Source organism: Anser brachyrhynchus, assembly GCF_964034855.1.
Source record: "Anser brachyrhynchus genome assembly, chromosome: 15".
Taxonomy (NCBI): domain Eukaryota; kingdom Metazoa; phylum Chordata; class Aves; order Anseriformes; family Anatidae; genus Anser; species Anser brachyrhynchus.
The window spans coordinates 16,448,963-16,514,864 of NC_137733.1; the positions used below are offsets into that span (position 1 = coordinate 16,448,963).

At 54.1% G+C, this 65,902-nt stretch overlaps 7 protein-coding genes across 20 annotated transcripts; 3 read left to right on the forward strand and 4 right to left on the reverse strand.

The window, feature by feature from the left end:
• Positions 1-13,576: 13,576 nt before the first annotated feature.
• Positions 13,577-16,411, reverse strand: MSRB1 (methionine sulfoxide reductase B1). Its single transcript, XM_080556849.1, has 4 exons — positions 16,257-16,411; positions 15,733-15,875; positions 15,515-15,629; positions 13,577-14,911 (listed from the first exon to the last, which is right to left on the reverse strand). The coding sequence occupies exons 1-4, from the start codon at positions 16,309-16,311 to the stop codon at positions 14,880-14,882; spliced, it is 345 nt and encodes a 114-aa protein (XP_080412975.1). The 5' UTR covers positions 16,312-16,411; the 3' UTR covers positions 13,577-14,879.
• A 68-nt stretch (positions 16,412-16,479) lies between these two features.
• Positions 16,480-25,290, forward strand: LOC308178335 (testis-expressed protein 2-like). Of its 11 annotated transcripts, none has more exons than XM_080556852.1 (13): positions 16,480-17,145; positions 19,473-19,612; positions 20,372-21,240; positions 21,357-21,557; positions 21,642-21,945; positions 22,216-22,433; positions 22,639-22,785; positions 22,906-23,005; positions 23,175-23,307; positions 23,413-23,550; positions 23,750-23,962; positions 24,074-24,194; positions 24,654-25,290. In XM_080556852.1, the coding sequence occupies exons 3-13, from the start codon at positions 20,389-20,391 to the stop codon at positions 24,777-24,779; spliced, it is 2,553 nt and encodes an 850-aa protein (XP_080412978.1). In that variant the 5' UTR covers positions 16,480-17,145; positions 19,473-19,612; positions 20,372-20,388; the 3' UTR covers positions 24,780-25,290. The 11 variants fall into 11 exon arrangements, with proteins under 11 accessions (XP_080412978.1, XP_080412979.1, XP_080412982.1 ...); XM_080556858.1 differs by lacking the exon at positions 16,480-17,145 and adding exons at positions 17,349-18,472; positions 18,566-18,672 and having other exon boundaries at positions 19,487-19,612; positions 21,642-22,433; XM_080556853.1 differs by having other exon boundaries at positions 17,678-19,612; positions 21,642-22,433.
• Positions 25,291-25,816: 526 nt separating this feature from the next.
• RPL3L (ribosomal protein L3 like) lies at positions 25,817-34,726 on the reverse strand. 4 transcript variants are annotated; one of them, XM_080556863.1, is made up of 10 exons: positions 34,604-34,726; positions 32,815-33,007; positions 32,043-32,211; positions 31,023-31,158; positions 29,844-30,030; positions 29,165-29,325; positions 28,801-28,902; positions 28,066-28,161; positions 27,440-27,559; positions 25,817-25,933 (listed from the first exon to the last, which is right to left on the reverse strand). In XM_080556863.1, the coding sequence occupies exons 1-10, from the start codon at positions 34,619-34,621 to the stop codon at positions 25,877-25,879; spliced, it is 1,239 nt and encodes a 412-aa protein (XP_080412989.1). In that variant the 5' UTR covers positions 34,622-34,726; the 3' UTR covers positions 25,817-25,876. The 4 variants fall into 4 exon arrangements, with proteins under 4 accessions (XP_080412989.1, XP_080412990.1, XP_080412991.1 ...); XM_080556864.1 differs by lacking the exon at positions 34,604-34,726 and adding an exon at positions 33,877-34,561; XM_080556865.1 differs by lacking the exon at positions 34,604-34,726 and adding an exon at positions 33,620-34,559.
• NDUFB10 (NADH:ubiquinone oxidoreductase subunit B10) lies at positions 34,711-36,324 on the forward strand (the record flags this gene model as incomplete). Its single annotated transcript, XM_080556868.1, has 4 exons — positions 34,711-34,858; positions 35,101-35,239; positions 35,594-35,733; positions 36,107-36,324. 4 exons carry the CDS (start codon positions 34,711-34,713, stop codon positions 36,202-36,204), a joined length of 525 nt encoding a protein of 174 aa, XP_080412994.1. The 3' UTR covers positions 36,205-36,324.
• A 431-nt stretch (positions 36,325-36,755) lies between these two features.
• RPS2 (ribosomal protein S2) lies at positions 36,756-40,067 on the reverse strand. Its single transcript, XM_080556867.1, has 7 exons — positions 39,693-40,067; positions 39,426-39,515; positions 38,892-38,999; positions 38,156-38,329; positions 37,917-38,076; positions 37,343-37,434; positions 36,756-36,879 (listed from the first exon to the last, which is right to left on the reverse strand). Exons 1-7 carry the CDS (start codon positions 39,846-39,848, stop codon positions 36,799-36,801), a joined length of 861 nt encoding a protein of 286 aa, XP_080412993.1. The 5' UTR covers positions 39,849-40,067; the 3' UTR covers positions 36,756-36,798.
• A 1,048-nt stretch (positions 40,068-41,115) lies between these two features.
• On the forward strand, positions 41,116-51,793 carry TBL3 (transducin beta like 3). Its single transcript, XM_080556861.1, has 22 exons — positions 41,116-41,220; positions 41,313-41,364; positions 41,452-41,547; positions 41,752-41,799; positions 42,356-42,497; positions 43,002-43,086; positions 43,523-43,693; positions 44,076-44,151; positions 44,336-44,432; positions 44,745-44,950; positions 45,297-45,438; positions 45,915-45,973; positions 46,218-46,321; positions 46,988-47,138; positions 47,276-47,506; positions 48,171-48,241; positions 48,771-48,927; positions 49,355-49,413; positions 49,891-49,994; positions 50,381-50,452; positions 51,013-51,171; positions 51,562-51,793. The coding sequence occupies exons 1-22, from the start codon at positions 41,186-41,188 to the stop codon at positions 51,672-51,674; spliced, it is 2,430 nt and encodes an 809-aa protein (XP_080412987.1). The 5' UTR covers positions 41,116-41,185; the 3' UTR covers positions 51,675-51,793.
• Positions 51,794-52,667: 874 nt separating this feature from the next.
• NOXO1 (NADPH oxidase organizer 1) lies at positions 52,668-56,722 on the reverse strand. The gene is made up of 8 exons (XM_080556862.1): positions 56,615-56,722; positions 56,088-56,168; positions 55,910-55,985; positions 55,214-55,385; positions 54,764-54,954; positions 54,210-54,323; positions 53,878-53,995; positions 52,668-53,613 (listed from the first exon to the last, which is right to left on the reverse strand). Exons 1-8 carry the CDS (start codon positions 56,672-56,674, stop codon positions 52,995-52,997), a joined length of 1,431 nt encoding a protein of 476 aa, XP_080412988.1. The 5' UTR covers positions 56,675-56,722; the 3' UTR covers positions 52,668-52,994.
• Positions 56,723-65,902: the final 9,180 nt, after the last annotated feature.

A 65,902-nucleotide genomic window follows, 5' to 3' on the forward strand; every position in this document is an offset into this window, starting at 1 on the left:
CCCGGCCCCATTTTCCTTCTCTTTTTTTCCATGCAAAAACAAACTCAGGCTGACTGCAATTACTCCCTTATTGGTGCCCTCCTGGGCGAAGACACAGCAGTGACAACAGTTTGACATCACGCTGGAACTGCACAAACGCGGGGATTGGGGGAGGATAACGCACAAAGGTGCTTTTTCTGTTTGATTTGCTGTTCCCCAGCATCTGGTCACACAGCTCTATGGGAGCAGCGGGATTTCTTTATCCTATAGAGATGTATGGGGAAAAAACCCTACCAAAAGGAGCTGGCAGCTCACCAGAGGACCCAGCCATCACACTGCTGGGTGCCCCAGCCTGACAAAAGGCCATTTCCAGCTGAGAAAGTCACCTCCTGAAGACGCCACGTAGCCAGACCATGAAATATCACTGTATTTGCAGGGGAAATACTGCTGTAGCCAAAGCTGATGGCGCGGGAGCGCGTCCAGCTGCAGCCCAGAGATGTAGTGGGACCTTCAGTACGGTGCCTGGGGACCCTGGTGGGGCATTACGGGGCATCTACAGCCCAGACAGCTTCAGGACAAGGCGGGCTTGGTGCTGGGAAGGCAGCAAAGTCCCCACGGGTCTCCCAGAGCCACAACTTGTGGGAGAGCCCGTGGTGCCTCTGCCTCTCCCAGACGAAGCAAGGCTGGCACAGGGTCAGGCTCAGACCCCACTGTCAGCCCCTTGTTAGCAGCCCCCCTCATCCCCCCGCCGTTATTTCTGCCTGTCTGCAGCGTCAGCCCGCACGGCGAGCGGCTGCTGACTGGCCGGGGGTACCTCGACAACTGCTTACCTGCTCTTTATGAGCTTAATAACTCAGTGGAACCATAATTATGTGTTCATTGCCGATCTCATTTAGAGTTAATTACATGCCAGATAGATGTATCTCTAATGTGCTTGGAAGCATCCCAAAGAAGGCTCTCAGCAGCCATCGATCTGCACACGAGCACAGGTACTCCTTCTGCCGGGTGTTTCAGCACCCGGAGCTCGTCGCAGGTCTGCACCTCCGGCATCACCCCTTTTGGTCGGGACGGGGGGAGATGCAGCAAGAATTTGGCTCCAGGCAGCCCCAAACCCACCACTTCTGGAAGCAACTTGGGCAGGATGGGAGGGCTGGATCCCATCCGGGCACCTCCGTGCCATAAAATACCAGCAAAACTTGCGGTTTTGGGCGGTAGAGGTGGAGGGCTGTGCCCTCACCACCTGCAAAATCAGCCCGCGAGCGCGCAGAGCTGCTCTCCGTCAAGCAAAGTTTGCTCACGCCAAGCCCCAGCTGGTGAGCCCCGCACCGCTGTGCCCAGCCTCTGCGGGAACCGGCTTTTTTCAAGCAAATCAGTTCACAAGTTTCCTCTTTTTTGAAAAATAAATAATTAAATAAATAAACGTTGCAGTGGGGGTTGTTTTGCTGTTCGTCTTGAAACAAAGTGTCACAAGGTGCAGATGGCCACATTTTACGAGTCTATGAAACTCTGGCATGCCCGCTGCTAATTCCTTGCCCAGGTGGGGGGTAGCTTTCATTTGGCTCTAATTCAGCCAAATTTTCAGTGGCCAAACAGAGAGGAAGGTGTGGGACCAACAACGGCAACATCTGGAGCAGAGCCGAGCCATAACGAAACATGAAGCTTTAAAGAAACGTCTCAAATGCATCGAGGAGAAAAAGCAGCGTTGGAAGGATTCCCCGCTGCCAGCGAGGGGGCAGGCAGCCTCCCAGGTGTCGTTCTGGGGTACACGTGTGCAGCCTTTGGAGACGGGCAAAAAAACAGCATGGTGAAGGGGGAGGCAGCAGTAACCACTGCATTAAACCCTGGCGGTTGCACCCCCAGACCCAGCAAAACACTACGGGCAACACAGATTGCAGAGCTTAATTTGAGAAAACCTAAACTTTGGTAGTTTTTCAGTAGTAGCAGAAGAAGCCAACTGAAACTTTGGGTCAGAAACCTGACTTTTAGCCCCCGCTTTTAGCCCCTGGCAATACAGAGCCCTTTTCCCAAGAAGCCACCTCAAGAGTGTTTCAGCCCTGCACGCGGGCAACGCGTTCTCTTTGTCCGTTTTCATCGCTTATTCCAGCCTTAATTCTGTAAACCCCCTACGACAGCAAAATGCTTTACCATTAAGAACAGCTAATGAACACCTAATGAATCAGGTAATGAACACAACGATCTCATACCCTCGTTCCCCTCAATAGCCACATGCATCATGCGCATCCGGAATTGCAGCTGCAGAAATCAAAGCCCGGGCAGTCGGCGGGTGGTGCCTGAGCCATGAGCCAAGGGGAGAGCTCCGGGTGGGCACCCAGGGACCCACCTCGCTGGTAACATTTTGGGTGTCACCTGGGAGTGACAAGAAGCTAACGGAGAGGCATTTCAGGGAGCCCTGCTGCCCGCTGGGTGCAGAGGACACGGGTCCCCGTGGACTGCCCTGCCCGGTGGGCGAGGGACGGTGCCGTGCGTCTCTCCTCATCTGCGGCGCACATGCTGGAGCAATCGGCGGGGGGGAGGGCTGGAAAGGCTCCAAATAAAAGAGGGCGCAGGGTACGCCTGCGCTCCCGCTGCCCCGGGCTGCAATACCTTTCACACCAATAAAGTGCAGGTGCTGGGGGATTGCGTGCGCCTGCCTGCGCGCCTCAGTAGCGTTTGGATCGTGCCTCCGGTGCCCGGCCCCCTCCCGCCTCACACATGGCGAGAAAAGGCTTGGAAAAGGCTCTGTTCAGAGACAAAAGCCTCTCGGCGAGGATCCCCTTTCCTGGTGACAGTGGGCATCTGGTTCCTATAGCGCAGGCACCCACATGTGCTGCCTGACCCCACAGGCCCCCTCTCCCCTCCCCGCGACGCAGGTTAGCGCGCGGCGCTTCGCGGCCCCGCTGGGAAGGAGCGGGGCTTTGTCTGGAGCCGGGCCGACGACAGGAGCTTTCAGGGAAATCACCCGGGCCCTGGCGTGTCTGGGAGAAATGGAGCCGGGCTGGAGCTGCCGGTAACCTGAGGCTCGTCGGAGTGAGCGAGTGGGGGCAGCAGGGGGGCTCCGCTCCGCAGGCACCCGCGGGAGCACGGGACCGCTGGAACAGCATCGCCCTGTGCGGGCTCCTGGTATCGACCAGTATCCCATGGCAGGCTGCAAAGTGTTACCCGAATATCTGGGTGCTCCCCTGAGGAGGGACTCACGTTGGAGGGGGTGCAGGAGCATCCCTGAGCAGCTCGTTACTGCCTGCGGCTGATGGCACAATGCAGCCCGTGGGTGCAAAAGGGCCAGCGGCTGCACCGCCACCCTCCCTGCAGCACACAGCCATGCACGGCCCTGCCCTGAGTCTCCCCCATCACCCCACTCTCACCTCCTGAGCATGGCTAAAAAAATACAAGAGAACCTAAAATCTGAAATGCTGGCAGTGGGTTTTAGCATCACACCATGGGAAGAAGTCCGGACACACGGCTGGCCGGCACCCCCTCCCCTGCGCCTGGGGCTGGGTCCCTGCAGCGGCACCAGGAGGGGACTGGAGCAGTCCAGCACTGGGAGAAGTGTGTCTCTGTGCTGCTTCTGCATCCCGGGCTGCCATTGCGGGGCCAGAGAGCAGGACAGATGGGACACACAGCCCAGGGCAGGGGTGAGCTGCCTGGTGAGCTGGTGAGGTCTTTGCTCAGCTCTGATACCAGCCCCATGACCCAGGGCTGAGCAAGCAGTGGTGCAGGGGATCATCCAGCTCAGCATCGCAGCTGGCTCCAAGGCATCCCAGAGCAGTGAAATCAAACTCAAAACACCGCTGGGATGGTCACTGGCCAGGCAAGAAGGAGCCATCTCCAAGGCCTCTGCAGAATCTCCGTGCTCCATATCACTACACAGCAGGAGATGGGTGGAGATTTCAAGGTGTTGGGTGGGAACAGACCCGATGATCCCTAAACCCTGGGGCAGAGGGACAGTTCTTCTCCCCAGGCATCAACAGCAGCGCCCACAGGGTAGCACTGACCTGCCCGAGCACTGCAGGGACCAGAGGACACCCCAGAGCGGGGAGCCCCGGCACGGGGCCAAGCCCCAGCCCCTCTCGGCCGCCCCCGCAGCAGGGCCAGCCCGTGGGAGCCGCCATCCCCGGGCTCATGTGGATGCCCCCTGGTCATTTTTAACCTCAGATCTTTGGCATTATTAACAACATACGTGTGGGGCTCGCTTACCCTATGGGATAACATCTGGGGGTTATTCATCACGGCCACCGCAGGCTGCAGCCCCCCGCGCTCCCCGCGGAGTGGGATGGGTCACATCTGAACACCAAGCCGCTTGATGTGGAGTCATTAGCATGCACAGACTTCCAGCCCAATTACTTGACAGATGAAATCAAGATCCGTTGGCCTTATTGTTTGCATCTGGAGGGCCGCATCCGCGCACACTCCTCCTTCCTCCGGCCCGGCCTCGCTCCCAGCCTGCACCGGCGCTCGCTTCATCTGGATGTCGTTTAACGCCGCTCCGCACATGGGAACGTACCGAACGCACCGTAATAACGTCAGCCCGACACAATGGCAATTATCCACAGCACCTTCAGAGAAGAAAAAATACCCCACGGCCTGGCCCTTCCTCCTCTGCCCCTTCCTCCTGGCGGCACATCTCGCCGGAGGAGCTTTGCTCCGTTGGTGAGCACACGACAAAGCCACGGTGGATCAGGTCGTGGCCGTCCACAGCTCGAGCTTCGCAGCCAAGCTGCTGCTGTTCTGCCGATGGATTTTACACAGAGGAACAATTCGACCTCATTTCTACCCATTAACACAATCAACAGCGTTGAGCTTGCTGTAAAAGAAAACCCTAATGGTGCATCGGAACTATGTGAGGCGCTGAAGGCAGCAGGCAGGTGTGGGAGCATGGGGAGCACCCATCAGCACGCCAGCTCAAGCAGAAAGCCCCAAATCCCGGTAATTATGGCCCAGAAATGCTGGTGTGGGGCTGGGATCGCCAGCACCCTTTGCACCTTGCTTCAGCTGCACCCCCAGGGCCTCTCCTTGTGCTGTTAATTGGACAAGAAAGATTAATTCTTGTCACGTATTTTCCTCCCGTGCTTTGCTGCTCTGGAGGGCCAATGCTTTGGGGAGGGAGTCCCTGTGTGGCTGCGGGACGGGAACCTGCGGGATGGGAACCTGCAGTCCCTGCGGGATGGGAACCTGCGGGATGGGAACCTGCAGTCCCTGCGGGATGGGAACCTGCAGTCCCTGCGGGGCAGTCCTCGCCCCTCCGGGTGACAAACCATCCTGCTGGCACCCAGGGGCCCGCCAGCACACAGCACGTTGCTGCGGGGACAGCTGTGGCTGCCTGGCCCTGCGTTCAGACACCAGGAAATGGCGTGCCGCAGGGGGCTCGGGGTGGAAAAAGCACAGAGTGTGGGCAGGAGGGCGGGGAGGGACGGCGGGAAGCGGATGCGCAGAGGCGTGGGGCTCCGGATGGCTCCCGTGGGGCTGGGGAAGCAGCGACAGCCCCGGCTGCTGTAGGGCACATCGGGAGCCACCTGGCACCGTCCCCGGTGGAGGAGTCGGTGACCCCGGCACGGTGCCTGTCCGGTCCCAGGGCCAGCACGGAGCCGCAGCGGGGACGAGCGGCTGTGCTGGAGGCAGCACCGAGCGGCAGGAGGAATTCGGATTTCTTTTTTCCCCTGTAACCCATCTGTGCTTAATTTCTTTGGGGGTTTCACTCCAAATTCTTCAGATTCTATGGCAAATGCTTTGCGGTGCTTGGTTCGGCTCGCCTCCGTGGCTGCCTGGCTCGGGGCTGCCTGCAGGCAAAGCAGAGGGAAGGGAAAGCACCGACCCTGCAAATCCCCCGACACAAGCCCGATACCCAGCCAGCACCTCCAGCAGCAGCCCAGAGGCAGCGAGAGCCTTTACTGGGGCTGTGGCAGCAGGGGACAACACGGCAAGGGGCCACATGTGGCTGGGGACCACGTGGCGCATCACCGCCCCCAGCTCCACTTCCAGCCCCCCCATCCATCCCTGCACGCTGTGCTCCACGCAGGGAGCAGAGGAACCCAAACCCTTGCTGATCTCTGCAGACACCTGGAACAAGCAGCGCCCATCCTGCCCGGGGGACGAGGCACAGCCCTGCTCCTGCTGCGCGCCCCGTCACCTCCCGCAGACCAGAGCTATGGAAACAGGAGGCGGCTGGAGGCAGATGTCAGCCTTGCGAGAGCGCTGATGGGAGGTGTTTCTGTTTGCTCCTATCATTTGTAGCAACAAATCACTTGTTTTGTCCTAATTTTGCAATTACAGACTGGTAGCTCTGGGCTACAGGCACATGCAAATGCCTCAGTCTGGGGAGCAGAGCTGTGCAACGCGCACCGCCCTCGTAGGGAGCGGCAGCGTGGCAGCGCACACCACAGTCACTGCTAATTAGCCGCTAATTTTACAGACTTCTTTATGGCTCTGCAGTCATTTACCCTTCCCAGTGGGCTGGAGCCCTGAAGCCAGAGCTGCCAGCAGGGCACCGGTGTGGCTCTGCCACGTCTCCCCAGGGACAGCGCAGCCACAGCGCTGGGGCGGGGACGGGCGCCAGCCCCAGCCCCATCCCCAGGCACCGGGGACAGCCAGGGAAAAATTCCTGAGCCCGGTGGAAGCCAAGCGTAGGGTGGCCACAGCTCCCACGGGCACTGCCCTGCCTTGGGGAAAGGGATCGGGAAGCACTTATCTCTGCTGCTGTGCAAAGGAGAAATTCAGATCCTGCACAACACCAGGTAAAAACGATCCCGCGCCAGGAGACCAGCCCACGCCCACATACAGGTTCAATCTAGGCACAGTTGTGAAGGTTTAAGTGGTGTCTTGGCCTGACGTGGGCTGTCTGCAAGAGTAAGTTTCCTCCCCAGAGCATACATCCAAACCTCTGTTTTGATAAGTATCAGGATACCGTGCTGGCCTCAAATGGAGAAATTAAACGAATACCTTGCATATTTTGGCGACTCACGCACGTGAGCAGCTGTAATTGAAGACACGACCTGTCTCGCCCTTCAGCATGTATTGGCAAATGACAGCTTCTCATTACTTTCCTCTGTTTCATCTATACCCAGGCAGAGATGTTCATCTAAACCCAGCTAAAACCTGCACCCTGGATGGGATGGGGGCACAGGGCTGCACGCCTTCCTGGGCAGCTGCTCCCACGCAGAGCAAGCTCCAGTTACCCAGGATCGATACCAATCACGGGTCTGGGGATTGGATTTTTGCATTTTCATTGCCCCCCAGATGCCGTTTGCAGCAGTTCCTTCCTTACAGTGTGGCGGAGCAGGAGCAGTGCATCGTGCCGTGCCCGCTTATTGCACCTCCGCGCTGCGCGGGGGCTGCGCAGGAAGAGCGGACAACCTCCAGCGTTGCATCTGAGGAGCCATCAGTTAAATGAGCTATTTTAATTAAGTGCAATCTAAGTTATGCGGTAATGTCAGGAGGGATGATAGAAAACACTCCACTTGGCCTAGTGAGCAGAGGAGGATGTACTTCATGAGCTTCATTAGCCCCTGACCCACCACCGACCTCGCCCCGTGTGCACGTTTGCACACTCGCGTGCACGCTGCGCCCACAAGCCCCACTCGGCTCAAGGCAGACCCCGCTCAAAAAAGAGCCAGCCACCCCATTTCTGCCCCACCGTCCGAGGTGGGCGGGCAGGAAGCACCACGGTCGGGGTTAACTCGTCTGGACGGGCAGCAGGGAGCATGCTGTGCCGGGACGGACGGACAGACGGACACGGGACGTGGCTACGAGAAGCAGGGCAGCAGCTCACCTGCTCCGGCGCTGCCGAGCGCTTCCCGAGCACTTCATCCCCCGTCGGAGCCTAGATGCTGCGCCTGCCAGAGCCGGTGGCTTAGATTAATCTGAGCTTAACTGGTTTGATCTCTTACTTTGAATTTTATGGCTGCGAGGTTTTTAAAGCTCGGAGAAGTTAATTTCCAGCAGAACTGTCGTGCTGCTGGCAGGCACCGCCGTGGCCATAAAATACCATCCCCGACTCAAGACGTCAGAGGGGGAACAAAGATAGACCGTGATGCAGAAAAGATGCACACATTTAAAATAATCTCCTAAGAACGCAGCACAGCCCTGAAGACACATGTCTGCAGCTCTCTCCCGAGCTGATCGTTTCCTCTTTAAATAGCCTGCGCCGCTTATTCCTCCTGGTGGCTTTCCAGTCTCTATTTCGCATCCAACGCTGGTGCAGTTTACTGCCTCCGTATTCCAGCGGCCCGGGGGAAGACCCCTCGATGGGCGCCCACTCGGAGGTGGCCCCTGCACCCGGAGCAAGCGCCCGCGGCCCTGGAGATGATGTGGGGTTTGCAGAAATTCTTGGCAGTCCTCCCACAGCTTCCCCTCTCCTGAAATTAAAGGATAGAGCTGCAGCAAGCCCTCCATCTAAATTAAAACGAGCTATATTTACTGTTCATACTAATTGAATTATATTAACTCCAAGCTAGATGATAAGCAGAGCCGTCCCTCGCAGTTCCTGGTCTTAATATGTTTTGCATTCAGACAAATGCACACCAGTGTGCCACCGTGTTCAAAGCAGAGGAATTTGGTCCTGGGCTATTTTCCTGCTGCTTTGACAAGGTTGACCGGGAACTTGTTTTTTTTTCCTTTCTTTTTTTTTTTTTTCTGTGGGCTTGATTGCACAATGCAAAAGTGTTGGTGAGTCCAGTGCAAGCCCTGCAAACCCCTGCGGGGTGGCACAGCCCCTGCCCCAGTGCCGTCCCCGATGTCCCTGCCAGGGAAAGGCGGCACACGGCCAGGAAGGGAGGGATGCTGCTGTCCCCATCCCACAGCAACCCCCAAAGCTGGGGCAGAGCACCACAAACTGACAGGACAGAGATACCAGGGGGAAAAGGAAACATGCTATCAGCCTAATGCCATCAAGATGAAAGTAATTCGAAAAACTTGGTCAGGAGGCTTCAATAAGACCCAAGGACCCTGCCAAGAGTCACACTTCCTATATTGAAGTGCATAAAAGCTAGACATGTAAAACACGGAGAAAGCACTGTCAGGGTAGGCCAGTGCCAGCCAGCAAATATGTAACAGTGGGAACATGAAATATTAATCACTGGTGCATAAAACAATAGGAAAAACCTGCCTTTTCAGGCAGCCATCAATCCTCGCTCAGCAGGGAACATCAAGAGACGCTAATACCATGCAGGTTCTGCTTAAATATTTGCCTTCCTTAATGCTCACGCAAGAAGCATTTGCTTTGAAGTTGAAAATAGACTGTAAATGTCTTTTGTGTGAGATGAAACATGATAAGACATGAAACTAGGAGGCTAAACTGTAGTTAATCACGGTGGTTTTACAAGCAACAAATCATTACCACAGACAGTGAAGCGCAGCGCTTAGAAGCGCACGCCGCATGGCCGGGCAGAGGGGAGAGCCCGGCGTGGGCATCGCCGGCTCTGGGGCACGGCACAGCCGGGGCACGGCACAGCCGGGGCACCCGAAATGCCACGGGAGCCCTGTGCCCCCGGGGGGGACACCCAACCCCTGTCCTGCTGCGTCCAAGGTGTCTCCACGGGTCCCCAGTGCCGCCGATGTCCGGCGTGCCCCGCAAAGCGGCACGAGCGTGGCTGCCTTCACGTTTTCAGGCAAAAGTCAAATTTCTCAGTGGGCCGAGGTCACTGGGGGGCTTGGGATCTGCTGCTGAAAGCGGCGGCCGTGGGGCTGTGCCGGACCCTGCAGAAGGGGGAGGTTTGCTCCAAGCTCCCCCCAGCAGTGCTGGAGCGATGCTGGCGCATCCCAGAGCAGCTTTGCTGGGCGCCTTGGGGAGGGTTCCTCCGGCAGCTCCATGCAGGGGCACAGGATGCCCACAGCTCCCCTGCACCCCCACGGCCCCGCTGTGAGCCGGGAGGGACGTGGCACGGCCCGGGCAGACTCTGGGGGAGACCCATGTGGGGAAAGGCACCCCCGAGAAACCGGGATGCGCTTGGGATGCGGAGGGAGCCCAGGGATCTTTGGGTGCTCCGTGGGAAGAAGCAAGCAGAGGCGGAGGCACAGGACCGGGCAGGATGAGCGGCAGCCCCATCGCCGCATCCTGGCACAGCCGGCAGCACGCGCAGCATCCCGGGACAGGTATTTCACACATCAAAAATGCGGATTATGATTAGAAGCGATGTGCACTTGGGAGCGTGAGATAAGACCCCAAAGCAAGCGTATAAGTATGGCTGATTAACAAATAAACACTCGCTAATTGCCTTAAAAAGTCAGATCTCAGCAGCCAGGGAAGAAGAAAAAATGATTTAAATTTTCCTTGGGCTAAACATTTTTCCGTCGAGCTCAGACTCGCTCCGAGTGTTTCCAGTCATTATCTCCCTAATTAACGCGCGCCGCAAACTGAAAACAAATTTCCTCACCTCGTGGCTTGGGAAGGTTCACTGGGATTAAGCAAACTCCACGAAATAGGTCAGCGATTCCCTCCCACCAGGCGAGCGACGGCTGCCGGGTGGGAGGCAGCCCGGAATAAAGATAGATGAAGTTATTATCGGCAAACGAAGTGAAATAAGCCTTTAATTTTCCCCAGCTGTTGCTGGATGTGCCCTATTGACAGGTGTGCTCTTGGGATGGGCGCTGGCAGGCGAGCTGGGGGGGGGCACCTTGGCTCCTTACAGCCCCCTGCGTGCCAGGGAAACCAGCGGGGTGCGTGGGTTTGTTTTTTTTTTTAATTTCCCATAACTTTATTTTCTGCAGTTGACACCAAACCAGCTCCAGCCCTCGCTGCAGTTTTACGGCCCCGCAAGGAATTGGAACAATTCCTTTTAAATGAAGTGGTGTTCCTAAGTGCCTGCAGAGCGCGGTACCCAGTGGGCTGGGACCCTGCAAAGGGTCAGGATTGCAGGGGCAACCCGAACCCGGCCTTGGCCCCCTCAGCAGCACTGAGCCCCTTCACCTGGTAGTGGCCAAATTGAAATAAAACTGAAAATTTAAGGTTAAAGAAACCCGTTGCAGGTGGAGGGCTCCCTGGGCAGCCTCCTTGTTCTTCCTGTGGCACTTGCTCGAAAGAATAACGGTAATTAGAGCTTCCTAATGCCTCCAGGTCATCTTCTTTTTCCTCGCGTAACGTAATTTCTATAGGGCTTGTCGTCTTTATTAGGAGAATTAATCTGAATCTCGCTGTGCCCTGGCCGCTCAGCTTTCCACCGGAGCCACGCTGAGGAGGGTCAAAGAGGCAAGTCCACCTCATGTCATGCAAATAAAAAATTAAAAAATTAAAAAGCGAGGTCAGCTGGAGGCTACGGGGGAGGAAATTAATGATTTTTTAAACAACCAGGGAAGTTTACGTCGGCCTGCTAACGTAATTCAATTTCTGCCTTCAGAGCCCTTTATGTCATTAAACCCACGTCGCCAATACGGGGCCTCTTTTGCCCAACTAAGCAAAATCTTCTTATTAAGCCAGAATTGACATTAGCGCAATAATAAAATTAGGATTAATGGCGGGGGAAGGGCTGCTCCAGGCCAGCCGTGCAGGCAGGGACGGCCGGCGCTGATCCCCTCGCTGCGGGGCCGGGGGACCCGCGGTGCCCGGAGGAGGTGGGGAGGCCTGGGGGGAACCTGTCCCTGGTGGGCCGCGTCCTGCACCCACAGCACCGTGCCTGAAGCCTTCGAGCCTCCCCTGACAGGCTCTGCGGCATCAGCAGCTCCAGACAGAGGTCGGGAAAGCATCTCATCCCCGGGACGGCATCCTGGGCTTTTTATTTATTTATTTATTTATTATTTATTTATTTATTTATTATTTTTCCCCCCTTTTCTCCTCTTTTTTTCCTTCCCCCCCCCTTTTTCCCTTTTTTCCCTTTTTTCCTTTCCCACGCTTTTTCCCTTTTTTCCCTTCCCCCCTTTTTCCCTTTTTTTCCATGTTTTCCCTTTTTTTCCTTTTTTCCCATTTTTCTCCTTTTTTCCCCATTTTTTCCTTTTTTTATTTTTTCCCCTTTTCCCCTTTTTTTCTCTTTTCTCCCTTTTTCCCCTTTTTCCCCTTTTTTTCTCTTTTCTCCCTTTTTCCCCTTTTTCCCCTTTTTTTCTTTATCCCTTTTTCCCCTTTTTCCCCTTTTTTTCTTTCTCCCTTTTTCCCCTTTTTCCCCTTTTTTTCTCTTTTCTCCCTTTTTCCCCTTTTTTCCCTTTTTCCCCTTTTTCTCCCTTCCCCCTTTTTCCCCTTTTTTCCTTTTTTCTCCCTTTCCCCCTTTTTCCCCCTTTTTCCTTTTTTCTCCCTTTCCCCCTTTTTCCCCCTTTTTCCTTTTTTCTCCCTTTCCCCCTTTTTCCCCTTTTTTCCCATTTTTTCCCTTTTTTCCCCTTTCTTTTTCTCCTTTTTCTCCTTTTTTCCCCTTTTTTCTCCTTTTTTCCCCTTTTTTCCCATTTTTTCCCTTTTTTCCCCTTTCTTTTTCTCCTTTTTCCCCTTTTTCCCCTTTTCCCCTTTTTTCCCCTTTTTTCTCATTTTTTCCTTTTCTCCTTCCCTCCCCCCCCCTTTTTTCCCCCTTTCGGCCCGGGGCGCCTTTCCTCCTGCTTGCCGGAGGGGAACGCGCCGCCGCCCTCTGCTCGCGCCCCGCGCCCCGCGGGAGGCCCCGGGGGAAGCCGCCGGGCCGGGAGCCAGCCTTCAGCAGAGCCTTGGGAACACCGCGGGCACCCTCCCGCGGCCGCGCCACGAACTGCAGGCAATCCGAATTGCCGGCAATCCGAATTACAGGGGGGTGTCCCCCCCCCCCCGTCCCCTCCCGGTGGCACCTGGGCCCTGGGAGAAGGCCCCAGCCCTGCCTCGGGGGCACCAGGCTGAAGGCACAGCAGCGGATCGGGGGGATTAATTAGCTGAAAAGTGGCTTGGAACTCAGGCCGGGATCTCATTAGCAATTAGTGTAACGGAGCCGGTCAGGCGCTGGGTCCGCCTGGGGACAACCGGGCAGGAGGCAGCACCGGGGGGGGACAAGGGGTCCAGCAAAGCCCAGCTCAGCCTTCAGCCTCCATGAAGCCGGGAAGGGACCTTTGGGGAGCCGGGGACAGCAGAGCTGCCACCAACAACTGTGGCTTCCAGCCTCACGTATGGCTTCTTACAGGGAAACTGCTGAGACACTGCTAAAACTCACCCCTTCTTCCCAGAACTCCCTGCCACAGGCCATGATTTACCAAGAACACGCTGAAACAGCCTAAAAGCGCCTGCAGTTGAGCTGAAATGGTGATTTAAGGATAAAGAAAACCTTCCGCGGTTAAAGTTTTGACCCTCACAAAGCCCGAAGACTTCCAATGCATCCGCATCCTCCCACCCAAAACCCAGGGTAAGACACAAACCCACCCCAGCCTCAAGGGGCACACCCCGGCTGCGGACCCCGCAGCAGGCCGGCTGCCCGGCTGCTCCGTGCTGCACCTCGGCCACCAGCCCTGCACCCCTGGGACACCGGGGGCAACCCATTCCCAGGTCGCTGCCAGGCCTCCAGAGGGGCCAAGCTCTGCCCACACGTGTCCGTGCTTCGCTCGTGTCCCGGGCCTGCCTTACCCGGAGCCTCCCCATCCTTGGGACCACCTCCAAGAAATCCCCCAGAGAGGAAGCCTAGGGTGGGCTCCCCAGGCACCAGCAGAAATGCTTTTAAAAGACAAAATAAGGCGGCTATTTCTCTGACACAGTGAATCAATGGTTTATTTTCAGTGTTCGAAGAGGTACGAGATGAGCAGTGAGCTCCAGGGAACGAGCTGGCACATTGCACTTGTGGCCGGTGCCGTTCCCTCTAGCCCAAGAGGCCTGAGGAGGCACAAAGCACGTGGATAAAAGCCCCCAAAGTGCCCTGAGCGCAGCCGAACCGTAACGCTGCGGCGTGGCTGCACCACCCCGCTCACGTGCTGCACCAGTTACACCACTAGACCCATGGGTCAAAGGTTTGCTGTACCCAGAAACCCTGCTGTATCGATTCCAAAGAGGAGGATTTGGTTTCTGGGCAGTGAGCAAAGTGGGACAGTGAGGGAAGGCCACAAATCAGACCCTGAATTAAAGAGAAATCAGTGTCAGAGCCCTTCTGAGTGCAGAGAGAACGCAAACGTGACTACTAAAGCCTGAGTTGTGCAAGGTGCAGTCGGTGAGCCTGGTTCTGGCCTCCCTTACAGCAGCGTAAAGCAAGGAGGAACCGTTAACACCACGAGGGTTACAACACAGTAATAACAGGTCTGCCGCGAGGCAGAGCCAGAGCCAGGCCCAGAGGACACAGCAAATGCAGAACCACCGCTGCTGCCTGCAAGGTGGGTCAAGGGGTGAAACACCTGGGTGTTGTCCAGCAGGGTCATAAGAACATCCTTGCCCCAGCATCCTGGAAGGGTTTACAGAGGGCAATTCATACCATGATCCCAGCCCAGAATAGCACCAGAGATTAACCCAGGCTCTGCTCCCCGCTAATCCAGCACCGCCCCCCCCCCCCCCCGAGATGTCAGCGGAGCGGCTCTGGGTGGCAGCGGTGGCAAGGCAGAGCCTGCCCGTCTTGGCCACGGCGCTGAGGCAGCCCCGGCTCTGCTGGTCACCAGCAGAACTGCCCCAGCGGAGTAGGGCTGCAGGCACGCGTGCTGCTGCGGTGGGCAAAGCAGAAAGGACTCAGCGGCAGCTGCTGGCAGAGGCAGGGATGTCTGGGGGAAGAGATGGTCGGGGAGGGGGAAAGGGAAGGTAAAATGAAGAGCTGCAGCCTTCAGCTCAATCTGTGCAAAATAACCTCAGGCACGGGTCATACAACCCGGCCCCCAGCAAGTGCAGTGCAGCCACAGCCCCCCCTCCCCTCCCAGCTCCCTCCCAGCACCCAGAATGGGAACGCCTCGGAGCATGGAGCCGGCCCGGGGGAACCAGGAGCTTTGTCGGGGGGCCTCTTGCTCCCAGTGCACCCCAAGATGTGAACACAGGATCAGCCCCCAGCAGCATGTCGTGTAGAGCAGCTCGCTTACTTCTCCTTTGGGTCCTTGTCTGCTTTGCCTGGAAGAGGGGGAGGAAAGAAATCAGAGCCCTTATGTCTTCCTCCAGACCCCCCAGCCCAGTTTATAGTTACTTTGCTACACACAGCTCGTGCTTCACAAGCATCGCAGTCGGATAATCAGAAGAGCAAGACACGGCTGGGGTGCTGCCCCGAGGTCAGACACAGCCTCCCAAAGCCTTTTTCTGACATTGGGGAAGCAAACTACACAATAACCACAGGAGAAAGAAGAATTGGCCTTCCCCTACCATAAAGTAGAGGCAACGTTCAGACTTCACACGTGACTACTGTGGGGAACGAGCCAGCAAGCTCAGCGCCATCCTGCCCTGGCTCTGCACTGCCAGCAGAAAGCCTCCACGGTTCAGCTGCTCCCCTGACACACGGGGACCTGGGGCACCTCCAGCACGCCCCACGTTCCACCGTGCAAGTTCAGAGAGCCCCCAGAGCCCCCCGAGAGCCACCCACAGACCAGGCTGAGGCGTGTGGGATTTGCTGGGGGCCTGGGTGGCTCCGGGCTTACCACATCCCTCACCGTGCAGCCAGGCTGGCAGCGGCCCCCAAATAACCACGAGGACGGAGCCAGCCCGGTGAGGCGCAGCCCTTACCTTTCGGGATAAATTTCAGCGAGCTGCTGAATATTCAGAAACGGGACTGCCCCCTCTTGGGCCCATCATTGAGGAACTCGTGGCCCAGCCCGTTGCCGCACTTGCCACAGGACACCTGGCAACACAAGGAGGGGGTCACAAGGGGCCCTTCTCAGCACGGGCCCTGCTATGAGAAAGGGGCTTTTTTTGCCCCTTCCCGAGAGTTTCGTAACCGTCACCTTGAAGGCCCCGGGGCGCTCCTTGCGCTTGGCCACGCTGTCCTCGTGGATGGTCTCGGTGAAGGCCGGCCAGGGCGAGGAGTGCTCGTACTTGGCGCGGCTGGAGAACAGCTCGTAGCCGCACCGGGCGCACGTGTAGATGCCTGGGGGGGTGGATGGCAGGGGGGGTGCTCAGCGCTGAGACTCCCGAGCAGCCCCGGGGCCGTGTCAGCTGCCCCGGGACACCCGCGCACTTGGGCTCTACCCCTCGGTGCAGCCGACAGCACAGGGCCGGGCACCGAGAGGGAGCTTTGGGCTCACCCCCGGCCCAGCACCCCCGGACCCTCCAGCCTCCCCCCGACCCGAAGCGGAACCTCCTCGCCCCCCTGGGGCTCGCCCCCAGCCCAGCCCCGCAGGATGGAGCCCCCCGGCCGCGCCGTACCCCCCCGAATCCCTTTACAGGCGGCCCCCCGGACCCCTCCGGCCTCCCCCCGGCCCGCAGCGGGACCCCCCCGGCCCCCCAGGTCGCCCCCGGCCGCGCTCACCCGGCTCGAAGTGGTCGCGGAACGCCTCGCCCCCCAAGAAGGTGCAGAACGACATGGCGGAACCCCCTCCGCCGCCCCGCCCGCCGCCCCGCCCACTGCCACACCCACTGCCCCGCCCCTGACCACGCCCCCTGACCACGCCCCTCCCGGTGCCCCGCCCACCGCCCCGCCCCCTGACGCCCCGCCCCCTTGCCCCGCCCCGCCTCAGGCCCCGCCCCCTCCGCCCGCCCCGTGCCGTTGCAGCCGCCGCGGAGCCCCGGGGCCACCGTGGGGGGGGGGTCCCACCGGAGGGGGGGGTCTCCCCCGGTGCCCGCCGCTCCCCCCGCCCCGTCCCGCGGTGTTGGGGTTTTTTGGGGCCGCCCCGGTGCTGCGGGCCCGGCCCCGTTCCCAGGCGTGCTCCCGAGCCCGGCCCCCAGCCCCCCCCCTCGGGGCCGCGAAGCCCCGGGAGAGGGGAGGGGGCGGCTCCTGCCGGGGCTCCGCCGCACCGGCCCCGGGCGGGCTCAGGACGTGGGTCCCGGCTGTGCACCCCCCCCCCGCACCGCCCGCGCCGCACCGGGGCCGGCTGAGCCGAACGGAGCCGGCCCCGAGACCGGCCCCGGGGCGGAGCTCGGCGGGGCGGAGCGGGGCCCGGCGCGGTCCTGCGGATGCTCCGGCACCGGGAGCGGGGCGAGCTCCGGCTCCGCACCGGGCACCCAGACCCCGCACCGGGACCAGAGCCGAGCCCTCACCTCCGGCACCGGCCCCGCCACCGGCATCAGCCCTTCGGTACCGGCACCGGCGCTGCCCCCCGCCCGCCCCCTCTGCCGGCACCGGCCCCGATCTCCCCCGGTACCGGCACCAGCCCGGCCCCCCGGCCCCAGGACCGACCCTTCCCGGCAGTCCGGGCCAGGTACGGGCGCTGCGGGAGCGGGGCCCCGCAGGGAGCGGCCGGGGGCAGCCCCGGTGCCCGGAGCGGTGCCGGAGGCCGGGCAGCGATCGGCACGGGGCTGGGGGCTGGGGGCTCCCCCGTGCGATGGGGCTCGGCGAGCGGCTCCGGGGAGGGCTTGGGCCAGAGCGGAGGAGACGGGGGTCAGGGGGACGGGGGGACAGGCACCCCCGGGGAGCCCTGCACGCTGCCGGAGGGGTGCGGGACACGCTGCGGGCACCACGGGGCAGAAAGCGGGGGGTCGCCGTGGGCTGCAGGCTCAGCGGGGACGGTGGTCCGTCCCGCCACCCCAGGAGCGGGGGGGCGAAGGGACACCCAGGTTCCAGCAGCCCCTGTGGGGACCGTCCCTGCTGGGCCTGGGTCTGTGGGGTTGGCGTGGAGAGGGGGTGTGGGATGTGAGCTGTGACCCCCCGTGGGGTACGTGGAGCGCGGGGGCTCCCGGAGAAGGAGGCGGCGGCGGCCCGGCGTGCTGCAAGGTAACGGCTTTGCTGTGAAGGTGAACCGCAGGCAGCGGGAGCCAGCCGGCTCCTTGGCAGGCCCGGGGGGGGCGATGAGCTTCTCCTTCAGGAACACCAGGCAGCACCACGAGGCTCTTTGCCACTCGCTTCACCCGAGGACTCCGGGACGACGCAGGCTGCGGGCTCTCGCTCAGATCGCGCCTTCCTCGGTGCGAGAGCGGAAAAAAAAGCTGGGGCCCTTCAGGCACACGTGGGTGACCGTCCCACGGAGCTGCAGGAGTCCCGAGGCCCGGAGCGGAGCGCTTAGAGGGGCTCCGGTCCCTCCTGCCGGCGACACGTCCACGTCCCGCAGCCCGGAGCAGAGCCCGGGGCTGCTGTCGGGGGGGCTGCAGCTGCCCGGCACGTGGAGCCCCCCGCGCCGGGCCACTGCTCCTGCCCTCTGGATGCTGCCGTTTTAAATTAGGTCAGGCGTGCGTCGCGGGCTCAGCCGCGCTCCCGCTCGAGCCCAGGGGATTGATGGCTCGTGGCAGGCGCAGGGAGGACGAGCCTGGGGCTGGGGCGGCGGGGAGCCGAGGGCGCTCCGTGGGGCTGTGCGGGGAGCGGGCGCCGTGTGGCCGTGAAGGTGCCTCTCCTGATCCGCCGAGACCAAACGAGTGGGGCACCAGGGAGGGCTCCCAGCAGGCTGACCCACCGCGTACACGTTCCAGGCGCAGGTTTTCAGCCAGCCTAAAGCAGGCAGGCTCCGGGAGCAGCCGCGGCAGCCCCCGGGACCCTGCGTGGCGGCAGCATCGCCCACCCAGCCCCTGTTCTGCTAGCTGAAGCCTTTTCAGGAGGTGAAGCCGTGCCTGCACTAAAAGCTCTCGGTTTTTGCCTAGAAGCAGTCTGCGTTTGTCAGATGGCGGTACGCAGAAAATTTATGTCCTTAGGTTGCAGTGAGACTTTCTTCAAAGCCCTGCGCTCCTTAATCACAGGATAATGCAGGGAGCTCTCCAGCTACAGCACTCGTAACCACAGCAATTTGGTTTCTGTAGCGGTATGTTGTGAAGATAATTAGACGAGGGATTTCCAACTTGTTTGGCTGGGTGATAAAAACCTCTCTGAGAGGAGGCAGAGCTCTGCCACAATCCCCGCTAGCGGTGCCAGCCCGCCTCCAGCAGCCACCGGCAGCTCTCATTAGCTGCAGAGGGCTGCTGGAGATTAATTTTTCAATTAACTCTCCTTGTTTTTACATCAAAAGCAAACACCATTTTGGCAATGGCCCACCTGGGAGGGTGTAGGTATCATTCGTTGGCGGGAGCCAGCGCCGGGCAGCGAAGCACGGCAGGAGCACTTTTGCTGCCTTGTGTGAAGGGGGTGTTCAATGGGAAGGTGCTGGGGGACACCGCCCTGTCCAGGCTGCGCTTGTGTCTCCTTCTGCACCACGTCAAGTCAGGATCCTGCACCTGAGCCAGGAAGAGAGAAATGAGAAGACTCCGAAGCTGTCTCCAGAGACACGTCTAGGCTCAATATTTGCTTTCTGAGCACTGAGCTGAGACCCTCACCGGGGCTGCCCCGCACGGAGCCCCCAGTGCTCTGTCTCAGGGTGGCCCCGCTGTGGCACCCACAGGGTCTGTCCCCCCGCTCCGCACCCCGCCGGCCACCCCCGCTCCCCAGAGGTGGCTGCGTCTCAGCAGCGTACGCGTAGCCCCCGCTGTACTTGCTGTCCCTGCCAGATGAAAACTCCCATATAAACCCAGGCTATTATTATCTCAGTCTTCCACTCTGCTAATGGTCTCTCAGGAAACAGACTTTTTCTTTTCCCTTTTCTTTTTTTTTTTTTTTTTTAATTTTAAGCTTTTAAAACCCAGGAATACCGGAGCAGAGGTAACCAAACACCAGGCACGGCGCAGTGGAGCACCGAGCCCGTGCCACGCGCAGGGGAGCTGCTGAGCCCCTGAGCCAACGGGGCCACAGATCAGCACCGGGGCTTTCTGGTAGGCACGGCCATGGCTGGGGGGGGGCACGGACAGCACTGGGGACAGCTGTGGCACTGGGGACGGCTGTGGCACTGAGCCACCAGGCTCAGGGTGCGTTGGGGGTGCCGGAGCCCTGGGTGGTGCCAGCCTGGTGCTGGGTTTGCCGAGTAAATGCGAGGAGCGCGCCCTTGAGAGGGGGCAGATCCTGCCTGAGCATCGCTGCAGGTGAGGGAAGGTGCTCCCCAGCACCGCTCCCCGTGGGCTGCCAGCCCCAGGACCTGCTGTGATCTCTCCCTTCCCCCCCCAGACCGGGGCATCCCCCCAGATTATTTGGGGTTAACAGTTGGCGCGTGTAAATCAGGAGCAAAGCAAAAGCCGCGAAGCATGAGATTACATAAATGGAGCTGGAGGCAGCTGCGACGCAGCCTGTAATTAATTCGTGATAGGAAAGTGCTTTGAAGATCCCGGGTGAGGCGCATCCCAGGCACGAGGCAGCCCAAGGGGCAGCACCCACCTGCAGCCGGGACCTGCTCAGCCCCGCTCCTGCCGTGGGGATGCTGTGAGAGGAGGGGTGGGGGTGGAGGACGAGCTCCCCGTGCTCAGCCCCATGTTCTGGGTGCTGGGCTCGGCCCCACAATGGTCCTGAGAGCCTGGCCTGCAGCTGCCATCCTTCCTCCTGACACCACGCACATGCTCAGGGGTTCAGGCAGCCCCGCGCCTGTCGCTGTGCCTCGACGTGGCACCAGGCTGAGCTGCTCCCTCCCGTTCCCTCGGCAGCACCGGCACCGCCGGCGATGCGCGCGATGGCAGAGCAGGCTGTGGCAGCAGCGGACGCCTCCCCAACCCTGGCACCATCCCCAGGCTCTCCTTGGCACAGGGACACCGATGGGATGAAGTCTCATCCCGCCAGCACCAGGGAGGACAGCGGCTGCGGGATCGTTTTCCCCATGGACGGGGACACGAAGCTTCTCCCTTCGCCCCAGCCCGCGGGGATGCTCCTGGCCGACATCCCGCGGGGACCGCAGCCACGGCTGAGCCTGGCCAAATCCCGCACGGCCCCGTCCTCGCCCAGCGTCTCCCCGTCGGAGAGCCGCGCCGCCCTGCTCCGGCTGCGGGAGGCCAAGCTGGAGGACACCAAGAGGAGGCTGTCGGAGGCCGTGCAGGAGCCCCTCAGCCGGCTGAGCCGGCTCATGGCCGAGGAGAGCAGCCCCACGGCACGGGGGAAGGCAGGGGGCAGCCCCGGGCGAGGGGAGCCGGGGGGCCGAGGGGCTGGGGGCCGCCGGGTGCGGGACTGGAGCCCCTGGGAGCCCAGCCTGAACTGCCGCTACGAGATCTGCTCCTACGGGGACGTCATCCAGGTGGTGGAGGTCGTGCAGCAGGAGGCCGAGCCCCCGGAGCAGCCGCCAGCAGCCCGGCCGGGGGGGTCGGTGCCGAGCAGGGCCCTGGCCTGCGTCGCGCTCCTCGCCTACGGCTACTTGGTCCTGCCGCTGCCGCCCTACGCCGCCGGCCTCTGCCTGGGGCTCACCTGCGGGCTGCTGCTGGGCTTCCTCGCCGTCCTGCTCCTCCTGCTGAAGCCTCCGCCACCGCGGGGCCGCCTGCGCCCTGAGCTGCTCCCGGGGGGCCCGCGGGGAGCCCATGGCCTCCAGGTAGGAGAGGGACGGCCACGGGCACTGGGTGCTGCGGGCTGGGTGCTAGGAGCCGAGTGCTGGGGTTGCCCAAACCTGCACAGCACCACGGAGCAGCCAGATCCTCTCCCCTCCAGGGCTGGCTGAACCAGCTGCACGTCTACGACCCCGAGCTCTACCACCCATCGCTCACGCACTCGGTGCTGGCCACTCTGGATGGGGCCACCCTCAAGCTCTCCTACCCCAAGAACAACATCCCACGCCGGGCCACCTTCGCGGAGGAAATCCTCGATGCCACCTTCATCGGCCATCGCTGCTACGACATGACCGATGCCAAGGTGACTGCGGAGCTGCCCCTGGGACTGGGGGGCTCTCCCCTCGCAAGGACCCCCAGCGCCTCACGGCCACTCTCGGTGTTGCAGGTCTTCCTCTGCCCCCCCTGCCTAGCCCGAAAGCGGCTGTGGAACAAGAAATACCCCATCTGCATCCTCTTCCCGGACCGCGCAGACACGGAGCACAGGAGCAGTGATGAACATGGCACAGAGCTGCAGGGGGACGAAGGGACGAAGAAGCCGCAGGTGCCCATCCAGGACGTCCCGGGGGACTGCAGGGAAAGGTGCCTGTACCTCTTCGGACGGACGGGGAGGGAGAAGGAGGAGTGGTACCAGCACCTCCTGCGAGCCTGCCACGGGACCCCGAGCAGCAGCCGTGGTGAAGCCAGGCCAGGTGAGATGCGGCCACTGCTCCGCACCGGCACCGAGCCAGGGCTGGGAGCTGCCCCGTTGCAGGAGGACAGGCTCTGGGTAGGCAGCGGGGAGCGAGGTGGAGGAGCTGGGACAGGGCTCACCAGCCTAGAGTTTGTGCAGCAGCAGGGGGAGCCTGGAGGATCCCCTTTCTCTGGCAGAGGGTGGGCGGCACGTCACCGCGCGTGCATTGTGGCTGGGCACCATGTCACCCCTCGCCGCAGCCAGCCCGGTCATGTCCCCGTGTCCCCAGGGATGGGACCAGCTCCACAGAGCGCTGCCAGCAGCAGTGGAGGGAGCACCGAGGACATCCCCTCTGCCGTCAGACCCAAGGACCTGGCTGGAAATGTCCGACAGAAGATTTTTCTGGATTACAGCACCTACATGGCCCGATTCGTGCCAGCAGAGGCGGGGGGCAGCCCGGAGCAGAGCCCCCCTCACAGCGTGCTGAGCAGCCCCATGCCCGTGAAGGTGAGTGGGGCAGATCCAGCCCTCGGAGCCGGCCAGGCTGAGCAGAGGCCATGAACCACAAGCGCTGGTGCCTCCCGGCCCCGTTGTTCATCTCCTCCCTCCCAGCACCACGGTTTGAGCGGCCGAGCCGCGGTGCTGGGGAGCAGAGCCCCAGCCTGCAGGTCCCACCCTGCTCCAGGCGCTCGTGGCTTCTCCCCATCCGCAGCTCGGCGAGGACGCGGCCGGGCGCGGCGAGGGGTGCACGGCCTGGGTGAACGCGCTGGTGGGGCGCATCTTCTGGGACTTCCTCCAGGAGCGGTACTGGGCCGAGCAGGTGGCCAGCAAGATCCAGAAGAAGTTAAGCAAGATCAAGGTGAGAAGCACGAACGGCCCTGGTGTCACGGGAGATGGCAGCACCAAGAAGCGCCCCGTCCTGTCCCGACGGTGGGTGCCAGGCTGTGGTGACGATCCCCGTGTGGTTTCCTTCCATCAGCTCCCGTATTTCATGAACGAGCTGACGCTGACGGAGCTGGACATGGGCACGTCCATCCCCTCCATCCTCAGCACCTCCAAGCCCACCATCAACGACCGAGGTACGAACCCTGCAGCCTTGCAGAGCGGCAGGGATGCCAGGGCTGGCTCCACAGCAGCTGTTACTGAGGTCCCAGCCCCGTCCCCAAAGCAGGGAGGTTTCGGTGGGCACGTGAGCAGCCCTCAGCCCCTGTGGCACTGACAGGGGCTCGCCCCTTCCCTCCCCGGCAGGGCTCTGGGTGGACACAGAGGTCACCTACAGCGGCTCCTTGCAGATGACCCTTGAGACGAAGATGAACCTCTGCAAGCTGGGGAAGGAGGGTGCTGCAGAGGACAGCGGCCCGGTGGAGGCAGGAGGAGAGGGGTAAGGTGACCGTGCATGGCTGGGTGGCATCCGCATCCTCCCACCTGAGCGAGGCGAGAGGGTGCTGGTGCCAGGGCACCCACTGATGCAGCCCGGGGCTCACAGGGCCAGGCCTCGGCTGATCCTGCTGGCAGACAGCGACGCAGAGTCGTCCAGCGCCGGCTCCTCCGACGAGGAGGACATCGCTGCTGCAGAGTCCGCAGGAGCCCTGGGAGAGCGGGTGCCCCCGCCTGGCACCGAGGGGTGAGGGGCTGCTCGGGGCCGGGGGCAGAAAGGGAGGTGCTGGGGGAGGCACAGGCAGGGGCCCTGGTGCTTCGTGGCAGCCCTTGGCAAGGGTGTCCCACCCCTGGGGGGTGCTGGTGGCAGGTGGCGGGGGGCGCCGAGCCCCAGCACGGCTCCGGGTCTCACCCTGTGGCTTACTTTAAGCCCACCCTTACTTTAGCCACGTCAGCGGGAACAGCACAGGCCGGAAGATCCTGCGCTTTGTGGATAAGATCGCCAAGTCCAAGTACTTCCAGAAGGCCACCGAAAACGAGTTCATCAAAAAGAAGATCGAGGAAGTTTCCAACACGCCGCTGCTGCTGACGGTGGAGGTGCAGGAGCTGGCGGGCACCTTGGCCGTGAACGTGCCTCCGCCGCCGACGGACCGCGTCTGGTACCTGCCCTCCTTCCTCCCGGGGGGGTCCACAAGCTGGCCACGGGGGCTGTGCCACGTGCATGGGACGTGATGCTTGATGCTTTCTGCTGCTGTCCTCTCCCCTCGCAGGTACAGCTTCCGTGTCCCACCCCAGCTGGAGCTGAAGGTGCGCCCCAAGCTGGGTGAGCGGGAGGTGACGTTCCTCCATGTCACCGAGTGGATCGAGAAGAAGCTGCAGCATGAATTTCAGGTGCCTGTCCCAAAGGGCTGGGTTTGTTAAAGGGCTGAGCAAACCCTGCTGGTTTATTTTCTGCTTCTCACCTTTGAGATCTCTGGTCAAAGAACAGAAGGTTCCCCATAGATGTTCAGGTACCCAAATGCCCCTAGAGAGTAACCCCTTTGAATATCCTCAAGGCACTTGTCACTGCCCTCTGCCACAACCACTCCTGAAGCCCTCCATACAGGTGAGCTGCCCAAAGATAAACTGCTCCTGCTTGTTCCTACCCAGAGATATCCGGAGCTGGTAATTCTCTAGGGCGAGGCATGGTCAGTGCTGCTGAGGGGATGGGGGCCCAGGACCTGTGCTCAGCCCTGATCTCTGCCCCAAGCTCCTGTGGCTCCTGCCACGGCCACTTCCAGGCCAGAGCATCAGCACTCAGGTAGTGGAACTTAAAACTATTTTCTTGTTTTTCTGGATTCCTCTTTACAGAAAATTTTGGTGATGCCGAACATGGATGATCTCATCATTCCCATCATGAACTCCGGCCTGGACCCTCAGCCACCCGCTGGGGAGCTGCCCAGGGACCTACCGGCCAGGGGAGAGAGGAGGCTCTGACGTGCAGCCCATGGGCAGGGCAGAGACACTGCACAGGGCTCGGAGACCTTGCTGGGACGCAGAGTTAGCTGGGGCCTGGCCACTGATAGCACCCAGTGCGACACCGTGGGGTCTGGGCTTCTTGGTTCATCTCATCCTCAACATCCTGCTCCTGCACAGATGAGCCGCCTCCTTCAATATTGCAAGCACATGTTTGGAGCTGAACCAGACCCCGGGGAAAGGGGTTTGCTGGAGACCCAAGAACTTCATGTACCTCCCACCAGCATCTCAGAACTCCTCCTGGCCAAGGGGGCAGCTCCAGACCAGCAGAGGGCCGGGTTTTCCCCTGCCTGCTTCCCAAAGAGGGTGCAGGATGCAAAGACAGCTTCCACATTCAAGGAGTTGTGATCACCACCGACCCAAGGCATCACAACTCCAGGACACATCACACCCTTCCCGCTGGCAGCTGGGCTGCAAGGAAAACATGGGCGGGAAACGAGTCCAAAACCTGAATAAACCCATCACTGCCCAGTCTTACCTAGCAGCCATCTTATTGCACACACGTTCCCATGGCTGGATGGATGCCACATGTGGGGTTCCTGGAGAGAGAAAGCCATGGATCGTGCCTCCAGCTTGGCAGGAGAAGTGCTGGGGTGTGCACGCGAGAGATGGTCAGGGGAGAGCTGGGCAGTGAGGCTGGGCAGCGGCAGGTAGCGGGGAGGCTCCATGCTCCCAGCAGCAACTGGGCAGAAATGCTGCTTGGTACCTGCTCTGCTCTGGAAGAGGAAGGAGAGCCCTTCACCGTGGTTCAGGTGAAGATGGCAGATTGGCAGAATGATTTTTTTTTTCACAGGCAGTGAAAAAAAATCATTCAAAAAGGGAGGATCCGCAGGACAGAGCAGACACTTGGCTGTCCCAGTTAATCCCCTCCATACGGGCCTGTCCCGAGCGTTACCTGCCCCATCCCCAGCTGCGAGGTGCCTCGAGGACACGCTGCTGCGCACAGGTGGCACCGAACACAGGCGGGACACTCCTCCAGAAGGAAGACAGGCAACAGGCACGGTTTGAAACCCCTTTATTGAAGGTGCCCGATTAGGAAGCCTTGTGTATCGCAGCCCTTACAACTCTTCTTGCACACCTGGCTTCCCTTTCACCAGGTGTTTCTTCTGAGGGCCCTACAAGAGAGCAGAAAGGAGAGGTCTCGCTGTTAGTGACACACAAAGATGGCTTTCAAGGCTGCGTGTGAGCTGTGTGGAGCAGAACTGCAGCTCTGGCCCCTTTCTGCTTCACAAGGCTGCCCTGGTCCCTGCTCCCCATCTGGTAGCCCTGCGCTGCCATTCACCAGCAAGCCCTGGGGCCTCCCTAGCCACGCAGGCATCAGGAGCAGAACATCAGGGCCCTTGCACAAAGGGTTTGTTTATCAGGAGCAGACATTGCCAGAGAGCAGCAGCGACCGACCTCTGAGCCAGGCCGGCCTGCACCCGAGGCATGCCGGGGGGAGCAGTAATCGTGCTGGCGAACGCTGCCAGGAGCCCCCCATGGGGAGCAGCTCCCCGGCTGCTGTACGAGCCCTGGACGAGGCGAGGCCTCCCGCGACCAGAGGCACAGAGACTCATCAGCCAGCTCAGCGAGCCTGAGGAGTTTCTGCCGGCTAGGAAATGGGGTTGTCTTGGACCAAGCAAGTCCGAGGGAACGGGCCGCAAGAATTACTTCCGTGGCAAAATACTTCTAGCCTAATGAGAAGTTTTAGCACGTTGTATGTGGGGGAACCTCTCACCCCATGGAGAAAACGGCAAATAAAGCCTCCACAAGCAGGTAAAGCCATGGCCCGTCCCTAAGGCCCCCGCCACGGTTACTCAGGACTTAGAGCAGCAGACAAGCAGGACACGCACGTCGCTCTCGCTGCAGAACAAGCTCCTGACGCTGAGCTGAAGGAAAACGGCTTAACCTCTAAAAGAGCCCTGCAAAGACACTGCATAACCAATCCCCCTTCCGGGGGCTAAGGAGGCTTAGCTAGTTTCACAGGGGATTTCTGGCTGGCAGGCAGGGAATGCGGGCAGTTGCGTTCCTTGCTGCTAGCTGAAGGCCCAGCTCACCAAGCACTTCCTCCATTTCACACTCAGACTTAGGAACCAGCCTGGTGTAGGCTGCAGAACTATTCAAGAAGCTCCATTTGTTTTGGATTTATTTAGATGATTTTTTTTTCTGCCCTGGATTTGAGAAAAATATACTGCTTGGCCTTTTTGGGAGCTTCCTGACAGAAAAATCACAAGTTTGTGGCTGAATTTGACCCAACCTTTTCCTCTTAAGAGCATTAAAGTTATAAATCATTCCAAACAAATCAAAGAAGTGCACAATTACGGGTGAAAGGGACCATATGTCCAACACGGTGCCTGCCAAGGTAACTGCTTGTTTAAAACATCCCGTGGTGAATGGAAGCTGTTTGGCCATATGGTGGTGTATTATTTGCTAGCTGCCTTGTCTTGGATCACTCACACGACCATCGTGTTCTTCCTTAGCATAGTATCTGCTGTGTGAGTTGAATTCATGCCTGTCTTTTATGCGAGATGGTCCTGATCACTCATTTGGCTGCTGTTATATCTAGAAGCAGATGCTTGGCTGGACTCAATCGGTCGCTTTAGCCCCAGCTGCAGCATGGCCCGGTGCGAAGCGTAACTCACCATGAAAGCCCGCTTCTCCTGAGCTGTCTGGAAGCAGCCGTGGCCAAACTTGGACGTGGTATCAATGAATTTGAGTTCAATGGCTTCCTGAGCCCGCCGGCTGGTATGCACCAGAAGGGACTGAAAGGGAGAAGTCACAACGTGTCAGGCTTACATTTACAGAAAATCTGGATATCTGTTCTGACAGAAGCAGGGTTGAAATATCCTAGGTGCATCCATTAGATAACTATCTCCACGAAAATCTGCTTTCTCAGAGGAACACCCTGGTGCCCAGCTGGCAGGTTATGCCTTGGCTTGTAGGGCAGCTCTGAAATGATCCTGCTCTTTCATTTCCTCACAATCTGCTCATGGTCAAGGTTTTCACCCACAGGCCCACCACCTCAAAGGCTCGCAGGTTCTGTCTCGAGAGAGAGCACATCTACACTTGCCTGCACACTGCCACTATCAGCCTAGCTGCAAATGCTCTCACCGAGCACCATGCTCGTGTGCCACATGCCCGCTGCTCCCCAGCATCAGGACCTGACCGATCTCCCTGCCAGCACCTGGGGCAGCGGCGTTCTCCCTGTGCTGAATCTGTTAGCGGAGAGCTACGGCCAGTCCCTCCCCAGCACCAGCTGCGCTCTCACCTTCCGGAGGGTGAGCACACGCTTCTTGGTGCCCACGACGCAGCCCTTCACCATGAGGAAGTCGTTGTTGACCTCCCCATAGTGGGGAAAGCCGCCCTGTGGGGAGAGGCAGAGAGGGTTGGCAGGCAGCAGAGCTGGGTGGGAGCAGGCGCGACAAACTGGTGACATTTTCTAGGGAAGCAGAGGGTAGTGACCGACGGTCCTTCCGGCTAACGACGCTCTGCACCCTTCAGGACACCTGCCCAGCATCACCAGAGCCACACTGACTGCATGATCCCAGCCAAGCAGCACCCAGTAAGAGCTGGGGAAGCAGGAACCCTGCTGGAGGATGTGGGTAAAGAGAGAGCAGAGCTGGACAGACTCCAGAGTTAGCAGATTTTACATGTAAAAGGGATTTTTTTAAGGGGATTTTTTTTAACCAAGTAACAAACATCTCTCCGTTGAATATGTTTTTTAAATGTCATTTGTACTTTTTTTTTTTTTAAACAATGGTCTCAGTTCCTGCCCAGGGTATCAGCTGGAAGTGAAATGATGGGCCTAAAAAATGCTCATAGAGATAGTTCTCCATGTCCAGAACAAGAGAAAGGGAATTACTGCATTTCCTTCAGTGGAATTCAAATAATTCCCTATGCAGCTGTGTCCAGTCAAAGAATTACTTCCCGGGCCCAGATTGCTGCAGCCAGGGCCACTTGCCGTGGGGTAACATCAGGCCACCACGGCTCTGTCACCCCTTACCAGAGGTGTAATGGTCTTTTCTGTGACATCGTAGTTCGTTGAGGCATTGTTCTTCACCACTTTGCCATCTTCCACATGGATCCCATGGCCAATGCGGTAAATCTAAAAGAAAGGAAATGGAGACGGTGACTTTCCTGGCCCCACACTGACGTACATGGCAGGAACAACATGCTTGTCACTGAGATGTGTCCCCCTGTGATGTGCCTCTTGAGCAGGAAACAAGCACCTGCAGAGACGCGCGGAATGACAGCCCTGCAGATCTCTATGGAAACATCAGAGGAGCTTGAGGGAACCGAGGCCACTGTGCAAAGGATGGAGACAGCACGGGAGGAAGGCAGGAAGGTGCAGTGGTGCTGGGCCATACCTTCTTGTTGAGCTCCGTGCGGTGGTGGTAGCCCTTCTGGCCAGCACGAGCAATGGAGTAGCCGACCCGGGCTGGGTGCCAGGCTCCGATGCAGGCAACTTTACGCAAGCCCTTGTGTGTCTTCCTGGGGAGCTTCTTGGAGTGCCATCGGCTCGTCACCCCTGCAATTGAGATTTAGGGCTGGCGTCTGAGCACTGGGGGGAGATGCGAGGGGGGGAGAGAGCCTCTTCATCCTTCTGAGGTTCTCAGAAGACACCGCGTTGGAAGGAGACCAAGAGCTGTCACCACAGTGAGTGCCCAGAGCATGGAACTGTTCTCACTTCCCATGAATCTGATCACTGTGATATGTTCCTGTGGAGCACATCCACACACACACAAACACCCACATCTCTGCACACGTGGGGCTGGTGAGAAGTGCGATGCCTTCACATCCCTGCGACACCCCTGAGCCTCCTGGGAGGGCTCTGGGCATGGCAGACAGCATGACCGACATGACGTAAAGGACACCAAGCTCTGCACATGATGGCTGAGGTAAAGAGGCTCTTTGCTACAAATTCTGCAAAAAGTTGGTGGATTCTCAGCGTGGCTCACACTCCGCTGCCCCCAACATTCCCTTATGGGCAGCATCAGCTGAGAAGGACAGAGCCAAGCCCCCGACAAGGGTCCCCCTAGTCCGTACCTTTCATCCCATGCCCCTTGGTCACGCCAATGACATCAATCATCTCATTCTGGCTGAAGACGCTGTGCACGGAGACCTGCTTCTCCAGCCTCTCACGGACCCAGTCGACCTTGTCAGCCACTGTCCCACCATTCAGCTGGATCTCCATCACATGGGCCTTCTTCTGCCGCAGGGGGAGCAGCTTCATCTGTGTTAAAACAGTGCATGAGGGCAAAATGCTGCCCCTCACCCTGTGAGCACGCGTGCAGGGCTGCAACACCCACCACCTGTGAGAGGTGCAGGGGGTGAGCAGGGATCAGCTCCCCACCACACTGTCCACCTCTTTTATGACAGTCAGGGACCTGGGTCTGCAAGCCCAGGTATCTGGGATCTTTTGGAGGCCATACCTTGTTCTTGAGCTAAATTGCTCCCGTTCTTGCCAGCTAGTCCAGGGGCCAGCCAGCCCCAGCTCACCCTCATGGCAAATGCCCCGCAGGTGCCCATCACCAGAACACATCTGGGGCTGAACATCGTGCCAGGATGCAGCTCTGCACTACAAGCCACAGTCAGTCCGTCTCCTTTGGTCATGCTCCCTCTCCGCTTCCAAACTGAGCGATTACTTCTAGTTTCAGCCACAAGGTGCCCTCGCTCCCTCCCAGTCCCAGTTCCCTGTGCAAAGCCTCCACCAAATTCCCACAGTGGGACTTGCTCTGAAGGCTGCACCAGCCACAAGAGAAATGAAGCCAGCTTAGCTCTGCCTCAGGCTCCGATGCAGTTGTTAACTCCAGGGATCAGTATGAAAATGGGCCCTGTGTATCCAGCAATCTGCATCTGGCAAAACTGTGTCTGCCAGTGGGTTATTTTTTTCCCCAGCACTTGACACCAGTTGCTAATTTGAGTTGATCATGAGGCCTGAGGTCCACTGCTGACACAGGGCTCACCCTGCGTTGATCTCTGGGCAGGGAGCTGTGCTGAGCCTGGCTCACACGGACGGGGCTGGTGTCAGGAGGTAGCTGGAAAGGTCAGCCAGCACCCCCCACCGCCTGCATGCTCCGTCCCACATCCCTTGACCAGCCTGTGCCTGCTCAGTCTCCTGTGACCCCACCAGGACACCCCCATGCTCCAGGCTCCCAGCCCCTAACCACGCTCTGAGGAAGACCCCGAGGCCCCCTCGCCCACTGCCCTGGGTAAGGCTCTGACCTGCGTGTGCACAATGACACGAATGACCTTGCAGTATTTTTTCATAGCTGTAAAATCCTTCTCCAGCTGCTTTTTGCCATCCTCATCCTGCCATTTTTTGCAGTACTTGGTGAAAGCCTTCTTCTTGCTCTTGTGCCTACGACAGAAGTGTTTAATAGCTATCAAGAGCTGAACAGTGAAGCATTTCTTCACCGTGCCCTGCAGACAGAACAGCACAGGGACAGATCACCTCGCCAGGCACCTTCCTGGAGGCACCAGGTACCTGCGGGTACCTGCACCATACCTGGCCGCCTGCCCCATGAGAAGGGGCTCCGAGGTGGGAAGAGGAAAGCAAATAAAGAGCTGCAAAAAGGGCTGGTAATTCAGACCCTTCTGCATGAAGAATCCAGTTGTCTCCCACTGACTGGCTCAGTGCCATCAAAATACAAGCGCAAAATCGGAGCTTAGTGGAGAAAGGAGAACAGCCTCCACCAGGGATCGGAGGCATGTGGTGGGTGGATCTGACGGCCAACAGGCGCTTTTGCAGGAGACACGATTCCTATGGTTATGAAATTTGTGTTTCCATTTTCCTCTCTGCCAGTGTGGGATTTGCGGTGTTGCTGTTTACAAGGGACAGGGGTCACATTCTGCATCGATATTCCCCCTGAAAAATCTGTTTTTACTCCCTTCGCTTGGTACCTAAGCTCAAACATTCCAGTTTAATGGGGAGTAGATGGTTCCAACCTACACAAAGAGAAACGGACCTGCAGCACACACTGCGTATGATATCATGGAGAGTGCTAACATAGTTCAACTACTAAAATAAATTTACATATGCATATGCCGATTCCTAGCATCAAGCTGTTTGCAGTATCTCTGTGCATGACTGAATAGTTGTTTCACTCCACCCCAGAGCCAGCTGCCGGTAGCTGAGCTGTCTGCAATGGCTAGGCACCACGGAGAGCCTGGGGGAAAGGCCTGCAAGGGACTCCCCATGTGCAGGGGACCCCAGTGACCCACCGCAGCCAGGGAGGCACATACCAGTTCTTGTAGAAACGCCGTCTGCACTCATCGCTGATGTGCTCAGCAAAAACAGTCTTGAAATTCCTCAAGCCCTTTGGTGTTTCTACATATCCCACGACTCCCACCACCACCATCGGGGGGGTCTCAATGATGGTCACGGCCTCCACCTCCTCCCTCTTGGAGACCTCTGCGGGATAGCAAAGGGAAATGGAATCAGATCATCACCTGGGAGCCATCCGTGGCCTGTCCCTGTGGCCCACTCAGCAAGGAATATGCTGAGGGCAAGATCACGCTCTAGTCTCGTGGCCAGCCTCAGCCCTTCCAGTCTCCCAGCACCACAAGCCCCCCCCAGGAGGGCCACACAGGTTCAACCACCAGGCACCCACTGGGTTAGATCCTACGGCCCAGCACACTTTTAACATCTTCTCCAGGTCGGAGGGAGCAGTACGCTGGATGCCCTGAAGTTTGGCTCCCATCCCAGGGGCATACCACAAAGTAACATTATAAACCTCCCCATCAAGGTGCTCCACAGTGCCCAGGGTCTGTCAGGTAATTAGTCTGCAGGGTCCTTCTGCCAGCAGGGTCCTACAAACCGCCAGCCACCATACTAGCGTGGCGACTTCCCCAGAACCTCCTTTATGGCCTTTGGCCATCAAAGATCTGGACAGCATTACAGGAGATAGGCTACAAGCTATGTGCTCTGCCACCTGTTTCCATGAGCAGCCTTTCCACCAACAAGCCCATGCCCTTTCCTCCTGGATGTGACCCCCCTCCTTCAGCCAAGCCTTACTGAGCCCGGGCCTGTGCACCTCCCGCAGGGTATGCGTCATGCCAGCCTTGTAGCCCAGGAAAGCTGTCAGGTGGACCGGTTTGCTGGGATCATCCTTAGGCCATGTCTTCACCTTCCCTCGGTGGCGGCGGCTTCTCTTGTGGGGGAGGAAGCCCAGGTGGCCATGCCTGGGAGCAGAGAACTTGCGGTGGGACTGCGGAGAGGAAGAACAAAGACGATCAGCCTCACTCTGCCCTGGAAGACATCAAAGGAACCAAGCCCAAAGAACAATGGAAAACCCCCCCTTTAACATAAGTGAGCACTGGAAGGATTTGGGGCTTTTCCTTCTTTCCAACCTGAGAAAAATAACTTGCAGTAGCATGGGCTTCTCTTTAAGCTTCCAGCACGTGCATCAAAGAAATCAGTAAGATTCTGGACAAACGATGCAAACTAACTGAGAACTTCACCTCCCCTTTCTGCTTGAGGACTTTCAAGAAGTACATTCTTTAATAGGTCTTCTCTACTGTGACGTTAATTATAATTATTAATTGTATATTCAGAAGCACCAAAAGGGCCTGCTCACAATTCACAGGGACACGTTCAATGCTTTGTGTCATCAAGGCAAATGGCACCAAACAGGCACAACCAACAATCCAAAGAAACCAGAAAGGATGCCCAAAGGAATCAGCAATAACATGCACAGGTTAAATATTTACCTTGAAAACCAAATTAGAAGAGCTAAATACATAAACCCCAATCCCAAGGTCATGTTGTGCCAGACAGAGAAAAGCAACAGCACTTCAGAGAGACATGGACAAATTCTTACAGCACTGGCATCAAGGCAGGAAGCTAGGGGGTCACTCCAAGCACTGAGGAGTTAGATCTTAGCCTGCTGCAGCTCCCTTCTTGCTGAGCCCAGTTCCAGCACCTGGCTGCACTTTCCACCAAGCTTATTTTCCAGCCCAAGTGGAGTTACGCTGGGTCCAGCCCCACTTCAGCTGTGCTAACTTAACCAATAACCCAGCCCTGTTCGCTGTCCCTCTCCATGCAATCCCAAAGGTAGCCGTGCCGAGCTTTACAAACCATGGGATGTCTTCAGCCCAAGTCAGCAGCAGGAAGAGGCTATCGCTAAGTGCCTCCCCTGCCTAATACTTGGGATGTTTATCAGTCTGAAGACACAAATTTAGCCACTAGCTTCATTCGGTGCTATATTCATTTCATACTCAGCAAAGCTGGCAGGTTTGACTCTAACAGTTGGGATGTGGTAAAGGTCAATTGCTGGTGTCTCAGTTTACCGCTCGCCCTCCTAAACAACTTGAACGTGAATGGAATCGATCACAATGGTTCCCAGCCACGACACAACTCAGTCAAAGCTGGGAAAGCTCCCTCGGGGCACAGCCAGTAGCCAGATTTGGTGCATTGAGCAGGCTGCTCTTGGATAGGGACAGATGAAAAATAATAATAATAATAATAAATGCATCAGCGTAGACAATAAAGACTTGGTGATTCTGCCTGGAGAAGGGGTGAAGCCAACACTGCATGTGGCAGGCTCGGGGTGGAGCAGGCAGCCGGTGCCACAGCACCAAGGATGCTCACAGCATCAAGCACCGCTGACAGTGTGAACCCAGCCCCTCCAGGCTGAGGGCTGCGGCCCCAGGCCCGGCACGAAGACGCCCAGCGGAGAGACAGGACCACCTCCCATCCCAGCCGAGCTGCCCCAGCCGGCTAAAACCCCCCCACAACAAGCCGCCATTTCAGCAGCACGCCCACCCGCCCGAACCCCGCCGAGACTACAACTCCCAGCACGCACCGGGCTCGGGCGGAGCATGCGCAGAGCGGCGCCCTCCGACCGCCGCCGTCCGCCGGCGCTGTGTAGGGCGCCGCCATTTTGTGCGCGTCCCCGCCGCCCGCGGCACCATGGCGGAGGGCCGGGACCGCGACGTGTACACGGAGCCGTCGCCCCGCACGCCCGTGGCGGACAGGACCACGGCGGTGCCCAACCCGGTCACCTTCTTCCAGGCCTTCTTCAGCTATGTCGTCGACGCGCCCGTTACCTTCGTGCGCGGTACGGCCGGGCCGGGCCGCCCCGGGAGCGGGGACGGGGCTGAGGGAGCCGGGGGCAAAGGGCCGGGGGCACGGGGCAGGGATGGAGGGGGGCGGCGGGGGGCACCGGAGGTGCCGCGACACGGGGGAGGGGCACCGGCAAGGGCACGGCACGGGCGTTGGGACGGCTGCACGGGGACGGACACACGGGCAGACAGACACGGGGACACGCTGGGACGGGGTGCCTGACCCCTGCCGTTGCAGAGTGGATCGAGAGCCGGCAGGCCAAGAACAAATTCTACTACTACCACCAGAAGTTTCCCCGCGTGCCCGACCTGAGCGAGTGCATGGAGGGCGACCACCTCTGCTTCTTCGAGGCTGAAGCGCAGTGGAGGAGGGACAGGTACGGCACTGGGGTGCCTCTGCTGGGCAGCCACAGTGCTCTGGCAACCCCAGGGACTGCAGTGGGTGGCTGGAATTCACTCACCCAAAATCCATTTTAGTGGATTTTGGGGCATTGAATGTTTTCCTAATACACTTAAATCACACCCGCCTTCTTACAGAACATTGGCGTTCATAGTTCTGCTGTCCCCTGCACCTTGCTTAGGCTGGGCAGGGTGGCATCAGATGTCCTCCCGCAGAGGCAATGCAGGACACTAAAATCCCAGAGCTGAACTTCCACCTGGTATCATCACACCTTTCTTCAGCTCTTGTGATCATTTGGCTGTGGTTGCATTCATACTCATCTCCTGCACAGGATGGTGGACCAGCAAATTGTGGAGATAGTCCGGGAAAGGCTCGGTGCATGCAAGCAGAGGGAAGGTCCAAACCAGTTCCAGAACTGTGCCAAAGAGATTGAGCAGCTCGCACAGGTCACCAAGGCCTACCAGGACAGATGTGAGTATGGCACCAGCCCGTGCACACCTGCTGCAGGGCTGTGACACTGCGGGGAAAGGCTCAGAACCAAGATTCATGCTTGGAATCTTATCTTTGTGATAAAAATTCCCTCTTGGTAAATGCTGCAGAGCTGGGCTTGCTGCTTAGCTGTGCTGGAGCCACTAGGCCTGGGCAGTGACATTAAATAAGCACAGCACAGAGTAGTTTGCCACTCCTGCTGCTGCCAAAGCCATCAGGTCTGTGTGCATCTGCCTCTGCACTGCAGCTTTCACTGCCCTGATGCTCAAGTGCCAGACGTTCACATGGAGCTTACTTAGTTCCTTACAGGTGAGGAACACTCTTCAGACCTTCACTTGATTATCTTTCTTTCTAGATGGTGATCTCGGTGTCCATGGGAATGCCAGGACATGCCTGATGAAGCAGAAGCACAGGATGATTGAGGAGAGGAAGGCACAAGCAAACGCATCTTAGCTCTGGGTACAGAATGGTTAGCACCTCCTCCTTGGTGCTCATCGAATACTGTGTTGCGTCTTTGAACTGTGATGCTATTGTGACCTCTACAATAAATGTACAACCCAGACATGTGCCCTACAACTAGTCTCATTCCTTGCAAAGCTATTTCCAGGTCTGCATTCATCTCTTAATTGGTTGCTGCCACACTCAGGAGGTCAGCCCCTGGCTGTGGGCACCCCAGCTGTTACCCAACATTTCCCTGCCAGACCCCTCCCCTGCTGCCACAAAGCAACACACTTCTGCTCTACCCAGCCCTCGTAGGGACCTCCTTCAAAGTGAAAATTGTGCTGTAGGACAGTATAAAGGCCTGTTACATTCCTTCATCTTCAGAGCTGGTTCTAGACCCTATTTAGGATTAATACATGATTAACAAGGATTAGTGTAATGTAACATTCAATTTCATTCAACAGATGTTTCGATTCCAGTCCACAGACTTAAGCCTACTCAAATCCCCAGCATAAATTTAATCCGCATGCCCAACGCACCAAGCATTCAATCAAACCAATCAATTTCTTGTCCACTGATCATTTTATTGTCTTGTACAAAAACCACTTAAGTAGTTGCCACAGCAGCTGCCTGGGTTCTCTGCACTGAGACTCTGGTGTGGGTCTTCGCCAGATGATCAGTGAACTCCTGCAAAAAAAAAAAGTTAATTTTTGTAAACCATCATCACAGCATCTTCAATACTGCATCCCTTTTCAACGAGGTGTTTGCATTGGGCAGGAGGGGGTGTTCAGATACAGCTCATTTTTGAAGTGCTGAGTAACACCTCAGGCTGAGGTCCTGCCGCCTGGGGATTTCAGGTGGGAGAACAAGTCAGGGAAGAGAGGGACTGCGCCTCCACTACGGGGCTGGTAACTGCAGTTAGCAGCAGGAGGCTCAGAGGTACAGTTGCATAAGGCTGGTTCACAGAATTGCTGAGGCTGGAATGGACTTAGGCTCTGGAAATTATCTACTCGAACCCCCCATCAAGCAGGGTCAACTAGAGCAGGCTGCCCAGGACCACATCCCGTCAAGTTCTGGTATCTCCAAGCAATGGACTCTGATCTGGGCAACACATTCCAGTGCCTGGCCCGCAGAAATTCTGTACTCTTACCTGGTAAGGAGACTTGGTGAACACAGTCTCTTTCCAGAGGTCAGGAGTCAGGTAACTGTAGGTCTTGGAGATGGCATCAAAGGTGGCTTTGGCTATTGACAGAAGGCAAACAGCGCACATCAGTTAGGGCAAACTGCTCCCCTGCACCCACCTATGCAGCTCCAAAAGTGTAGAATTTCAGAAGGAACAGGGAGACCATAACAGAGTCCCTCTGTTATACATTCCAAATTCAAGTTTCTTTCTCTCTCCATTTACGACAATTACACTACTTCAACCAAGTGCAACCGCGCAGATTGGGAGATTTTTTTTTTTTTTTTTTACAACAATGCACATAGCATTTTATAATTAACTTCGTAGAACTACAGGATCAGCTACAGCAAGAATAAACAAGTAGCCTGCATTACAGGAAGCACCAGCAGAAGGCTGCATTCCTGCTTGAATGCTAGAAGCACAGGAATGCTAGAGGCTTTTGATTCAACAGGCTTAAAAAATACTACAGAAATTATTTTTGTCAGCAACAGAAAAATGGCAATACGTACACATCTAACCCATAAAGCAGCAGCCTAGCACTTACCGAAGTTGCCCAGTGTGGCGGTACAGCCCCTGGCAGAGGTATAACAGTCATCAATACCAGCCATCATCAGCAGCTTCTTGGGAACAGGGGCAGACACGATTCCTGTGCCACGGGGGGCTGGGATCAGCCGCACCAGGACAGATCCACACCGACCAGTAACCTACGCAAACACACCCAGTTACAACTCACGACGCACAGCACAGCACGCAGCACTGAGACGACACACGAGTTGTTCTTACCTTGCAAGGCACAGTGTGGGGCTTGCCAATCTTGTTCCCCCAATAGCCTCGTCGTACCGGTACGATGGATAATTTAGCCAAAATGATGGCCCCACGAATAGCAGTGGCAACTTCTTTAGAACATTTCACGCCAAGACCAACGTGGCCATTGTAGTCTCCAATAGCGACAAAAGCCTGCGGTTGAAGAAAAGTTGTCAGTGGTGGCTGTGCAGGAACATTCTCTCAGACCACAATCCATCAGGGTCTGACCAAAGCCAACCCCAGGTGCGTGCTTCAGCAGTTAAGTCACAGCTCATGCAAATGCGCACATTTTAAAACAACTCCCAAAACTTAGAAGTTCATACATTTTAAGCCTATTTTTCCCCCTTAAAATTTGTCCTACAGATCAGAAACAAAAAATGGGATTTAGACTCCTGCTACAGCCAGAGTCATCAAAATCCCAGCAGCTTTCAAGGAGCATTCCCTGTCCAGAGGGAAGAACTCTTCATCTACCACAACCCCCAGAAGCCCAACATCACAGCAGTTGTGCAACTGCATTTTGTGCTAGGGCTGTCACAATGTAACATTTAAAAACATTAATATAGTTTTAAAATTAATATAGCCTTAAAATTTGTGGTCACATAATATTACATACTACAGAAGAATATCAAAGGATCCAGACTCATTTATCAATAGGACACCCAAAAAGCAACAACCAAAACTAGTTTTTGATAAAAAATACAACAGAAAAGGTTACCTTAAACCTTGTACGCTGACCAGCACGAGTCTGTTTCTGGACAGGCATGATCTTCAAAACCTCGTCTTTCAGAGAAGACCCCAGGAAGAAATCAATGATCTCTGACTCCTGCAAGATTCAATTGTTTAACCCATCACACAAAGCCACACTTTTCAACCAGACCTAAATGCAACCAGCAAGGCTCCTACAAGCTAAAGTCAACTACATAAGCACAATTTAGCCAATAAATACTTAAATACACAAAGCTTTGTGGGTATTAGCTTATCCTACCTTGCCAGGCAGTCCAATAATATAGTTTAGTGATAGAAAAATAAAATTTCAGCTATCAGAATTATTTGACTAGGGTGCTACCACCTGCACACAATACAAAAGGCAACACAGATCTTGCTACTCCTCACAATAAATAAATTCAGTCTACAACGTCTAGTGATTTGCACCTTAAATGAGAACACACTTAACAGCTTTATAAACCTGAACTGAACTACAGAGCCAAGATTAAGATTCTACTGCTCACCAGCATTCACAAAGCCTTACCTTGATGGGAAGCGAGAAGAGATAGATCTCCTCAAGAGACTTGATCTTCATATCCTTGACCAGGCGACCAAGTTTGGTGACAGGAATCCACTACGGAGGAAATCAACAACACCAGCTCACCAGCCGCCCCCGGAGCCAGCGCCCCGTGCCCCATCCCTCAGGAGGACACCAGGGGGTCCTCTCACACCGGCTGGGGGCCGTGCCCGCAGACTCCAGCCCTGCCATTGCCCCCGGGCCAGCCCCCCGCAGCCCCCTTCCCGGCCTTACTTCCTTATCCTCCGCCTTGCCTCCGCGGGCTCCACGGCCTCTGCCTCGGCCTCTCCCTCGGCCGCGCCCTCGGCCCCGCAGCCCGGTCCCGAAGCCTCCGCGGAAGCCCCCTCGGGCGGCTCCTGGCCCTCCCGCAGCACCGGCGTCGTCCGCCATTTGCTACAACATAAGAGAGAGGCATCTCAGCCCCAGCACCCCCGCCCCAGGAGAAACAGCGGCGCGGCGAGGCGACGGGGCGCGGCCGGCACCCGATCGGCCAGGTACGGCTGCCCCCAAGCCAGCAGCGGCCCCGATGGCGGCGGATGGAGCGGACGCCACCCCGCCGCCAGGCCGCCCCGCCACCATAACAGCTGCCTTACGTGATCTCAGAGTAGAAGGCCGCGATGCGGCGCCGCCCGCTATTTATACCCAGCCAGGTCTCGCGAGAGCTCCTCCCGCCCCGCCGGCCCCGCGCGCTGAATGCTGGACGCGCCGCCGGGGGCGGGGGGGGACGGGCCGCAGGCGGCCGTGCGCATGCGCCGGGAGCGCGTGGTATAAAAGGCGCGCACGTGGAAGGGGCGCTCAGTATGAGGGGAGAGGTGAGGGGGGTGGGAGGTTTTGTGCGTGGAGCGAGCGGTGGGGTTCTGTCTTGCTTCTTTTGTTTTTGGGCTTCTGGAGGTTTTAAGTGTGGGCTGGGGTTGTTACGTTCGTGTTGGTGCTGGGTGGCCGTGGTGGGGTTTATCGGTGAGGGGCCGGGAGGGTGCGCCTGGGTCTGGGGGCGCCTGGCACGGTCTGAAAGTCACCTCCGCTCTCCTGTGGCCCTGGTGAGGTAACTGTGCCGACAGCATGGGGAGCATTAAGCTTATTGCCCACGGCGATGATGTGTGGGGAGTGAAACCCATGTTCCTACAAGCAGCGCTACGAGAACCGCTGGGGGCTGGTTGTGCCCGCAGGCGCGGTGACACAGCCCTAGGCACCCCGCGTTTGTAGGGGGGCTGATCTGTACCTGCTGCACGGTGCCCTCTGCTCCTTCGTGAGGGAGAGCTGCCAGCAGTAGTGTAGTAGCGTCCTTATCTCTAATTTCGATGGAGTTTTTAAATTTTATTGATGTTTATCTTGTAGATGAGGCTTAGAAGATGGGCAATTGCATCATGGAGAGCATGACACACACTTAAAGCTGGAATGCTTTGGAGTTACTGAGGAATCCTCAGAGGGATATATGCGTACTTCTGGAGTTCTGTGTTTTCAATAAAGATTTAACTGCTTGAGTTCATATGGTAGTCTCCTTATTTGTACTTTGCGTAGCCCAAACAGCCCGGGTGGCTCTCCGGGGTGGGGGGTGGGACGCTAGGAACGCTGCGGGGCCGCGCTGGGCGTTTTGAAGCCGCTCTGTCCGGCGGGGCCGCACCGCCCGTAGCCGCCATGGCGCTCCCGGCTTCCTTTGCCCTCATTACGTCCCCGCCACGCGCCGGAAGTGACGCTATCCGGCGTGCGGCACGAGGAAGGCCGGCAGCATGGCGGCGGCCGGGCCCCTGCGCTTCAAGAGCAAGTGAGCGGCGGGCGGGCGCGGGGCCTGGCGCGGGGCCTCGCCGTGACGGCTCGGCCCCACGTCCCTCTATTCCTCTCCCTTTTCCCTTCCAGCTACGCCGTGTCCAGGAGGATGGAGCCCTTCTACACCGGCGGCCGCGTGCAGGTAAGGGTGGGCCGCCCCCCGCCGCCGGGGCCTTGCTGCCCCCCCCCCCGGGGCAGCCCCGCTCCCCGCTCCCTCTCTCGCCCCCAGGTCAGCCGCGACGGTACCGCCATGTTCTGCCCCTGCGGCACCCGGCTCAACGTCATCGACCTGGAGACGGGGGCTCGGCTCCACAGCCTCGAGCAGGTGAGGTCGTGGCGGGGTCCCCGGGACGCTGCTCTGAAGCTCTGGGGACGGGGCTGGGAACCGGGAGCGTGGCGGGGTTGTGCAGGGTCTGTCTCTGCGGCTGGGTGCTGCTGGGCGTGATCCCCCCGGCAGCAGCTGCAGGGAAGGGAGAGCACTGACACGGCACCAACAGCCTAACTGTGACTCTTCCTTTCGTTCCTAAAGGATGACCAAGAGGATATCACCTCGTTTGCTCTTAGCCCTGACGATGAGGTATGTCTCAGGCTGTTTGCTTTGTGTTAACCTCTCTTGGGCGTCCTGACAAAGCTGGTGAAGACTGAAGGCTGTTCTGCTTGGGGGTATGCCATGCTTCCAGAGATCTCTCTGTGATCTCACCTCTTCTGTGTTCAAGTCAGACATAGCAACCGTTGGTGTCTGATGGCTTTTTGGAGCAAAGGTCAAATCCAGGGATAACAGGAATGTATTTTAATCTAATCTGTCTATACATAGGGACCGTAATAATTGACGTTTCAATTAAATCCAGAGTTATTTTTGGCTTCTTTCATGCATCCATGCACTTAAGCACTGAAGGTCAGAGGCTCTGGGAGAGAATTACTGCTGTTTCTATTGCTTGTCAGCCTAGAAGATGATTTTGTGCGCGTATGTTAAAAAATCCAATGTTTATTCTATTATCCTATGGTGTTAGACATAGTCTTGTGAATTAATTTTGAGGTATGATTTTGAGAGATGACTTTTTGTGTATGTGTGCACTGAAAGAAACAAAAGTCTAATTGTTGATTTTGCTTTCTTTTGTCTTGTTTCTGCACAGATTCTTGTGACAGGCAGCCGAGCCCTGCTGCTGAAGCAGTGGAATTGGCGAGAGAACAAGTGCGTGCGCACGTGGAAAGCAGTGCATGTAGCACCTGTTGCTAGCATGGCCTTTGATTCTACTTCAACGTTGTTAGCCTCAGGTAAGATCCTGCTTCACTCTCCCACAATGGGAATGGTACTGAGTGGTGCTTCTGAATAAACTGCACCAGCTTGATGCAGTCTGAGGTGGTAGTGGTCTCCTGAATCCAGATAAAACCAGAATTAGTTATGCATACATAGAAGTGAGGTGATGATGAACTAATAAGAATTTTTCCAGTGTTCTAAAATACACGTAGTAAAGTGCGCATAAATATCTGGGACCTATGAGTCAGTTTGGCATAGTTATCCCAGTGTACACCTGGGACTCTGGAGATGGAGGGGGACAGGCACGAACTCTAACTTATTAACTGTATTTCAAGATTCTTGTTTGTGAGTAGTCAGGTTTTTCCCAGCTCTCTGGAACTGTAAGGTGCTCCTTGAAGTTCTCTTGGTGTGGGTGGCTGTTACTGGGTTCATTTTTCTTTTGCTGCCTTTGCAACCCATGAAATCTTATAGTCACTGGTATGTTAGGCCTCTTGTGTCTCTGTCCTTTGTTCTTCTCCAAGGTGGATGCGACAGCACCATTAAGATCTGGGATATGATCAAACAGTACTGCACACACAACCTGAAAGGATCGTCAGGAGTTGTACAGTGAGTACATGTCTGGGTGCTGCTTGGATGCTGAGACTGGTGTGAAATGCCTTGAGTTAATGGAATGTAAAGGATTGTTTGGATTCAGGTTCTGTTTCCTGACTTTTGAAATACTTTGTGAAGGAGCAGGACTATAATTGACTTTAGCCCAGGGAGGAAACGATTTGTTCAGGAAGTCTTGGGATTTAAGTGAAATATCTGTGCTTGCTGATGTAGTTCAAGAACATATAAGACTGGCAAAGACCAGTTATAAATTTTCCTGGTGGGTGGAAGAGGAATGAAGTCTTGCAAAGAAAGCTATAGTGTAAGTTCAGCACAATTGATCTGTCAAATTTGTGGTGTAGAACACAAAAGTTCATTGAAATGTTGGGCTAATGCTGAGGGGGTGCCAGGCATTATATTCCTGTCTCATTCAGATTTATCTCCTTCCCTCTAGCCTCGTTGAGTTCCACCCTGATATCTCCCGTCTGCAACTCCTCTCCTCCTCGATGGACTACAAAATCCGCATCTGGGACCTGAATTCCAGCAAATGTGTCGCTGTGTTGGATGGCCACTTCAGTGCCGTTACCTCCCTGGCGTTTGCTGCAGATGGGAACACGCTCATTAGGTACAGGTCTACAGAGGCTTAGCTTTTCTCTCCTGTTTACCCTGCCCCTGACAAACTGGGTGCTTGTGTGAGCTCTGGGAAGTTTGTCCTGTGGGGTGAAGGACTGCTAGAAAGCGTTCAATCTCAGCTTGACAGTGCAAGGAGCTGACTGAGGGTTTTAGCACCTCTGTTTAGGGCAGCATGCTGTGCTGCTGTAGTTAGGCTGGTGCCTTCTTTTGTTATGGGTCTCTTCAGAGAGGTGTTGAACTCTTAGAATCATAGAATATCCCAAGTTGGAAGGGACCCATAAGGATCGTCGAGTCCAACTCCTATGATTCTAAATCTGAATTCAGAGCCTGAGTTGAATGGTTTTAGCACTGAAACTGCTCTTTTCAACTTGCAGTTCTGGCCGTGATAAAATCTGCATGGTGTGGAACCTGGAAACAAGAGAAAGTAAAAGAACTGTCCCTATCTATGAGGTAAAGTCCATTTTTTTTATTCCTTTGAGGTCCTTTGTTGTTTGTAGTCATGGTTTCAGTGCTTTTCATAGGCAGCAGAGTGCGGTGTGGGTGCTTGTTAGCACTAGTGGACTGTTACTCAGCTGTCTGCTAAAATGGGATGCCAGTCCCTTCTGCTCAGCTGATGTTTGGCCAATCCATGCAGAGTGTGGAAGCTGCTGTCTTGTTACCTGAAAAAGGAGACTTCTCTCAACTGGGTGTGAAGAAACAAGGGCTGCACTTCCTCACGGCTGGCAGTAAAGGTAAGTGTTTTGGTGTGTTACTGCTGGATTTAGAGGCTGAGAAAGGACTGTTATTCCTGGGATGTGCGTTATAATTTGTGTGGCAGAAGTCTCGGGATGAACTCATGGGGGATCCAGAGCAGAGCCTTCTCCTGAGCTATCTGACAGTCGTGGATGAGCAGAACCAATCAGGCCTGCTGTGGAGTTTTGACTGTGCATGTTTTCAAACAGCAAAAAAAGTTTGGTTTGAACTGAAAGAAAGCCTTGTGGTCCCTACGTGCCACTTCAATTGGTCTACAGTAGTGGCTCTGACAGAAAACTTGTTTGTGTTAGGTGTCTTGAAAATTTGGGAAGTTGCCACAGCTGCTTGTGTATATACCCAGCCTGTGCCCTTTGAGCCTGTGGAGTCGAAGGAAGAGGCCAGCGAGCACAGTCTGACCCAGTGCATGCTTGTGCCCGAGAGAAACGAGGTTGTCACCGTGTCTGTGGAGCACAATATTGTTTTATATGATGCTCAGACTCTTCAGCTCAGGAAGCAGGTAACAACCTTCAGCATGCCTTTTCCTCTTCCTTTATCTGTATTTTAGGATCACCTCTGCTTCTGGTGAAAGCTTAGTCCAGGAGTTCCTCTTCTCCTTCCTGTTCTTGACCTGTACCTTGGTTACAAGCCAGAAAGCCAGTTGGGGTTGTTTGGAGAGAGATTGCACAGAAATGCAGGCAAAAGGAAAGCAGAATAGACCTAGCCAGAAATCCTGTCTGTTCCAGATTAACAAGATTTTTTGCATTCAGTATTAAGTGAAAGGTAACAGGAATGCAGCTTTGCTGGGTACTTCTCTAACCAGTTGGCTTCTCCTTGTTAAACTGTTCCTGTTCTGCTGTCCTCAGCTTGCAGGTTACAACGATGAGGTTCTGGATGTGAAGTTCCTTGGGCCTGGTGATTCTCACATCGTTGTGGCTACCAACAGCCCTCAGCTGAAAGTGTTTGAACTGGCAACATCACACTGCCAGATCCTCTATGGTCACACAGGTGCGTGGTCAGCTCTGATGTGGGTGGGTGAAAGATGTGAAGGTATTTCTTTATCCAGCTTCAGTCACAACTCTTATGTGGAGAGTGGAGTGCTTGAGCTTTGTCTGGGGCAGCATCAAAATATTTTGAGTTGTGTGAAAAAAGTATATTTATGCAGTCCTGATTTTCCAAATGCTAGTTTTCTTTTTCCAGGTTTGTCAGTTCAGTCCCTCTCACTAGCAGTGAGATCAATTAAAAATGGAGTTAAATATTTAGGTATGGGAGTGCTAGCTCTGAATGCCATTTTGTGGCTGCAAGTGGCAGACTCAGACCAATGCCGTAAGCAGGCAGTCGCTAATAATGAGTGTGGATGTGTTCCTGAGTCTCTAAAACCTGTCCCAAGTCAGTAAGCGTTGGACTCCGTACTAATTCATGCATTTCTGTTGTCTGATTTCAGTATTCCTTTGCATCCAGCTGTTTTTTCTTCCTCTGTCTAGAAACGATTCTTGCTTTGGATGTCTTCAGAAAAGGCCTGATGTTTGTAAGCTGTGCTAAGGTGCGTAAACCTTTTTCTTCATTGTTAGTGATTTTATAGTGCTCCAGAAATGGCTTTTGGTAAGATGCAGTTCTTGACTGCTATACCCCCAAAATGCAAGGTTCTTCTACGATTTGTTTTTAACATTGCTCCCCTGCTCTGATGAATGAAGGCAAATGTTCAAGCTTAAAAAGCAGCGATAGCCAGGCTTATTTATGTGGTAAATGTGTGGAAGACTGATCACTTATGTCCTCTACCTTTTCAGGACAAAAGCATTCGGGTGTGGCGGATGAACAAAGACAGAAGGGTGATCTGTGTGGCTCAAGGACTGGGTCATGCACATGGGGTAGGCGCTGTCTCTTGCTCAAGGTAATAAAAACTGGACAAAGATTTACCTTTGCAAACATGAGGCATGGCTACTTTGCTAATCCTCAGAGTGAATGTTTTGGCGAATGTCTGCCTCTGAGCAATGTTGTTTGTCGTTTTTGATTCCAACTTGTCATGGTGCTCTGAGTTTGAAGGAAGAATTTTTTTGAATGCATGTTAGTCTATCCATAAGTTGCGAAGCTTGCATTTCTTTGTCAGTCTACTTGTTTGCCTTAAAGAGCAGCAGCTGCATAAGTTGCCAAATAAAGCTCAACTGATTTAGAGAGAAGGGTTGGGGAATGGAGGGAATGTCTATGAAGGTGTTTGCTTAAGTAGCAAATCTGTTTTATCAGCTTTTCTCCTTTCTTCATTCTGCCTAATGGTCTGGAAACCCAACTTGCTTGTTCAAAAGATGCAATATACCTTAATGTATAAATGAAGAGAGCTAGCAGTGCTCTTGGCTGATGCCTGAGTTGCTGGGGGCTATCCCAGTGATGAGTAAAATGAAAGACAGTTTGGAAGCCATTAAAGCACTCTGTTTAGCATGACAGCAGTGTGACAATGTGGATAAATTCCAATGGGGGGGAGGAGAAGGCCCTTTTCTGGTGCAGAGGAAGCCACTGTTTTGCTTTCTCACAGTTGACACTTTTTCACTTTTTTCCCTTTCAGAATGAAAGAAAGCTTCGTAGTTACCAGCAGCCAGGACTGCACGATAAAGGTCTGGAATATCCCAGAATCTCTCACTTCCAAAGCAAAAGCAGCCTTGATCTCCAGTCCAGAAATCCTTCATGCACAAGTGACTGAGAGGGGTCATGACAAGGTAAAGCTCCACCTCGTGAGAGCGTATTTTTAGTACTTAAATCCTCTCCTGTTTTGTACCTTACATTTAAAGGCTATCTCACAGCAAAAGCAAAGGCTTAAACTGCCTTGTGCTCTCTGTATTTGTGACTTTTCTAGGACATAAACAGTGTGGCAGTTTCTCCGAATGACAAGCTCATTGCCACAGGCTCACAGGATCGGCTGGCCAAGCTGTGGTCTTGTTCAGATTGCTCTTTGCTGGGTGTCTTCACTGGACATAAGCGTGGAATCTGGTGCGTACAGTTCTCCCCAGTGGATCAGATCCTGGCCACCTCTTCGGCAGATGGGACCCTAAAGCTCTGGGGTCTTCAGGACTTCAGCTGTTTAAAGGTAATGTATTGATATGAATTGATTGGTAATGAATTGATTAAGGCTGCCTACAAAAAGTGTTAGTGCAGGTGAAATTTAGCTAGGTCTAGCTTTATTCTCCAGGATATTGGATGTATGAGCTGCATGCAAAACTCCAGGGCAAAAGGTGATCTTTTCTAGCTATCCAGTGATTGGTGTGGTTCATTGCAGGGGAAAAACATTCAGGTAATTGAAAAAAGTTGCCTTTGCCTGACACAGCTGTGGCCATGAATAAAAAAAAATCAAGTTTAAATTTCAGGCCCAGTCTTCATACAAGAACTATTTTTCTGGCTCAGTAGTCTCACTAAAACAGTGAGAAGGCAGTTGCTAATTCTGTCCCATGTTCTGCCACTTAAAGTGTGTTAGCCTTTTGGAAGATGGCTAAATCATTTGGTCTCTGTGTTCACACCATTTGCAATTGACCTTGGGCAACAAGTCCAAGCAAGCAGCTTGTTTGAAGAAATGCTATTTCTGCCAGTCATTTCCTATTGCCCCTTCAGTCTGCACTAAGAGAAAGTCCTGAGGGAGAAGCTGCTTTCTGGAATTTACCTACCTGGGCTTTGGGAGTAAATATTCTCTTGAAAGAAGATTCTCTGAAGGCCTAGCAACAGCTCTAACACTTCTGAGCTTCCTTTCTGTTTTCCAGACCTTTGAAGGTCATGATGCGTCTGTACTGAAAGTCATTTTTGTAAGCCGAGGAACACAGCTGCTCAGCAGGTAAGTGCTTACATCAGAATCGTAGAGAAAGATGCCAAAACTCATCAGAGAACAAATCTCTTAGCTGGTAGCAGCAAACATTGACACTGGTGGGTTAGTGATATATGCCACAGGGCAGAGCTAAGGGTGCATTTCGCCCTGCTGCCTTTGAGGCTAGACCAGCCAGAGCTAAACAGTTACTGGTACCTGCAAAGGGTTTCTCCAGCTAGTAGCAGGAAAGAATGCATCTTCTCTTGAATCACCCTTTCTTACCGAAAGGCTGAAATGTAAGGGACTGGGAATACCATGAGAGAGTGTGAGGAAATGTAGGTAATAGGGCTTTCCATGATGGAGCCACCTGAGGGGATGCTAGTTGTACTGGGAGCAGAAGGGAATTCTTAAGCTCTCTCAAGATTTCTGGTTAATTCTGCTCCTGCTTGACAGGCATTGGAATGGGATGAGTTCATCCAGTATTTCAGGTGGGGCAGAGCAAGAATGGATCTATCCCGTGATTCTCTGAGTTAAGTTTGTTGTTTTTCTCTTCCAAAAGTGGTTCTGATGGTCTCTTAAAACTCTGGACAATTAAAACAAATGAGTGTGTGAAAACATTAGATGGTCATGAAGATAAAATCTGGGGTCTTCACTCTAATAAGCAAGATGACATGGTTGTGACAGCATCCAGTGACTCCTCCATCACACTGTGGAAGGTACGGTGCAGTTTCTCTGTTTCCCTCTCTGGGTTAGTGATCAGAACGCAGTTGCAGAGATGAGGATCCCGGTGGTTGTTCCTCATCACAACACGACACATGCTCTCCTTATTTTTTTCAACTTGAAATTGCATCAGTAAGGCATATTTTTTTTTTTGGGTTTGTGTGTGTTTGGGTTGTTTTTTTGACCACACTGAATTTTTGTAGCTAATGTTATAAAAGGAACAGGAGATGGGCTGTAAGTGGCCTGCCTAGTGCTAGTTCTAAGGGGGGCTTGGAGGGCAATTGTGAGTTGCCGGATTTAACGCATAAATTATTTGACCTGGAGATCTTACTGCAGAAACTGATCTTCTGTTCACCTGTTGGCTGAATAAAAAATTATCTGTATTAAAGCAAGATTTGATGGTCATGTTTTGGTTTGTTATAGGATGTCACTGAAATTGAACAGGAAGAAGCACAAGCTAAACAGGAGGAGCAGATTATGAAGTAAGTTGATCCTGGGCAGTAGTGGGCTGTGAAAGGCAAGTTCTGTCCAGTGAAACTGCACATCTAGAGCCATCCAGGTCCACCTACTCTGAAGTATGTCACTTAGCTATTTAGATGTTGTCAAGGCATGGTAGTCTTCTACTTTGTGGTTTATCTTTAGTTAAAGCAAATCCTTGCTGTAATATTGTCAGCCTGATAATGAATTAGTTTTGTTTATATCCTACTAAGATAAGTCACATCAAACTGCTGAAACCTACTTTCATTCCCTCATGCTTCGGCCAGCACTGAATAGTTCAGGGAGTCCTTGAATGTGCCAAGGAAATTATCTGCACAATGAGGGCACTGAGGCGTTCACTGCCAAGCGGTATTCACTTGGCATTAAACCTCTGCACACCATTATTGCCAAATCCATTATTTTCTGTACAAGATTTTGTTCCACCAACCAAATATGTTTCACTCTCTTGATCTGTTTTTCAGAGAGCAAGAGCTTTCTAATCTGCTTCATGAGAAAAGATACCTCAAAGCACTAGGGTTGGCAATCTCTCTGGATCGCCCACACACAGTGTTGACAGTCATTAAAGGTGAGTTCATGTTACACTCTGAAGGTGTTTTTCTGCCCTCTCTGCTTTCCAGAGCATCTCTTCCAGGTAGACAGACTATAGTCTGAAGTCTTTACATAGTAAAATAAAGTTAATGAAGTAAAATTGTCTGAAAGCCTCTATTTTTACCCTTCTCTTATCGCTCCCGTTTTCCTAAGTGAAATCAGAGCTGATGACAAATAGTCTCCCTGCTCTTAGCCCATGGGTGCACTTTGGAAGGGATGAGATCATGTTGAAACTTATGGGTTTGGAACTGCCACAAGGGATGTTATTTTCAACAGAATCCTCAGTGTAGGAGGAAGACATGGATATTTCTCTTGAAATGATTTTTTTTCCTCTCCCTAATTCTTCATTTCTTTCTTTTGCAGCCATCCTCAAGGAAAGTGATGGGAGGAAGCACTTGGAAGAGAACATTGTTCGGCTGAGGAAGGATCAGAAAGGTTTGTTGTGACAGTTTAGTGCTAAAACCTTTCAGATTTGGGGCTTGTTTTCTTAACTGAAATTAAAGGGAGAAGACTTTCCTTAGACCCAGTTTTTACCAGTGAGCTCCTACCACACTTGAGCAGGACTGCTGCCCTGGGCCAACTTCTTTGTTGTGCTACTTGTGCTTACCAGCAGCTGCTCTGAGCTTGTTTGAAGTCATCAGTCTCCGGCTTTCAGGGCCACTTGGCACTACTTGGCACTCTTACTGCATGCCCTGAGCCCATCCTGCAGCTGGGAGACAAGTGCACTGAGCCAGTGGCCATGCCAGGACTTTGTCCCTCCCCAGTCTGATTTCCTTCAGTTACCACTGCCCATAGGGGGGGGGCCCTTGCCTGGTCTTACCACCCTCTTGTTTTTAAGATGTCCCTGTGATGAGAAACCATTCTGAGTGGTTGTTCTGCCCTTTCTAGGTTTGTTAGTAGTGCTGTGTGGGAACTGAACTTCTCTGAGACAAGAGATACTTTCTAACTCAGCATCTGCTGCGCAGCCTGTGTGTATAAATGTCCTTCTCCCCTAGAGGCAGTGTTAGCATTCTTGGTGACATGGAACACGAACTCTCGAAACTGCCATGAGGCTCAAGCTGTCATTGAAACCCTCCTGAAGCATGAAGCACCAGACAGCCTTTTGCAATACTCGGGCATTAAATCTGCTGTGGAATCGCTGCTGCCTTACACTGGTGAGTGGTGGTGTTGGGGATAGTTGGGGATATTTGGGCAGTGGGTGGATTGGTGTGGGTGGATTAGTCTGAGATAGAGCTGTTGGGAGGTGCCTGTGGTGGTGATGTGCTCAGCATTTCATTGTACAGTCTCAGCTGCCCTCTGCTCCTTTGAGCTCTGAGCTCTGTCAGGTTTGTGCTCTGGATCCTGGTGTTATGTGAATGTTGGTGCTTCCTGGCCTCTTGTTACCAGCCTGGACAAAAAGCTTTTCACAATCTGTGTGTCTGTGAAGTCTCTTGTGTTGTGAATGTTCCCTCTCTGCCTTGGTCCAAATAGAAGAGAGATTTTGTACCCATTTTTGGTGAACTTTACATCTTCTGATGTCAACCATCAGTTTTCTTCCTTTGCAGAGCGCCACTTTCAGAGACTGAGCCGATTACTGCAAGCCTCCATGTTCATTGACTTCATGTGGCAAAACATGAGGCTGGCCGATGCATCACAGCAGGAAGATGTGACTTTGTGACCCTTCTCCCACCAGCTGCTGTTTCCTGAGGGGACCGTCTGGACTGCTTTCCCACCAGATATGGCAACTGGAATATTCCTGTATTTTATAATAAATTTTTAAAAGTTGAATTTTTAAAATGAGTCCACTGTTCTGTCTCTTTGGAGCTTAATGAGAGGAAGGGTCCATTCCATTCCAAGGGAACCATTCCCTTCCAAGGGTCCGTTCCCTTAGGCAAGCCATGTCTTCCTTTTGTATTTTCACACCCTGAATTTTGAGGCCTGGATGCTAAGATTGCTTAGTTTAGAGATAAGACAGAATCTGGCTGTGAACAAGCTGTTTGTCTGTACAAGTTAAAGGCTACAAAGTTGGGAGATACAACATGGCCAGTAGTATCATATCCCAAAGTCCAGCTAGGTTGTGTCTGTAGATCAGTGTTGTCTAAACACTGAATATTCTCTCTGCTTGGACAAAATGCAGCCTGGGTCAAGTCCTGTATTGCCTGTGCCTGCTGCCTGGCAGCTGAGTGCAACTTTAATCACCCAACAAGAAAGTCTTTAGAGTATAAAAACCACACAGCCTTCATAGATTTTTATCTGCATTTTATTTCAGAGAAAGAAATACATAAAACTTAGAACTACAAAACTTAGAACAACACAAATCCTTATACATTGGTTAAATTGCTTGTATCAAAACAAAAAACTATCATACATGGGAGACTAATTAAAAGGTAGCAATCTAGACAAAAGTCCTAGGTTTTCTAACTCAGTTTTGTTCTCTCAGTTGTTCAGAGGCTCTAGCCCATTCACAGATACATGATAGCCAGTTCCCCACTACCCAAATTCATTTAACTATAAAGTAAAAAATGCGATTAAAAAAAGTTAAGGGATTCAGGTAAATGACATTCACATGGCTGAATCACCCCATCCCTTCCCAATATAAATAACTAGCTATGGATTTCATGGGTTTCACTCCATTCCTCTGCAGCACTCTGCTGCATAGCCACGTTGTGGGGAATAAAGTAAGAAAATCATGACATTTTCACAAACTGTGCTGGAGGATAAATACATGCCTGAGGGAGAACTACCTCAGTCCAAAGTGACCTGAGTTACACAGGAGGTGCTGTGGCTCTCCTGGTAACAGCGGCATGCCCTAGTTAAACTACTTGATCCTGGCCCTCCTGTGCTGCAGCATGAGCCAGTGGTAACCTAGTGAAGCAGTGGCTGCAAGCCTGCTCCATTGGGACCTAGCAGCGTCCTTGAAACGTGGTGGTCCCCAGCACTGATGCTCCCTGTGGCTCCTGCAGGACTGGGGAAGGGTCCACCGGGGGTCGGGGCCCTGCTAGCACGTGTTGGGGAGTGGGTACAAGGCCTGGAGGGCCGGCCGGGGGGTGGACTGCTGCAGGGCTCGCTTCGTGACCGTGCTGCACCTCTGGAGGATCTCGCGGGCTGAGGGGCGCACGGGCACCTTGGGGGTGCCAGCAGCTGTGTCTGAGTCAGCGAGGGAGCAACTGAGATCGGTGGCAGAGAGCTCCACAAAGCCAGAATCGTTCCTGTCCTTGTGGGTGAGGTGTGGAGATTTGCTGCTGTGCGTGGCCGAGGTGTTCCCCAGGCGGGGGCTCCTGGCCTGCTCCACCTCGGGCAGAGACCGTGACAAGTCGGGCTTCCAGCTCAGCCCGCTGCCCGAGCCGAGCGAGGAGCTGTCCGACTCCAGGTCCGGCGTGGATCTCGATCTGCTTCTCAAAGAGCTCACGTCCTCGTCGCTCCGGTCCTGGGAAGCGTGGTCCTGCACCACGCTGCCTCCCCTCGCCTTGCCCTGGGGCTGGGGGGCCGGCGGGGAGGAGCAGAGGTTGGGCGTGGAGATGTTGAGGCCGCAGTTCATGATGGTCTGCAGCCTGTGGTGAGGGTTCTTGTAGGGCTGGAGGCACATGGAGGGCATGTAGCCGGTCCGCCCGTTGTACCTGAGGGGAAAGCGGGGAAAGAAGCACTGAGCTGAGGGGCTCTTCTCCCAGCTTGGACCAAGGGCAGGGGGCAGCGCGTGGGGTGGAAGCAGGGGAGGACTCGGCAGTGCCACACGCAGGGTGTAAGGAATGGCCACGGGGTATTTATCTCAGCGAGGGCTCCTCACACACTGCCGGGGGAGAGTTACCAGGCGAGAAGCACCTGCAGCGGGCACCTGGCTGCCTTGGGAGCGCTAAACGAGAGCCGCGGAGAGGCCTCCTTACCGGATCAGCCACCAGCCGTTGTCGGACTTCCTGACCACCTCCACGACCACCCCGCTGTTCAGAGAGAGCTCGTCTGCCTTCTGCGACTCGTAGGCCCGCATAACGAAGTAGGGGCTGCCTGGAGAGAGAGGGGGAAGGATGTTAGCGCCTTCTGGAGAGAAAGCTGCGGCAAGCGCACAAGGAAGGTGGGCCTGAACTTCGCCCACCTGCTGAGTGGAAGCACAACCCGAGGCCGGGGGAGACCTTTCAGGGCCCATTTTTTGAAGGAGGAATGTGGTGTGGTCCTGAACCCAGAGCTGCTGCTTGGGTCCCGGGGGCACAAGCAGACTTACCCTCCTCGTTCGAGCTCAAGGCATCCTGGATGTCCTCGTGGACGTCGATCTCCTCCAGGTACGAGGCTGGGAACCAGGCTAACTGCTTGTCTGCGTTTTCCACCAGCCACCAACCTGCAGCAAACAGTGAAAGAGAGTTTGTAACCTACGAGAGGCAAAGAGGTGATCATAAAATCCCGATGTAGGGGCAGCCAGAGCTGTAAGACAGGAGAGAAGTTCTGCAGACCAGCTCAGTGCTGACACTCCGGCAGAGCTCCATCTAGACCCATGTTAGCACCATGCAAGTGTGTTGGGGTCCACAAAGCAAACTGTGAAAGCTTTTTGCTTGGGCCACAAATAAGGCCCCAGGTCTCAGCTCAGACTTTTGCCTCCCTTGATTAGAAAAGGCCAGACCACTTGTTCTTTCCTCCCATCTAAATCCAGGTGGGCACCCCACATGCACAAACATCACCCACACGCCCGATGCTACAGATGTAGCATTTGCCAAGCTATAAATCAATCTAGAAATTTCACAGCATCCATCCCCAAAACTGAAGAATCCTTATCAAACATACCAGTCATGTCCTTGAGTAACACTTCAACAATTTCCTTCTGAGCGACTTTGAAAGCCTGGTTCTTTGTGTCTTTGGTTTCAAAGGTTTCGATGCATCTGTAGCTCTGAGATGCCTGGGGGTGTGTAATAGAGAGCTGCTGCTGCGCCTGCTTTTTCTTTTCCCCTCCAATTTCTGAAGGCATGATCACAACACTGAAAAGCAAAGTTTAATATCCATTTACTGAAAACTCCCATGAAAGGTTGAGTCTAGTGTTAATTTCAGTAAAATCATGTCTATTTATGAGGCTAAGGAAAGCTTAGGCATCAAAAACTACACATTGAAGCTTTCAGTAGAACATTCCTGTTCTGCTACCCAAAAAACTAACTTATGTTTCTCTTCTGTCCATACTCTATAACATTTCTGTTTCTTGAAGAGATACACAAACAAAAAAATACAAAAATTATTTCGTACCTGTCTTCAGGAAAGCAAGGATCTAGGTCTTGGGTTTGTGCCCTGAAAAACTGAATGAGATCTTCACTCTGGGAGATCTTAGCATCCGTTTTCAGCAGTTCCTGGGAGTACGTTTCCAGCAATTTCAGTCTCTCCAGGAACTTGTTCATCTTCCTCTGCTTCACATTTGCATCTTTAAATTAATAATAAAACAACAAAAAAGCAAAGTTGATGCAAGACAATAACAGATCTGGATGCCTCCAGAGCAGCACCTTTTGCCTGAGCACAGCGGGCCCGCACCTAGCACCCTCCCCTGCAGGGAACCGAGCTGTAAGTAGCTGAGACAGCAGCTGCTTCTGCCTCGCTGCTATTTTAAATAGCTCCCGATAGAATTTTTGCATATCTAAAATTTGTCTTTGTTCAGATGTTGCAAGGAACCCTGAGCCAATACTTAAAATGTAAAATTAATTTACCAAGTGCATTTGTTTACCAAAAAAAAAATATGTTTCTAGGTTATTTTAAGTCAGTGATGGAGCCGAGCACATTGATGTAACCCAGCTGTACCATGCCCCCAGCGGGAGCTGTCTGTTGATCTGTCCCAGAGGGAGGTCGGACTCAGTGACTAAAGCCTACATCACCAGTTACAGCTGTTCCCAGCAGCTCCATCGTGTTTGTCACAAAATCTTTGAAAAAAAATCAAAGATTTTTCCTCCTTACCTTTAAACTTGGGTATAGTCCTGTCTGATCTCCTGAGTGATCCACTCTCAATGGGGAATTTTCTCTTCAGCTCTTTCTAGAAGTGAAACAAAGGAGTGAATAACGGTGCTCACAAGGCTGAGCTCCTCCCTTCCCTCCCCAGGAGGTGGATATTATTTCCAGGGAGCTGTTCACTTACGTGGAGCCTCTTAAATTCCTCAAATGTCCGGTAGATGAGAATGTTGTTTTGATCTGACCAGGACACAAACATCATGTACTTCTGAAAAAATAAAAGGGAAAAGAAATGCATTTTTTATCACGATGTTCAATATTGGATGCTTTCAAGCAATGAGCATTTGCCAGGACCTGTGGTTTAGTTCTGGTTTCAGGCTGCAAGACTGTCAGCTGAAAAACGAAATTAAGGACTAGACCTACAAAAATATTTCCTTAATTTTAGGGTCCCAAATGAGTAATTATTGTTAAAACCAGAAAGAAGTTCTTAAGTTATGAAGATTAAGAGAACAAGTCCATGATATCATTTTCTTATGAGATGGACCATCAACAACACATCTGAGACCCCTGTCCTAGATAATAATGCTTTAGTTCCAATGATGCAGGAAGATGAGCAAATGTATTCCTGTAAGAATAACTCAAAAAGCTTTCTAGTTTCCTGATTTGTAAATAGTATTTAAGGAAAAAGAAGGAAAAAAAATCAGGTTAAAATACCTTCTGCTTTCTGCATTGCATCAAGCCTACAGCTTTCACATCCACTGGGAACCGGCTCATCTTCCCAACGCCTGCTTCTCCTGCAGCTGGTGGCTGGAGGTTGGCAGAGGCACAGCTCCAGGCACAGCCTCCAGCAGCTTAAATACGCTGGGGCCGAGGGAGGGCACACACACACGTGCGCCGCCTTGCCCGCTTCCTCCTCCGCCCAGCAGCTCGAGGAGAAATTCCCTAATTTTGCAAGCTACCGCGTGCCTTTTACCTGAGCGCCTGCCTGTAACAAGCAAATACTACCGAGAGCAGCTGGCGGGGACATAGTTCAGATGGTTGGGGAAAAGAGCCTTATCTTATCACGTTTGGTAGAGCAGTGCTGGGAAGGAGCCCTGCCTTGCGGGCAGTTCATCTCTGGGTGTCAGTGGAATCCCCTGGGGCAGCAGCGGCTCAGGAAGCGAAGAGCACTTCCAGGGATGGACGTGTTTATGGCTCCATTGCACCAACATCCCTATCAAAGCTGCCTGCAGCCGTAACAGCTTGGGCTGCAATCGTATCAGTCCCCAAAACCGCTCACCAACACGGCCAGCTGTAGAGCAGAAATCAGGCGTGATTTCATGTGTGTGCCAGTGTTAAAAACCTCTCTTCTTTATTGTTTATTCCCGTTTGATAAGTGAAAGGAACTTGACTTTAAAAGGAGTTCTGGTAGCTCTATCAACATTCGCATGCTCTCAGAAAGAAATGGGAGGTGTTGATGCCAACGCTGCCAGAGCAAAGGATGAACACATCCCCACAGGTGTAACTGGAAATGTCCCAGAGCTTTTCACGTGTGAAAACGCAACGGAGACTGAGCTCGGAGTACCCCATGCTCTGTCCTACATCAAGCCTGGGCACCCACCTCCACCCAAGGTGATGCGCAGGGAGATGGAGAACCCCAGCTGGGAGACCCCCGGGAGCTCCTGGGACGTGGCTCAGACACAAAGGCTGACACGGGGAGGAGCGGAGCTGTGTGTCCACCCAGAAGCGGCTCTGCCCGGTGCTGCGCAGCACAGCCTGCACAGGGGAAAAGCAGAGCCAGGAGAAGGAATTGCTTCATTTCGGCAAAAACTGGCTCCTTGCTGCCCCAAGGCACGGCGTGACTGGTAATTACAGCCCTGGGAAGGCTGTCCTTTCCCTGAACTGCTGGCCTGAGGCATGCCTCAGGTTATAACCAGGCCGATGGGCATCTGTGTGATCAGACTGCCTTCTCTGTCCTCCTTCCCCCTCTTTGATGAAGCCTGAATTGAATCATTATCATTACTGGAGCCCAAATTGCTCAGCCCGGCCTCCCCTTTCATTTTCCAATTACACTGGGCTTCTTAAAACCCTCAGCAACAGGTGCAGATGACTTTTCATCTATTAAAAAACAAAAGAAAAAAAAAGGCAGAATCCCAACAGGATGCCAGACAAGATTACTTCTGAGCAGCTAGAAAATACAGTGATTAAGGCCTTGGCTTGCATTTAATGAAAATACGTGAGGCTGCTCCTGCACAGCAGGACGGCACACAAAGGTGTTCTCAGTGCAGTTCGATCTATTGCTGCTGGATCCCCGTTCTCCTTTGGGAAGGAAATGTTATCCAGCGAGCGCTTCAGAGCCATGCCCGCATTAGGTGGGAAAGCCCCTCCAGTGCCATCCCCGGGGCACTTCCTGGCTGACAAAATGACACGGGAACTGCTGCACAAAAGTCGCCACAGCGTGGGCTCGCTGCGCTGAGCACCCCCAGCAGCATCAGACCCTCCGTCCCTGTTCACAAAGGGACCAGCTAAAGCACGTGCTGTTAAATCTGGCTGGTTTTTTTTTGGAGAGGGGGGAAATCACTGCATCCAGAGACCTTCTTCTTCACGATGCTGGTGTCTGGAAACCAACGGTCTAGGGGGTGGCAAAATGCTCCTCCGCCTCCTGCCAGCATGGCCATGCTGCCATGGCAGCCGCCCCGACGGGGCCACGCTCCGTGTGCTTGTGCTGGCACGGGGCCCTCAGGAAGAGCTGGAGCCAGGGCTCTAAACAAAGCACAGCGTGTTGGTCTCCCGTCTCAGAGCAAACACAAACCACAATGTATTTCCAGGAGCATAAAGGTTTGAAAATGTTTCCCCTGAATGGAAAAAAAAACATAATTGAAGTCTTCAGAAGAAGCGAAATCTCTATGTGCATGCAAACTGGGCAGAAGCAGCTCACGCATCATTTCATTCCATGTCTGCAAACACTGCAAATGCCAGTAAAGGAAGAAGAGTAGGACATAGCCTTGGTTTTGACACTTGGTAATTCCAAAAGCCTTGCTATATTTCAGAGTTCTCAGGAAAATCGTGCAGAAGGGGTGGCTACAAAGCAGAAGCGAGACAAGAAAATACAACCAACTGCTAGAACAGCAAGGTGAAGCCACGTGGAGGTTTGCCAGTCAGCTGGGGCTGACCATCCAGCCAGACCGTTTGGAGAGCTGGCGTTCTGGGAGGAGACTGCTTGGTGGCAGGGGTCTCAGAGCAAAGCATGAGCAAAACTACTGCAAATTCAGTGACTAGTTCTTGAGAAAACGTACTGCAGAAGCTAAGGTCACTGCGACATCGAGCAGCGATATGAGGAAGGGATGCGGTCAGACAGAACCCGGGGATAACCGAGTGTTTCTGGAGCCATCCCCCCACTCCGGGCTCTGCACTTGTTGCAGAAGTATCGCTGCCTTGTTGTCATTGCCGAGCCTGATGTCAACAAACTGTCCGCTCAGGAAATGCACCTAGCGTGTCACGTAGGCTGGAGTGACTAAATCCGAGGAAGAGCAGGAGGGGCTGTGCCGGGCTGCATCAGCACCAGCACCAGCACCAGCAGCACTGCCCCGCGGCCGGAAAAGCGCCGCAGGTTGGTGCCGTGGCTGGTGGGGCGGGTGGAGGACGGGTCAGAAGCCAGTAACTCCACTGCTGTGTCGCAGACCTCCGGGCACACTTTAAAAAGCAAAGCCGTTTCCCTGACAGTAAGTCGTGTTTGTTTTGTGTCTTCTGCTACCTCCACATAATCCTGCCGCTGATTGATACCTGTCCGTGTGTAATTATTAACGGAAGGCTAGGAGCGGTCTGCCAGGAAGAAGAGTATCGAGTCCAAGTATTGCTGGGTGCTCAGATTACCTCATCAGTATTTATTTACACAAACTTTGAGATACAGCATTAACTTTTTTTCTTTAATCATTTTATAGGGTACAAAGGAGATCATAAATTAACAGGTAAATATATTACCTGTTAATTTATTAAATATTATTATATTATTAATATTAAATATTATTAAATATATATTAGGAGTGGGCTGTCCTGCTTTGAGAAGGCAGAGCACAATTACAGGTTTTTCTCAGTAATAAAGTCTGTCCCTGCCTGCTTTGTAGCCCCCTTCCAGAAACCCACGTGTGCCTTGCAGAGGTGGGGAACATTGCCACCGCCACGGCACAGCTGCTTTGGGTGCCTTGTGTAGGAGAAAGGGTTCGGGCCCCAGGTACAGGCATGGGGTGCTGAACCAGGGCACCTGCTCCGGAGAGCCCTTGGTCTGAAAAGACAGAGATCATTCAGTGCCTTCAAGACACAGCAGAGCCACACAAAGCCCCAGGCCTCCTGGGCTTCCCCCTGCCCTATTTCGATCACTAGAGCAGCTTCCCTCCACCACGAGTACAATGTCCGTGACAAATAAACACTAAGGGTGTGATTTTCTTTTTGTTTCATATGACCTTCCAACCAACACACACACACACAAAAAAAAGAGAAAGGGCCATGTTACGAGCACCCTCTACCACGTACAGGATTTAGGCACGGGTTGGTCATGGCTGCGGGTGCGGGGGACTCAAACTCATGCGTTTCTCATTTTACTTCCAGCACAGGAGGAGCTGCTGCTCGTTTGACTCACTGACCTCTTGCACATTTGCTGGGGAAAGGCAAAGATAAAAAGCCCTGAAGCCACCCTTGAGATATTGCAGCTGCGAGGCAGGGATAGTGAAACGAAGCCGCTGGGCCATGGGCATGGCGGGGGGGGGCCCTTGCCTGGTAAGCCACCTGCATGAGACCTTAATCTCCTCCCAGCATCACCTTCAGGATCAAAACCTGCCCTTTGCTGTTCGTGAAGGTCACCTGCGACAGTACATAACCTATCAGCACCTTTAATGAAAAGGCCAGCTGCTAAAAGCTGATTTTAAGAATACAAAGAGGTTTTAGACTTCCATTAAAAAGAGAAACAGGCCCTGATCAAAAGAAAAAAAAAATCAAACACCGGAGTTGACAAAAATATCCTTCACCTCATAAACAAACTAAGCCGCTGAACATTCACATAGGCTGGGATGAAAGATTTTACAGTATTTAATCTAGAGGAAGGTATTTAATTTCCTTCTAACTTGAGCAGCTGCTGCACAAAATAAGGGATTTTTCAGTGGGCAGCAGAATCCGATTCAGAAGCACTTTGTGCACAATGCCTCACTTCTCCATCCCCAAGACCGGCTGCGTTTTGGGAGCTGCAGAAAATATACATCCCTCCTCGGTGCCAGTGCTTTCGGTACCCATACGCGGAGTTTTCCTTTGGATCCCAGCGAACTGCTTCAGGCTATAGCAGTTTCCTCCTGCTACGGAGACTGAGATGCCCTGAGACTGGGCTTGTTCCTCACCGCAAGGCTCTTTCTCCTCGCAGCCCATTTCTGTTTCCCCACAGGGTTTCCTCCACCACTGCCAGCCCCTGGTCCGGGCTGATCTCCTGCCACGGGCTGGAGCTGGGGACACCTCGATTGTTGCCCCCATGCACTGGGGTCCTGTTCCCTCCCAGTATGCTGGCAGCAGGGCCCCAGTCAGGCAACTGGTAAAAAAAAAACATTGCAGCACAGCAAGCCCCCAAACCTCGCATCTGCCAGCTGGGAGGGTGACAGCAGCAGAGCTTAGTGGTTGGTTTTCCCTTTAAATGCTTGTGGGATCCAGCTGCCAAGCCCAGGGGAGAAAGCAGCTTTTTTTCAAGAAGTGCCCCGGTGGCCTGTAAAACACCCCCCAACCGTTTACCAAGCACCCGGGGCAACAATTTCACAGTTCCTTTGTAAAAGTTGCTTGGTTTTCTGAGGTTATGCAGAGGGCGAGGGCATGATTCAAGAACAAAACTTCCAGGAAGGATGAGAATGAAACTTAATGCCAGTGCAAGAGAAAGTTTCCTGCATGGTTTCCTAGAGCAAAGAGACAAAAGGTGTTCGGTGACTGCTTTTTGTGGTGAGAGGCCAGCACAGCGTGTGTACGCGCGGGGACCGGGCAGTGGAGGCTGCACCTCGGCACCGTGGCGGGCGGCATGCCTGGGCATCCTCCGGGGAAACCCTCAGGAATCCAACCCAAAAGGCCAGTGGGAAACAGAGCAAATAGGCAGAAATACTGGTTTTGTGTCGGCAAAATCTATTCTTATTTCACACTGACTATGATAAAATCTGCTCACATGCGAGACCGTTGTGATCCTCACAGATTAGTCAGAAATGCTCATACTACTGTTTTCTTTTCCTCATTCCCCACTGCCACCGATAAAGAGAATATGCAAAGTGCCTTATCTCCTCGGGGTTTCTACCAGCACTGGTAGCCTAAGTTAAAAATTTGCTTTTGTTTCAAAGTGAAGACAGCATCTTCGTGTTCCCATTCCACGTCATCAAACAGGAAAAACAATATTTAATCCTCAGCCAACAGCCTGGCAGAGAGAAGAGTGGTATGGAAGGCCAACTGTTGCTTCAGCAATGTTTTATTCTTAGCAAGTCAGTACACTCTCACAGCAATTGTTAGCGGAGAAAAATCTCTTCCTCCACCACCAGTTGAAACTTACTTGCTTTGACCTGCTTCTAGAAAAAGGAATCACCTGTAAGTCGGGGAGAGCTGCATAAAGGTGAGGAAGAGGACAGAACCCCACGTACCCCTGTCCTGCGTGGTGCAAGCTATTCTAAAAGCACAGCTCTTGTAACAAAAGGATCGTTAGTTTTAGGAGACAAAAAAAGGGAGTCTCTGATAAGGAAGGACCCTCAAAATCCACATGGAAAACAGCATGGTACCAGAGATGTACAACATTTTAAAACTATCTCCAAGTAGCATCTTCTTGCTAAAACAAAGTGTGTTCAGGTGCAGAAGGCCATGCCCGTGCTGCAGCCTGGCCCAGAGCTCTCCTGGCATTCACTGAGAGCAGCCGGGCCAGTCTCCTTGCAGTGATGCTGAGAGCAGTGGAAGCTGCCTGCTGAAGATTTTGAGTTTTATTCTTCTTCAAGAACACAAAATAAAAACCCCAGACTCGCTTGTGTTTGTGCTCAGAATGCAAGAATTAATTCCACGGAGAGCCTGGGATGTAGGAGACAAAGAATGGAGCGTGACACAGGGGAATCAGAGGAAAGGCTGTATTGACTTGCTTAAAATAATTTTTACTTTTCTCCCTATCCCTGCCCTTGTAAACGTGTGCCCTACGGCAGCTCTGCCATTCCTGGCACTGAAGTGTCCCAGCACAGCAGCAGGCTCCTTCCTGGTAACAGCGAGATTCGTGCCTTGGGAAATTCTGCAAGTGATGCTTTTCTTGTATACAAACAAAGCCGTTCGATATAAATGATTCATGTACCTGGAAATATACATTATGATTTTCTGCTGCTATTTCCTAGTTCGCTGTACTTTCACAAGAAACTATATGACGAATTCCTAAGGTTGTCGTCTTTCTAAGCGGTTGGACTTTAAGCTCACTTCCTTACCTGTTCATAGATGTCAGCTTCCTGGCAGTATATCACCCTGGTGAGGGCAACAGTTATATTCAACAGGAAGTATCCATAAACCATCACAGAAAAACCACAGTAACATCCTGAGAGATATGGGGTAAATCCTGAGAGGCACAGGGCTGCCCAGAGAGGTTGCAGAGTCTCCTCCGTGGAGATCTCCCAAAGCTGCCTGGACGTGGTGCTGGGCACCAGCTCTGGGTGGCCCTGCTGGACCAGAGGTTGCACCAGATGGACCCGGAGGTCCCTGCCAACCTCAACCAGTCTGTGAAAATCTTCCAAAGCACTCTAAATAAATTCACGAAAAGTCGATGCTGTTTAGATTCCCAGATGAAGCAAAAGCCTTGCAGACATCACTCCTTGTTCTCTGGTCACAACCTGACTTCCAAGCACAGCAACAGAGAGAAGCGCAGGGCAGCAGGCGGCCTGGGCTGGGTGTTACCTTTCCATACAACCCTGTTGTAACCTAGAAAGTGGGCCATAAGGGTAGCAGAGATTCGTCTCTCTGTTAATTGTGCTAGTTATCCGTGAAAATCAGCAGCTTTTCTGTAGACATAACCATACCCACACGCACGTGCGCACTGCTAAGGGTCCAGCTGCTGGCAGAAGAACTGCCTGGAGCCTCCTTGGGGCCTCCCCTCCTTGGGGTCTCCCCTCCTGTGCTCCTGCCTGCCTTGCCGCTGCTCTCAGACCCTGCTCCCCTGCACCCCGGGAGCTGCCGCTGTACAGCGGGGCTTGGAGGTGCCCAGTCCTGGCTGGCTCGAGGGCGAGCAGTGGGCTCCGTGCCTGGCCTCCGGCACAGATCATCTCCCGTTTTTCCTTCCTCCCCCGTGCACCCACTGTCAGCTGCCAGTCCACAAGCTCTTGTTTAGTGGCCGCCGGAGATAAGGGCAGAACATCAAACAGCAGCCTTCCTCTGAGAAACACAAACACACCCTTCACGTTTTCTCACGTTCAGGGTTTACCAATGCTTCCTGGTAATTAGTGTCATTACAGCCCTGCACGTTACCCTATTCCAGCCACAGATCAGGCAGCTGTTCAGAAGAGGTACCTGTCTGGCAGACCTCGGTGAGCCCTGTCTTGCAGATACAATTACATTAAATAAAACATAGGGGCACTGTTAGCGGAGTCCCACCCAGGAGTGCCCAGAGGCACCGGGTGCCAGAGTGAGGAAGCCTCAGCCGGGCAGCACGTGGCGATGCTTCCGTCCTTGTCGCAGGAGACCACTGCTCTTACGAGGGGGCTTTTTAGACACATTCTTGGCAACAGGCTTTATTACACCGCCAGCTCCTCAGTCAAAGTGCTAGGTGGGAATATGCACCAGCTCAGCCTGCCGAAGCTCACTGCGGAGATGTGACAAGTGTCAGCTCTAGACAAGGGTCTGCACTAGATTTGGAGTAGGAGTCCTCCAAAAGGAGCTCCTCGAGCTGTGCCGCAGCCCCAGCTGGATGCAGCCCCCTTGGTCAGCCCAGGAGCCACCTCACAGACCAGCACAGAGCCACCCCACGAAAAGGGGCCGCAGGGCAGGGCAGGGGATGGCCCCGCCGCTCCGTGAAGGAAGGTAGATCAGGCTCTGCGCCTGGACTCAGTCAGACAGGAGAGTGGATTTCCTTGGTGTGATCTGAGTGTGAGCATCTCTCCATGCTTTTCCTCTTCAGCTCTGGAATGAGATGATGCTAAACACAGAAAACTGGGAGCAGCTTTTCCTAGAGAGCCAGGTCTGCTCTTACAGCTGACCAGAAAAGATGCAGGGGGAGCAACACCGAGTACCAATCCCACCTTAAGCAACAGCTTCTTTACAGTTTATGAACTATTTACTTTCAAATAAATATCAATCTTGCTTACATTTTAGTTAAGTATATAAATGAAATCACGGTGGAGGAAGCAAACAGACTGTTAACAGCCATTCAAAGACATTGCTTTGTCTTACAGACATTTCTGCAATTATTTAATTGCCTAACGGCTGAAGAGTAAAGCACTGTAGGAATTTCCCCTGGTCTCTTCTAGATGCCACAATACCTTTTCCTCAGAATTAAAAAAAAAAAAAAAAAAGAATGAGGTCATCAATGTCATTTAAATATTTATTGGTGTACAAAGAAAACAAATATAAAGAACATATTTTCTCTTACTAGGTCTTTCCTTCATGTATGAAATTTATACTGTTGTCTATAACTTCAGACAAAGACATTTTAGTAGTTGTAATCAGTTACGCATCTCTCTTCTCCCTCCCACACGAATATCAGCAACAAAATGTTCTCATCAAATCGCAAATATAAAAAATGGATCCAGGCCCAAGAATGGAGATCCAGATCACCAGCTCAGCACTACGCAGACCAGGAAACATATCAGCCATTTCCACATAAAGCACGCTAAGTCTGAAATCTTTTCTGAAGGCGAGTCTCTGAAGCATTTTTCTAAAATGATGCATTACCTACTAAAAATGTTATGCCACGCTGTGTTAAATATATCAGAGGATAAGAACAGAAAATGAGAAGTACTTTTCTAGCACCTTTCATACAAATTGTGTCTTTGCAGAATTTGC

Coding starts and splice junctions, on each gene's coding strand:
- NOXO1 (XM_080556862.1), bottom strand. CDS start 56,674: ATGAGCCGGTTCCCAGTGGATGTGAAAGCTGTAGGCTTGATGCAATGC. Junction 55,986..56,087: donor AGGAATTTAAGAGGCTCCAC/GTAAGTGAACAG, acceptor TTTCACTTCTAG/AAAGAGCTGAAGAGAAAATT. Junction 55,386..55,909: donor GACTATACCCAAGTTTAAAG/GTAAGGAGGAAA, acceptor ATTAATTTAAAG/ATGCAAATGTGAAGCAGAGG.
- RPL3L (XM_080556863.1), bottom strand. Junction 32,212..32,814: donor GGTGCACAGGCCCGGGCTCA/GTAAGGCTTGGC, acceptor GCTATCCCGCAG/AGGTCTCCAAGAGGGAGGAG. Junction 29,326..29,843: donor CAAGGGGCATGGGATGAAAG/GTACGGACTAGG, acceptor TCTCAATTGCAG/GGGTGACGAGCCGATGGCAC.
- RPS2 (XM_080556867.1), bottom strand. CDS start 39,848: ATGGCGGACGACGCCGGTGCTGCGGGAGGGCCAGGAGCCGCCCGAGGG. Junction 38,077..38,155: donor CCCACACTGTGCCTTGCAAG/GTAAGAACAACT, acceptor GTGTTTGCGTAG/GTTACTGGTCGGTGTGGATC. Junction 37,435..37,916: donor CGCCACACTGGGCAACTTCG/GTAAGTGCTAGG, acceptor TTCTGTCAATAG/CCAAAGCCACCTTTGATGCC.
- LOC308178335 (XM_080556853.1), top strand. CDS start 20,389: ATGCGCGCGATGGCAGAGCAGGCTGTGGCAGCAGCGGACGCCTCCCCA. Junction 22,434..22,638: donor GCAGCCCCATGCCCGTGAAG/GTGAGTGGGGCA, acceptor CCCCATCCGCAG/CTCGGCGAGGACGCGGCCGG. Junction 23,006..23,174: donor GCCCACCATCAACGACCGAG/GTACGAACCCTG, acceptor CCTCCCCGGCAG/GGCTCTGGGTGGACACAGAG.
- TBL3 (XM_080556861.1), top strand. CDS start 41,186: ATGGCGGCGGCCGGGCCCCTGCGCTTCAAGAGCAA. Junction 46,322..46,987: donor GGCGCTGTCTCTTGCTCAAG/GTAATAAAAACT, acceptor TTTCCCTTTCAG/AATGAAAGAAAGCTTCGTAG. Junction 50,453..51,012: donor GCTGAGGAAGGATCAGAAAG/GTTTGTTGTGAC, acceptor CTTCTCCCCTAG/AGGCAGTGTTAGCATTCTTG.